We start from the raw sequence: 71,661 nt of genomic DNA, 5'->3' as shown, positions 1-71,661 counted from the left end.
TATATAAATATACTAGAAATAAGGCTTAGTCAGAGATGAGGTGCACAGCATATGGTCCTCCTGAGCTCATGGACCTCAGTGTGTAGTGTGATGGGTGATCAGGCTGATCAATAACGAACTGTAGTGTTGTTGTTAAGCTCAGGTCGATGCTGCCGGTGTGACCAGTTTGACAGCTCGGGGATAGAAACTGTTCTTGAACCTGGTGGTTCTAGCTCGGATGTTCCGGTACCTCTTTCCGGATGGCAGAGGTTGGAAAAAGGGGTGGCTGGGATGTGTGGTGTCTGAGGATATGTTGATGGCTTTCCTCTCACATCGCTTGTCATATATGTCCTCTATGGGTGGGAGGACAGCTGCGGTGATGTGTTGAGCAGTTTTGACCATCCTCTGCAGGGCCTTGCATTCAGCAGCAGTGGTGCTGCCGTACCAGACGGAGATGCAGCTGGTCAAGATGCTCTCCACTGTGGCTCTGTAGAAGTTGCAGAGGAGCTGTTGTGGCAGGTTGACTATTTCTTTAACCTTCTGAGGAAGTGAACAGGCACACCACTCTATGAGGAGCTTGATTTCCTCTCTGTACGGTCCTTCATCCTTGTTGGTGATATTGCCTATGATTGTGGTGTCCTCCGCAAATTTAATGAAAGTAATGGAGCTGTTTTGGAGTGCAGTTGTAGGTGTACAGTGTGTAGAGCATATGTGAAAGGACACAGCCTTGTGGACAACCTGTGCTGAGTGTGAGGGAGGGGGAGGTGTGTTCACCCTTCATCATTCACCCTAACACACTGGGGTCTGCAGGTGAGGAAGTCCATAATCCAGCTGCACAGGGTGTGACACATTCCAAGTGTGTTGAGCTTGGAGACGAGTCTGGAGGGGATGATGGTGTTAAAGGACGGAGCTGAAGTCGATGAACAGCAGATGTTTCTAAAGTTTGCAATAAAAGACACATGGCTTAAAGCAGTATTAGGATGGCATGACATAACAATTAGCCATTGTGAAGCCTCAATTTTGTCCACTTCATGCCTTTTTATGTTCAATACCAACCTAGGGTCTTTGAACTTTTGTTTAGTGCAAAAGTAATAGACACTAGATAGGCCTGTCACGAGGATTAAGTTTTAGCTGTGGATTAACAATTACAGTCAACGAATTGTCTTGTTTTAGTTCATTGAATGCAAAGATTAATATACAAACATACTGGCCCTCAAACGTAGTATCAATATCAACTATAGGGATACCAATACATATGGCCAATCTGGCCATATCCGGCAGTTTCAGATGCATGATGTGGTGCAGGTTGACAAGCAGTGAAAAGTTTTATTGCAGAATCTGTAATGCCAGTATTTTGTGGCAAGGCAATGGTAGTGGGTGGTATACCCGTTTGAATTATTCTTAAGGTATTAGTTTCACCAGAACCCCCTAAATAATCTGGTTAACTATGTACAGACAGTGTAAAAACGGAACCCCCTATACCTCAACGGCTAAGTCAGCTTCTTTCAGTAATCCCTTATCTCCTGCTGGGTAGTAAGTAACTCTGTTACGTACATTAAGACTAAATGTTAGTCCAAGTTGTTTATCAATGAAATGAACGTTAGTGACATTTGGGAGGAGCAGCTGGTGTTCCTTGGTAGCACAGCAGCCTGCTAGATGGGCTAGTGTGTCCACTCGTGTGCCCCTCCTTCAGTCAGCAGCATCATGCAGCAGTGTGATTGCTTTAGTCAGTCTGAGAAATCCACAGCTAAACTGCTGCAGTTGACCATGAATGAGACAGTATATGAGACAATGACTTGAGAAGCTCTAATATGAAACATTTAGCCGAGTCAAAACTTCATGTGTACACACATCACAGGTTTGTCTACAAATTATTCAGTTCTGTTTTTACTATTTTGAAAAACAAATATCATACAGTTGTGGTTCTTATTAGTCATTATATGACAGTAAATATTATATGTAGTCAGTAAATCTACAGCTTCCTCAAAGTAGAAAATTTTAAAAGTGCAACTGTTAAAATATCAGGGCTTTGGTTATTTAGGTTGGGACAGATATTTAGGAGAGATTTATTTATTTATTTTTGTTTACATGCATTTGTAACAAAACAAATACACGCCCAATTCACATTCTGTTTCCTGCTACATAAACATAGATCTGTAAAAGCCAAAAACTGGAAGATAATTGTGGTTTGCTTAAATAGCTGCAATCAGGCAAGCATCAGGCTAATTCACTAAATATGGGGTTGGGGTGAAAATGTTGTTTTTTTTTTTTTTTTGGTTTTTTTTTTCTTTCTAAAACAACAAACCATTGTTTGCTTCTGTCATACTAACTTGCTTTTTTCCCCCTTTGCAGGCCACCCTTTACAGGGGAGGGTACAGCAGGTTCTCCCCCTACTAAACTCAGAAACCTCCAGACTTCACCAACTCTCCCAAACTTTTAGAAACAGTCACTCACTTTGGAGCGGAGACGTCCTTTTTTTGTGTGTGGACAAATGGAAAACGAAACACCGCTTTGGAGCGAAAACTTGAGACAGGAAAGTAAATCACTACAAGTCTTTTTTTTTTTTTTTTTAAATACAAGAAAACAACTACATAACTGTAAAGAACTTCGCCGGTGATGTGGGATGGCTGACTGAGGAATTGCACGACTGAAAAAAAAAAAAAAAGAAAAAAAATTGAAAAAATTATTATTTCTTCCTTTGGCACGTTTCTCTGCACATATGCATGCAGTAATGGCTCTAGAGCGCCTCTTGTGGCCACCAAACTACATGTGCACAGAGTGTCTGGACTTCAGTGGACTACGAGTTTATACATCACTGTTCAGAAGTACCACACTACATTTACTATCCCTGTTGGAATCCACAAAAGCGAGATGGCTGCCCAGGCCACGTGGTGGACTGTGAGGTGGGGGGGGACTGCCCATGAGCTTTTTTGAGGAAATGGTGGTGTTATTCCATAGTGTAAGCGGAGGCAACTGTGTGTGAAGTGGCGTTTTTCTCAAAGCGTCATCCGAGAAACGAACAAACTGAAATTGAGAGAAAAACGCTAACAGCTGTTACAGATCGCAGGAATTTTTCCGCAAGCATACGGGACGATGTGTCATAAATAGCCTACAGAATCTTGCTTAATTTTTTTTTTTGTTTTGGTTTTTTTTTTTTTGGTTTTTTTTTTTGTTGATATTGTAAAATTACCTCTTACTTTGAGGTCTTTTTGAAAAGACATACCTTTAAAATTGAATAGTCATAATATGCAAATAAACTAGTATAGAACAAAAATGTTACCAAACATTATTATTATTATTATTATTATTATTATTATTATTATTAATTAGAGCATTTTTTGACATACCATTTCTGTGACAGTTGATGTTATTGGCTCCTGTTTGTCAGAAGGAGTAGGTAATGCAACTTTAAATCATGAAGTTATCAGATGATCCCACACAGTGAACAAAATAACAGTAATGCGATCATGAACGTCTGAATAACAAAATTACGTCCAGAGATTACGTAAAATGCCCATTTTTATGGGACTACATTGGATTTCGGCTCTCCTTTTTACAAGAATAGTTTCAAATATGCAATCTCCAAACAACATTTCAGAAAGAGAGTGGCAAGTGAAAATCTTCGGATGTTTTAACGGTTAACTACATAGTATTTTTTACTTTCTCGCTTTGCTAAGTGTCTTTTTCTCTCTCTCCTGATTGATATTGATATTTTTTGTCTTTTGAGATTTTGGTTCCAAAGATTTGTGAAGCACATTTTTTTGGTTATATGTATGAGCCTATAGTAATTTCTGTTGTTTTTTGGCTTTTGTTTTATTTTTGTATCTATAGATTTTATTGTTTTGTTTGAAGTGGCTTCAAAAACAGAATTGGAATTTGCTGTGTCTTCTGTGCCATCGACATCCAATTTACTACAAGCTAATTTATTAACAAACTATCAGTTTAAAGCGATCAGGTTTTACTTTGTTGTGGTCAGGATTTTACCGATGTACATTCTTTGTCTGGTGCAAGAGTCTTTCAGAAATGCTGGACGGTGGTGAAAGCGAAAGCGCAGCTTGTCTGGACTGCGTAAACGATATACAGAATCCTGTCAAACACAGTTTTGGTGTTGCTTCTTAGCCAACACTCGTACTGTAGGTTAAAGAATAGAAAACATTTCATAATTGTAAGCTTTTAGTTTCTCGATTTCCCTGCATTTTGGCTTCTCTTTTCGTGTGGTGTAGGGATTTAAATTATATTCCACTGCTGCAGAGTCACGTGGAACATTTGTATTAAGATTTAAGGAAATTCCTGCCTTCTCTCTGAAAGCTCAGCGAGATGGAAGGGGGTTGCTTTTTTCTGTCCATTAGGTACTTTGCAGTCTATGCACTATATTTCTCAGTGTTACCAAGAAACAAACACCTCAGTACCTGCGATCTGCCCCCCACTCTTCCCCTCGTAGACTGTCCCAGGAGTTAGATAAAGAGGGTGGATTTGGTTCGTTTCTGTAATCCTCTTCTTTCTGGTATGTTAACTCTCATAGAGGCGCTGGTGCTACTGTAAACAGTAGCCTATTGCCGAGGCTTTGGACAGGCTAGACTCCACTCCCTTCAGAGACTGAAAGAATCGGAGGTGGTCTCTTCAGCTTAAGTCACCCAGGAGCTCTAGCCTGAGTCAGAGGAACGTTCTAGATATTTTCAGATGGCTGGAGGGATGATCAGAGACCCCAAAGGGTGCACTAGTGTGAGTTTATTGGATCTGCATGTGGAACACAGCTTTTTAAATAACGTCCAGTCGTGCAGTTGGGACGGCGAGAGAACGATAGCTGCCCACCTTCAGTAGTGTTCCATTCCTTATTATATATTCTCCTTTCCATCTTTGCACATTATTATATGATACATGTTATGCATATTATCCTTTAGTTTACAACGTGAGTGTGTTTTTGGTTTGAACTCTTCCTCTCTGCATACTCAGATGCCATTTGTGATGTAATTTGTATCTGAATGTCCATATAAACAATTTTTTAAAAATATACACACCAGTGAGTCGATTCTTTATTATTGTGTAGTGATGCATTGATTTATGTAATGATACTAATAATATAGTACTATGTTAATAAATCAGTATTTTTCGATAACCATGTTCTTCAGCAAGATGAAAGAAATCTGTTTTAATAATTATTTTTATTTTTACTACCACTACTAATACAACAAATGTTGCATATTTTAGTTTTTGAAGGACAGTTTATTATTGAAATGTCTTGATTTACATATGAAATAATACTATTTATCACTGCAGCTGCTACTATTATTACATTAATCAGTATGTTTCAATAAGTTTCTTATGCGTAGTTACTATTATTTCTACTGCTACTATTACTACATAAATAAATCAAGGCATGTAATTTATGTAAGCTGTAATTGAGTAAAAAAACCAACAAAATAATGTAAATATTTGTTGTAACGATTAATGGTGGATTATTATAGTTATTATTAAGAATATTGCTACATTATCAGAATGTTTTGATTTAGAAGAGTTTAATACCTCTGAAAGATCCCTCACAGTAAGTCATTACATGAAATGGGAATATTAGTACACTGCCTGAAGCCTGAGACGTTTTGTATTGGTTTATCAATATATTTGTATTAGTTTAAATAACCAGGACAATCGAAGAAATCTGATGAGAAGTGATGGAATTCCCGTTTAAAGATCATGGAGGCCAGCAGAATTTCAAAGTGTTAGGATGGACAAACAAAGTCACAGGATTTTTTTATGGAAACAAACCATTTTATTTCGTCTTCCCCTGTACAGCTGGTTTGGTAGCTGAGTTAGCTCAGGTTAGCCATGCTGATGTAATAGTGTTGAAACACACACACAAACTCTTCCAGACCATAAAAATACAACAGATTTGAGCTTGAAGTACATAAATATACATCTGTATAGAAACAGGCCAGAGAGGAACGGGGCCAGATAGACGAGGGAAAACAACATGGCTGTAAAATCGAAACGGCGTGTACTTCAAACCTCTTCACAAGACCGAGCTCATTATCTTTACGGACGAACGTCTTCCAGAAAGCAGCGTCCGTGCAGGGCTGATGCACTTCGGGGAAACACTTCTCTCGGGTCTAGACAGAAGCTATCGGGGAACCTCTCTTCAGCGGTCATGTTTAGAATTTAAACGGCCGTTTTTCTCGGGCCAAATACCTCAGATTACAGTTACACCCTCAAACTATGGCGTTCATTCATCTTAAAGATTTGAGCTGCCCAGACCACTCTGCACTGTGAGGGCACGGGGCATTAGTGGCCTGGGCCTCAGGAGAAAGGGGCTAAAGAAAGGGGAAAGGGGCAGCTACACAATTCCGTATTTAGCCAAATCGCTCAGTTCCATGTCGCCAAAAGCCTCCCACGGGCAGATCACGGTGAAGTCTGGGAGAGAGGAAGAGAAAGAGGGACGAGGATCAGAAAACAGATGGAAATCTCAGGCTAACACTGACGTATAACCTATATTACTTAAAATAATCAAGGCAATGCTTTAATCATCATATATTACAGTTGATTACGGCCCTCTTTAAGAATCAGTGGAGCAGGCTGTAACTACACCACGCCATCTAATCAAGCCTGAGCCTGAGCGTTTACCTGTGCCGAGTCCTTCCATTCCGGGGATGTCGTCTCCGTACCCCTTCTGGCCTGGTTTAGGGGCCTTGCTCTTGAAGGTGCGCATGGCCCTTGCCTTGAACTTGGGGGGTGCCTTCTTATCTGCGGGGGCTGCGACGTCCATTGCGTTTTTATTTAACTGATGAAAGAAGAGAAGTGCGGAGGAAGAAGGTCAGTCGCAGGATGGAAAACACGAGCTGCCCAGCGGGCCTAAATCAGGCAGTCCAGCTGAAACGGAGCGACGCCACTGAAACATGAGCCGGTGTGTGTATTTGAATATAAATGAGATGTAAAATTCAAAGTGGTTTGATATGAAACTGTTCATTGTGGATTGAACAAATGACCATTCTCTAGAATGGAGAATTTCACAGCAAACCACAGTGACTGTACATCTTAAAGACTTCATCCAGAAAAGGTGAGGATGAAAGGCAAATTCATCCGGAATATAAAGGCGCTGTTACCAGACGGAGAGAATGGCCAGCTAGGTTAACTAATGCTAGCTAGCTTGTTAGTTAACGTTAGTGGTTCCCAACTTGATTTTGATTTTATTGCCTCGGTGGTTAAGCTAGCTATACATTTAAAATCCCAGTATTGCTAATAATTAATAAATAAATTAGTTATTTCAATTGAATGACTTTGATGAGTCTTTTCTGTGCTTGAGGGTGGAACTCAACTCCACCCTGCCTCCCAGTGCTAACGCTGAACTACACCTACACCTTTTAGTTGTACCCTGAATTGTAGCACCAGTTTCACTGTTTCAGTAAAAAAAAAGAGGAGCATCTTCATCTTTAGACCCTTTAATCTGCCTCCCTCACACTTTCTAAATCCCACCACAGCTCGTTTATCAATGACCTGAGCAGTGCTGACGGATTAGGCTCAAATAATCCTAATCCTAAACGCAGTTCTTTACACAGGTCATTAGGTCTGTTATAGCCTGGCTGTGTTGACAGATGTCTATTTATAATGTACTTGCATAACCTCGATTATCTAATCTGGGACACCCAAAGCCATCTGTTACCACCTTAATCCAAAATATTAGCTTCATTTCATGCCACTTCAAACTATGCCAGAGCTAATGTGCTAATGTTTTCTCTCTATCCAGAGACGGCTTGACAGACTGAGGGAAGCCCTACAGTGTAGTAGCATACAATGTTTTGATTTTTTATGAGCTATTGCGCATTTAAAATGGGAATAAAAACATATAGTTATAGTGGTCTTTAGAAGCCAGCCCCCCTCTCTGCTTGTTAAGCAACCGCCTGTAGATCTTTTTGTATTCTAGAACTTTCCAGAACCCCTCTGCCTCGACTCGGCTTCTGCATCAAGATCAGTTATTCTTAACTCTGAACTTTTTCTTCTGGCCACTTAAAGGTTTGAACAATACTGGACTCAAGTTGTTCCTACACTTACTGGCCACTTTATCGGAAACATCTAGTTTATCGCTGCGCTGTGTAGGGTTGTACTGACTGCGGCCCATCTGATGCTGCACAACTCACGAACTACCATCTACCCCATCCAAACTTTGGAAAAGGACCACCAAAGGACCACCACTGACCATGTTATTTGGTCCATTCTCAGCATATCAGTGACTCTGAGATAATAGTGTGAGGTGCTAGTACACATGAATCAAACACAGTAGTGTTGCTGGGGTCAGTGTCACTGCTAGGTTGTGAGTGGTCCACTTCCCAAAAATAGCCAGCTCTGTAGCCAGAAAGTGACCACTCGTCTGACAGAGGATGGCTAAGACAAACTGTGCACCAACAGATGGGCTACATTCTCCAACTGTACGCCAGGAAGATGGAGCTACAAGGTTTGCACTTCTAAAACAAGCATGTGTATATGTGCAATAGAAAATAGAAAAGGACTAAATGTGGCTTGTGCAGATGTTATGGCACACTTTAACTCGTCTTTATACTTTTTCCAATATGTTAAACTCTGTAAATAAACAGATTGTGCACTAAAATTTGTAGAAAAGTGCTATAGTTAAGTGTGTTCTCTGTAAAAGATTTTGTTAAGAGTTTTTTCATATACAGTGTCAACAAAATATGCAATTTGCCTGGAGGTGTTCAGACTTGTATAGCATGTATCTGTAAGTAAACAAGCCACAATATAGACTGCACCACTGCACTGTAACAGGCTCTGACAGAATGCCATGTTCGCTTACCTTTGCTTCTCAGCAGGGAAGTTTTCTGAGGCTTGATTTCTTGCTCGGGGAGCAAGTGCAGAGATGCAAAACAAAGGCGAGTTTGTGTTCCTCGGCTCTCTTTCTGCAGTCTCTCTTCGCCTTCCCTCTGTTCGCTGCCTCTCTCTTTTATACCCGTTTGTTTAATCCCCTCCACTCACGCCCTCCATCCCTCACACTCTTCCAGAATTAGTCTCTTCTCCTTAACCCCCCCCCCATCCTCCTTGCCGAAAGCACACGTTCCTTCTCCACAGACAATGTGGTGAGGGATCAAAAGATTGAGAGAAGAGTCTTTTAAGCTGGACTTACAGGACAGGAGCTTTGAGGGCCTAATGGTGCAACGTGTCCAGCATAAGATTAAGAACATCAACAGTGTAAAAGCAGCTCTAGGCTTCATGATATAATAGTCTAATAAAGGTCTAATGATGTAATGATATTACTGTAGAGCCTTTTTAGTGACATGGTGGACCCCCTCCCTCCCGACCACCGCATTAATGGACTTTTCTCTTTGCCACCTTGTCATATTATATTACTTTTTCATTGAAAAACACTCCTTCATTAGATTCCACTTCTCCTGGACCCTAAACGTGGGACTCATTTAAAATGGAGGTAGGATTATAGAGAGGATCTTTCCAGAGCCTTCTTTCATTAACAAATAAATACCGCATCCCTCCTCTTTGAAGGCATATGATGCCCTAAATGTAACTAAAGCCAGCAGTGAAGTTGCTGAACTTTACCCTCCTCTGCTGTCACTGCAGACTGGCAGGGTCGCCTACAGAGCACAGCTAGTAGTGTGTTAATGAAGTAATGTTCCTTTTTTTTAGAGGACTGTCCCTTCTCATTTAGGATGAGATGGTGAGAGATTTGATGGGCTACTAGTGAAGTGAGGTGTAAGTGGATGATCCTACATCTCAGAAGCATCTCCTGAAAAATGAGGAACTTGTACTTAAAGGGGAATTCCACTGATATTTCAACATTTCTGCATAATATAATAGTTAACATATCAAGAAAATCATTCTGGGTGGTTTTGTGTGAAATACTTTGTTTTAGAGAAACAGAATTGTTCACAGTGGTGGTGATAGGAACCAGATGTCTGAGGAGTTTAATGCCTCTGAAAACCCTCACAGAAGGAGTTATTACATTCGGTGAAGTCCCCAAATAAACTTATTTTTTCAGATTGGCCATTATTGTGCCATCATCAATGATACAAAAAACACTCAGAAAACAAGTGTAGGTTCATTGAGGGTTTTGGATATTAAGTTAATAGCTTTATTTGCATTGTGGACTTCAGGAATCCTGGTTCCTATCACCACTACTGTAAAGAAGTAAGTTTCTCTGCAAGTGAACGATTTCACATCCATGCACTCTGGCTGACTATTTATATATCAACCACTAAATTATCCTGACATATTAATATGGTGGAGTTCCCCTTTAATGGCTGTGTTGGAAATTAAATAAATGATGGGTGGTCTGCCATTTGCCCAGTAGTATAGGTAGCCTTCAAAGAGCAAGTAAGCCCACAGCTCAAACTCTCATCAGTGCCTTCATTTTTCTTGTGTACTTGCAGGTCCTTCTTGGCAAGAGGTTTCTTCTCCAGAACATTCCTCAGCTATTGAGAAACACCCACTGTTTTCTGTCTCTATTACCACAGGACACTGTCATGTTTTTCTGCTTGAGCATATCCATTTCGGCTCCAGAAGGTCCAGATAATTGGCTGATGATGTGACTTGAGGGCAAAAGCCTAAAGACACTTCAGACCGTAACCCTAGCATGAGTTTTCAAACCTTGTTTACAGGAGTACAAATGTACCGGGGCAGTTGACCTGAGTTCTCACACTGTCCTCACTTTGCGAACCCATGGATCACAGATCAGTGAACACATCAACATGCTGTAAAGAGCATTAGCTTTGAGGCCTGAGAGCATGTGATGATATATTTAGCCAGCGTCAGCTGATATTTTTAGAAGACTGTGTTTTTTCTTTGAACCAAGCATTGCAGATTTAAAGAAGGAGGTCAGTTTAGTGTGCAGTGAAGTGCTGCTGTGAGACAGGCCTTTTAACTGAGTTTATTTATTCATTTGTCTTGGCCTCAGCTGATCTCTCTCATGACAGGGGAAATCCACCAGTTTTTCAAAATTTCTGCGTAATTCAGTGGTTGAGATGCAAAGTCATTCAGAGTGATTTGGTGTGAAATGGGTCATTGGAGAGAAAATGACCGACTGATTTCTTTATAGCAGTGGTGAGAGGAAGCAGGGTGATAAATCAGTGAAAAGAAGTGACCTCACCCTCTAAAGAGAACTTGCATTTAAACTTGAATTTTCTGCAGATTTTAGTGCACATTTTCTATTTGTTTACTGAGTTTAACGTATTGGAAAATGATGTGCCATAACTTTTGCACAAAGCACATTTTATGCTTTACTCTTTTTCAGGATGTTAAATTAAGCCAGTAAACAGTAATTTAATATATGCAGAAGTGTGATCATGTACACTTATTTCATGTCAACAAAAAATTCAATTTGACTAGCGGTACCCAAACTTTTGGACTGTACAGCCATTTTATTTACTATCCCAAATGACCAGTGAACCTGCATGTGCTTCCCACGTTTTATATGTGACATTGATGATGGTAAAATAGTGGTAATGTCAAAAAAATGTCTTCGGGAATTATTTTGCCTTACAACCCCCCTGCGTGTCTCCCTTCACAGTGGATGGAATTCATTATCTTTTAGACATTTAAACCTTAATTCACAACTATCATAAGCCAATGACTCAGATATCAGGCAGTGTATTCATAGCCACATTATGTGATCCTGACTTAGTAAGTGTCTCTAGAACAGAGCATTTCACACCAAACCACTGTGAATGGCTTTACATCTTCATTTCATACTAAAGAATTTATTAAAAATGAATGGAATTCCAGTTTAATGCATTCATATATAGTTGGCCCAGAATTGCTGTCATTATTCTGTGCGTTCGTACTTTTGTCTTTTCATAATTGTTATAATCTTGAGTGGAAAGATTAGCCAGTTTATTCTCCCTGCGAGGGCCAGTGTGCACTATGCTCTATATTCCCGCCTCATTAAGGCCCCCATGCTGACCATAAGCCCTTGACACACTTACAGACCCTTAGAATGATAATGCGCTCACAGCATGGTCACCCTGACCGTATGAATGGGGTAACAAGTGATAACAGTGTGTATAATAGCCACTAGACTTGCTACTGTTATGATTGTCTGTAAAATATAGATGATTGAAATAAGTAAATGTGCACTAGAACTCATAAAATAGGTAGCCTTGAGATGCCTTGAGGCACTCCAGCCTAAATAAAAATGTAACCACTGCTGTGTCTGTTGTGTACATGTTTACTTGCATCCTACAGTGGAGCATCAGTAGTATAAAGAGTCAGACTTTGCAGTTCAAAGATTAGGAAACAACCTGTCTGGCAACGCAGATCAAACTTTTTGGGGGCTTTTTTGATTTTTCTTCATTAGCAGGTGAAAGTAGAAGGAATTACTGATGGAAAGGCAAATATTTAATGCAGTCGTGTAACTGTAGTAATTATTTTTAAAGTCCCAGAGTAAAATTTGAAAAATGTTCGCATTGTAATAAACTTGAGTGTTATATTGAGCATCTAGCAAAGCTTGAATGAAAACATGGCAAAAACCAGTGTTCAGACGTTTCTGCGAGCCGTGTGGGTGTGGCTAATGAGCAGCTTGATCGAGTGTCCAACATTCCTAGTTTGCTCCGCTTCTCATACAGAACAAAAATCGTCATCCAGCCTTTATGTGACGGTAACTGGATGAAAAGAGTCACAGACGAAGAGACGTGCAGATGAGCGGACGGCTGAACAATGTTTGTATATGGATAAATGAATGAATGGGCAGCAAGCAGCTTTAGACAGGTGGTCTGTCTTGAGAGCCCCTGCTGTAGAGCATGCGTTTACTTATTTACACTTAGAAAATCAACAAACCTGAGATTCAACCAGGGTGCCAAAACATTTGCATAAGTACTTGGGTTGAGTTCTGACTTTTTGGGTTTTCATTTTGTAGGAATTCTGCCACAGTACCAACATGTGGTGTGTCTTCACTTCCTCCCACCTTCAAAATACATCATCAGAAGGAGCTTTTCCTGACCTTTAAACATGAACATCTCACTCTAGATACTGTGGCTCTGCTTTAGGTGGCAAGTAGGCATGTTTACACCAGGCATAGCAATAGTTACACTTTTTTGTCTTTGCCAAAGTGTCCCTTTCAGAGCAGTTTCTCTGTGTTTTTCCTCTTCTGCTTCTTATCTTCTCAGATAGGTCAGAGTCTTACACAAGCAGCACAGAGAAAGTGATGAGATCCTTTTTTCCAGGAACACTGGCAGAATCTGGCAGAGAGATGGTGAGATGAAGTGAATCTTATCGCTGGCCTTAATGGGTTTAACCATTGCATAAGTTGTTTTTATAATAAAACACCTCCTACATTTAAGTGTCCAGCTTAACCCGATGATAATCCCTGATCCTCTTGCCTGTGCTGTTTTAAAAGGTTTTATTATCCATGATATAAAAAACATAATAAGCCTTTCTGCTCTGTTGGTGCTGGTAAGGTTCTCTGTGGTTGTCATTTAAATTTGAGTCTCTCCGACTGACCCTAGATCAGTCCACAAACTGCATCTGACCTCATTTTTCACGTGTCCTCGGATGCCCTACATCAGTTTAACTACCAAAATCAGAGTTCATCTCAGTGTAAGGTTGAGTTTATCTGAGGAAACTTTCATGCAAGTGAATCCACCGACTCCACTAGTTCGCTAAATTAGCGGCTCATATTTTTGGTGTATTATCTTGTTGCGATATCAGTCATCCACATAGTATAATTTACACATTTGCAGTTTTGCATAATTAAAAAATGTCAAAATAGTGTGCATAATTAAATAAAAACTAGTATGCATGCTTAAAAAGTAATATGCATACTAAAATACTCCAATACTCCAATACTGAAATACTCCACCAGAACGGGGCTCAGTCTCAGGATGTGCACGTTTTGGGGCAGTCGTGGGCTGGAGGTTAGGGATCTGGCCCTGTGACCGGAAGGTTGCCGGTTCGATCCCCAGTCCATGACTGAGGTGTCCTTGAGCAAGACACCTAACCCCCAAATGCTCCCTGGGCGCCGTGGATAGGGCTGCCCACCACTCCGGGCAAGTGTGCTCACTGCCCCCTAGCGTGTGTGTTGACTAGTGTGTATGTGGTGTTTCACTTCACGGATGGGTTAAATGCGGAGGTGGAATTCCCCGGTTGTGGGATCAAAAAAGTATCACTTAAAAAAAATAATAAAATAAAAAAAATAACCCCTTCCAATGAAAAAGAACTGTTCACCTTTTTTTTTGGATTATCAGCTATTTTTATTTTAAATACAGATCATCAAACAATGTCATGCTATTTTGTTCTTCTTTTCTACTTTTACAAGTATGCATCCAGCATGCATATGACTTTTTAAGCATACTACTTTTTAACTATGCATGCATTATACAAATATACATACTTCATATGCGAAGTACTATATGTACTACTATGTTACTGCTATGTACTATGCATAGTTAACTATGCGTAGTTAAAAATACTATGCTGGGTACAGTCTCAAAATGTTAATATACATAATTATAAAAAGAATGCATATTTTAAACAATACACAATTATTAGTATGCATACTATTACAACAAAAATCAAACCACCTTGGGAGACACATTTAATGCCCAGTATGTCTCAGTGTGTGTTAATGTCTTAGGTTAGTATAGCCTAAAAAATCTAAACAAAAACACAGATTTACTTTTTTCCTGCTTTAAGCTTTTGCTGTAGCCACTTTCCTCCAATCTCCACCAGAAACTAGAAACTAGAACAGTTTCTTGTAAAATGTCTCTCAGCGTTCGACTGATTTATGAAGCTGAAGTCGCTTCTCATTTTCTAGCTTCTCATTCGAATTTTCCAGTTTTTCCACCTTAAATTCTGCCTAAGGCGCTGAATGTAACTGCTGGAATGGGAAAATTCGAAAGAGAAGCGACTTTATCTTCCCAACTTTTTAGAGACTGACAGTCTCTAAATGTTTGTCTTTCCGTCTGCTGCTAGCCAGGTGAGACTTCGTTGCTATGCGACCTGCAGTCTGCACGTCAGTTCTCAGTTGTTGGGAACCAGGGTTTTCACGCTATGCTTCACGCTTTGGAGCCGAGATTTAGCATCCAGTCTCGGAACTATTTTACTGACACAGCGATACACCCACCCCCCACTCTCTACAACGAGACCAAATCCAAAGTTATAAAATCACTTATGAAAACGGGCAGGACGGCTGTAATGTTGGCTGAAATCCATTACCACAGCATCCTATTTTACCATAACAGCGCATTATATTGCAGATGAGTGGCAGCAGCGTCTAATGTGCTCCAAACAACAGCAGTGAATGAGAGCCTTCACTCACCACATCACTTCCATTTGATTCATTAATAAAATATATTGGAAGAAAATGCATTATGGATCATTACAAATACTTTTTGTTAGAACTACCAAGGAGGTAAAAGAAAAAGAGATGCATCAATAATCGTTTTATAATCGCATCGCAGCCCTCGTAATCAAATCAAATTGTGAGTTGCCTAAAGATTCCCACCCTTAAAATGTACTATGCATACTTTGTGTGTAGTTAAAGTAGTATATATGCTGTATGTATACTCAAAGTATAATAAAAATATTACACATAGTTAAAAAGTATTATGCATGCTTAAAAGTAGTATACATACTTTAAAAAGTAGTATGTGTACTGTGTACAGTCTCAATGTTAGCAAAAATAGTTAAAAGGAAGTACACATATTTGAAAACTAGTATACATACAAAATCAAATTTTTAGCTAAAAAGCATATTTGTGTGCATACTTAGAAAAGCAGTACAAGTAAAATAAAAAAGCATACAAGAAAAGCAGTACATACTATATGCATATTTAAAAACAATAAAAATGCTTGAAAAGTTGTATGCATAATGTGTGCATAGTTTTAAAAGGAGTATGTATACATAAAAGTAGTTGTATGCATGGTTAAAAAGTAATATGCTTACTGTAAGCATACTAGCAATAGTATTATATACAAGTAGTGGACATTTTGTATGCATAGAAAAAATGATTAAAAAGGTAGAATGTATAGATTATATTTTTATTGTATGCATGATGTCTACATACCTAAAAAAGTTGCATGTATAATTTTTGTTATTTTTTATGTATGTAAGTATAGGATGTATGTATTAAAAACTAATAGTCATATTGTATGCACACTTTAAAAGGTAGCATGCATAGAATTAAATGTAGTATACATATTACATAGTATGTATCGTTAAACATTAGTATGCATGCATGCATATTTTTAAAAACAAGGGAAAAGGTAAAAGACACTTGAAAGTTTACATGATGTGTGTATATTTAAAAAGCAATATAAATACTTTAAAATGTAGAATGAATGTTTAAAAAGTAGTATATATTCTGTGTGCATAAATGCACAAATTGTGTTGCTGTTCAGTTGCTTACAGACTGCACTGCATACATAATGCATTATTTTTAAGAATCCATAAGAATATATACAATAAATTGATGAAAAAGTAATGTTTTAAAATAACAGAATTAAAGTAAGACCCTTTGTACATGTGAAGAGATACAGTCGAGGACCAGCGCCGGTTTGGCGGCTCAGAAGCTCAGCCTAACTCTTAATGAGCCTTAACAGCTTATCTGGGAGCAGGCAGGCAGCATTAGGAGCAAAGATGCTGTCATCATCTGGAGTTTTATTATACTGTACAGTGAAAAAGTGATGCGTTGTATTTACTGTTTTTGTGTGTACATCACAGACACACAAACACACATATACACACACACACAGACACCTTCTAAGCCGCTTCTCCTTCTGGGTCACGGGGGTCAGGATATACCCTCAACAGGTCTTCAGTGCATCACAGGGCAGGCAGACAGATATACACATTCACTCACACACTCACACCCAGGCGCAATTTACCATGTCCAATTGGCCTGACTGCATGTCTTTGGACTGTGGGAGGAAACTGGAGTACCCGGAGGAAACCCACACAGACATGGGGATTACTCCACACAGAAAGGACCCTGGTTGCCTGGCTGGGGAATTGAACCCAGACCCTTCTTGCTGTGAGGCGCTACCCACCGTGCCGTCATGTGTACATCAGTTCCACACAAACAAACTATATGACATCAACACAATTACTGTCAAAAAGTCAGTAAACTGAAAGGAAAAAATGTAATATCAATGGAGAACCTTCAAGGCTTACTAATGATTTCTGTTAAAAAAAATAAATATTTTAGTTAATTTTCATCATTTAATATAATGATCATGGGGTGGCATGGTGGTGTGGTGGGTAGCGCTGGGTTACCCACCTTGGTTCGATTCCCCAGCTGGGCGACCAGGGTACTTTCAGTGTGGAGTTTGCATGTTCTCTCTGTGTCTGCGTCGGTTTCCTCTCACAGTCCAAAGACATGCAGTCAGGCCAACTGGACATGCTAAATTCCCCGCTGTGTGTGAGTGAACATGTGAACCAGTGAACCAGTCTGCCCTGCGATGGACTGGTGACCTATCCAGGGTGTATCCTGCCTTCCTGCCACATTAGGAGGTGATAAGTCGCTGATATTGTATTAAGTGTGTTTCTTGTTGGTGAGTTTGAGGCCCTGTTCGTGTGTATGGGTGTGCACACTGTCCAGCTTAACTGAAAAAGTAAAATGTAAAAATATCTACTACATATTTATCACTGTAGTGTTTCAAATATTAACCCTGCTTGTAAGTTTCTTCTCTATTTCTTTTAAGGTATTATGGGAATAGGAACAAAATCCTGGTAGAAACAACAGCTGGTGACCTCAGACCTCCATAAATCATAGCTGATGTAACAGACCATTATCATTTTGTCTAAAAGACTAGGCTAGTGATGTTAGCTGAGATAACAGACCATTCGCATTTGTCTGTTTGGTTAAAGGCTTAGATAGTGATGTTAGCTGAGATAACAGACCATTCGCATTTGTCTACAAGACTAAGCTAGTAAGGTTAGCTGAGATAACAGACCGTTGGCATTTGTCTATTTGTCTAAAAGACTAGGATAGTGATGTTTGCTGAGAAAACAGACCATTAGCATATGTCTATTTGTCTAAAAGACTAGGACAGTGATGTTAGCTGAGATAACGGACCATTAGCATTTGTCTAAGTGCTAGCGTCCTGAACTTGACTTGCTCACAGGCACCCTCTGGCATTTTGCAGTCCCATTTTTGATATAACAGGCGAAACAGGAAGAGGCCAGGCTCCTCATAAACCAGCACTGTTATATGCTCATATGTGACAAATATAAGCTGGATATAAGGAAATACATACATGACAAAATATGTCATATATTTTGAATATATCAGATTTCTGGATGGCCTGAACTGAAGGCTAGTTCTAAGAACTATGTATATTTTTCATTAAGGCACAAATTTGAATCCAACATATTGAATACATTGCTTTTTTCAGCATTGGTAAGTTTATGTTCAGAGGTCATTGTCTAGATGTGTATCTGGTAAGTGAAATAAGAAAGAGAGGCAGCCTCCACTACTGTCACTGTTTAAAGACTTGGCTCAGAACTCCTCAACAGATTGCCTCATCTCTTGAAATAAAGCTCTTCATGCCAACTGATTCTATTTCATTACATCATCTTGCATCACCTTTAAACAACATGATCTTTCCACTACTTTAAGATTTGTTGATTATTTCTTTACTTCTCCAAAAATGAATAACTTGGGAATTCACTTTTCATTATTTCCAGGCAGCCCGAGGGGAACTCCTCCTCATCACACTGAGCCGGCGTTGTTGTTTCTGTGTGAGACATTGTGATGATGCAACACGCAGTCATCTCAGCCGTTGCTCACAGACTGCGCCTGAAACTGGAGCAAACTGGAACATGCTCTCCTCACACCGTGGGTGTAGCGGACAGCTCATCCTCAGGTGCCCGATATCCGCACATAAAAGAACTACACACACACAGCCAGGGACACACTCTCCAGTAACAGTCAGTCCCCCATCACAGCTCCTGTTCACAAACAGCATGACTGATGCTGGACACCCCCATCACCCAACTGAGCGTTAGCAGAGCAGAAACACTGCAGTGACTCTTCATCTCCACTAGAGGGCTCTCATTCTGATATTAGATGACCCGTATGGGACACGTCTGAGAGCTGTTTTTTGTTTTAAGTTGAATTTAATTTATTATTCATATATTTTAAAAATGTTTTAAATTGGCTTTAAGTTAAAAAAAAAAAAAAAAAAAAAATTGTAAATAAAAAAGTCAATATTATATTTATTTATTGAATTAATTAATTTGATTTTATTTATTTATGTCTTTGCAATACAAACGGCTATATATACTATTATGTTTACATTTACATTGCATTACATAGATATTACATATCTAAAAGGTATAAGTTTGATGACTAAAACATGCGGTCAACATTTGTTTTGTTGTTTTTAATGTGTTTTCTTTATTTTGAATGTGGATGTCCTTTATCATAGTGTTGTATGCATCATCATTAATAATAGTAATAATAATAATGATTATATTATAATATATATAATAATATTTTTTTTTGTTGTATTGGTTGATGTTGGAGTAGTGGTCATCAATGTTAAGTTGTAGCTGGTTGATGTTGAGTTTTGTGGAGTTGTTGTGGTTGATGATGGAGTAGTGTTCATTAATGTATTGTAGCTGGTTGATGTTGAGTTTTGTGGAGTTGTGGTAGTTGTTGATGGAGTAGTGTTCATTAATGTAGTGTACCTGGTTGATGTTGAGTGTTGTGGAGTTGTGTTGGTTGATGTTGGAGTTGTGGTCACTAACGTGGAGTTGTAACCGGTTGATGTTGAGTGTTGTGGAGTTCTGTTGGTTGATGTTGGAGTTGTGGTCACTAATGCAGAGTGGTAGCTGGTTGATGTTGAGCTTTGTGGAGTTGTGTTGGTTGATTTTGGAGTTGTGGTCACTAATGGAGAGTGGTAGTTGGTTGATGTTGAGTGTTGTGGAGTTGTGTTGGTTGATTTTGGAGTTGTGGTCACTAATGGAGAGTGGTAGTTGGTTAATGTTGAGTGTTGTGGAGTTGTGTTGGTTAATTCTGGAGTTGTGTTCACTAATGCAGAGTGTTGGATGGTTGATGTTGAGTTTTGTGGAGTTGTGGTTGATGTTGAGAAGACAACATTCTGTTACAGACAGTTATCCACTGACTCTGGTTTGTATTGAGGTTTGGGAGATTTTTCAATGTTTCAATGTTTTAGAGCCCTGTGTTTGATTTCTTGGGTGGCACTTAGTCTTGTAGAAGCACTGGATTCATAACAAGCAGGATTCATGTCTGCTGACTAATCAATGAGCTATACAGTGCCTGTGCAATGAATATTTGGTGAGCTGACCCCCTTTTGTAAATTACTTTACATTTACGTTTACATTTACGTTTACATTTACGGCATTTTGGCTGACGCTTTTATCCAGAGCGACTTACAATTTGATCATTTTACACAGGTAGGCGAAGGTGGTGTTAGGAGTCTTGCCCAAGGACTCTTATTCACAAGACTTCATAAGAAGAGGTTCAGCTTGGATGGAGCCATGGACATATTCTATCATTCTGACTGAAATCTCACTGGAAGGATCCCAGTGTGCTGCATACAACCAAGTACATTGGTTTATCACAGTTTCTACTAAAAGAAACTCTTATTGACACTGTGACACGTAGTCCAACACATTCTGACCTCAGTCTATCAAAGACACCTGCCCAGTTCTCACAAGCCTACCAATCACAACTGTCCAACCAAGGGGGTTGAGGGGGTCAAGATACAGAGAAAAGAGAACTTATATTCTTTCTTTGCTTTGTTCTTTGCTTTTTCTAGTCACTCAGCCAAGATGCTGCTTGTTCTGGTCTTTTCTTTACTTGCAACCTGCAGTACAGCAGAAGAGAAAGGTAGGTTTTCTTCATAAATGGATAGCAGGGGTCTTTCTGGGGGTGATTTTAGGATTGACCATGTGTTAAAATAAATGAATGCCACCATTATACCATAAATTGAGTTAACAGTGTTGTGGCACTGCAGTCAAATGGTGCACTGTATTGTTCTGTGGGTGGTCATTTGAGTCTAATAATGATCGTCTGCAGCTTTAATGAAATGGTTTATAAAGGTTGCTACTTTGGTGTAGCTGTCAGCGAGAGCAGAGTGCTACCTACACATTTACTTCACATTCACATGAACGTCATCTCCAGCACCTACTGTTTGTGAACAATTCAGGTGAAAGCTGAGTGAATGCATCTTACCCCATAGGCATGGATGTGGGAAGTGGGGGTGCCACAGGGCAGATTTCAGGACTGTAACTGTTTTAGTCAAGCACAGATTTAAACTTTGTAATAAATTGAGTGTAGCACAGACTCATTTGTGCATGTTTTAGGGTAGAGTTTGCATTTTTGTGTTTTATTTTTTTATTTGCATTTTTATTTATACTTTTTTTAACACAATCATGCACTGTTTAAGCACCGAAAAGGATTTTTTATGGGTTTTTTTTTTTAAATATTTCTAGTATTTTTGCTAACAAGAAGGCAATAAATGAAAAGTAATGTGTGGAAATTATAGCATTCATTTTTTGTCAAGTTACAGGCCGTGAGATTGTATCACATCTTATAGAATTTGAGGTATTCTGGATATTAGTTAATTTGCAAGATTATACAGCTTTCTCACTCAGTTAAGAACCATCTACCCTTCCAGTTTCTGACTAATTATTTAAAAACTGAAGTTGCACAGGACACACATAATAGACTAATTTTATACATTTCTATGCAGTTTCATTGGTATTGCATTACTGAAGGCCTTGAGTCCAAACTTCTGTAGGCCGAATGCAGATATGTCTCTGCTTTATGTTGCAGAGATGGTAAATATATATCATTGTTCATGCCTTGCAGTACAAGTTAGCAATGGCCGTCACTGACAGCTTATGCGTATTACCCTCCTGCAGCCCCTGCGGACAGCACCCCCCTAAGACTGACTGATGTATCAACAGCAGAAGCCTTCATCAACTCAGCCGAGGTGGTGGTCGTCGGGTTCTTCAAGGTCAGAGGCTGTGTGTGTGTGTGTGTTTGGATGTGTGTCGTATTGATGTGTGGGATGCAGGAAGAGAGACGTGTCCGAAAGTGACCGGTGAAGTCGCTGAGCGTCTGGCAGGAATGCAGACTGACAAAGAGAAAATAGCGGTGCATGTGTGGGTGAATTTCCGTTGGCTGCCGCTGCCATAACCTCCACGTTTGATCCCGGGCGAAACCCGTCAAGGCCGCAAACTTGGGCCCAGGAAATGCCTGCTGTTGTGGTGGCAGAGGGCCGCAATCCCAGAATGCCAAGTCCTCTGGCCTAACTTGCCATGCGGAGGAGGAAGCGGAGCAGGAAATGAGGGTGCATCTGAGGCATTGTGGGATTGGCACTCCTCTGGTCTCCATAAACAAACGCGGGAGCTACCTAACATGAACCTAAACACAGTCTGGGAGCGAAGACACGGAGCTGGAAAGACTACTGTTTAAACCTTCAATTGAGAACATAACACAAAACTCTATAAAGGGCTCAGCCCTTCTTCTCACAAACTTGTTTTTGCCTCATTTTCACATTTTAGTGTTAAGCATAAGGCCTTCTCCACAAATGAGAATGGACATTTAGTTTCTGAAATTAGCGTCCTTAGCTTTTTACTGGACATCCCACACTTGCCACACCCATGTTGGAGTTAAGCTTTTAGACTACTAGATCTAGGTCTCCAATTCGGGTCATAAATGTCAAGAAAGAAAAAATCTGCCCTTTAATTTCTGCTGGCACCCCATTAGAGTTCTAATAGTGTATTAGCTCTAAGCTAACACTGGCCCACATGAAAATTTCTGTCTACATTAAAACCTACATTTGAAGCTTGTAAAAGACAAAACATGTTTGAAGCTTAACTTTTAAAGTCATTAACATTTTACCTTGTAGACGTTTTACACTGGTCAGCCTTGTAAAAAATCTAACAATGAGAGATTTTACAAGGTGGTTTGATTTTATTGAAAGGAAAAAAGGCTCTTCTTAAAATTCCTGATCTAGGACCTCCTGAAGGCCTAGTGACAGTGTTTCCTCACAAAATTGGTCCCACCCATTGTAAACCAAAGCATGATTGGTTGACCTGGGGGGGGGGGGGGGTTCTTTAGTAAATTATCACTCTAGAACTTCTGGAAGTTCTAGATACATCATTGATGTGAACAGTGGCAGTAGCTCTATGCCAGAACTGATACAAAGCAAACATGCCAATAAATCTGTCACAAACTGTAAATAAATAATGGAATGTCTTTTACAAGGTTCAAATGTCCATGTTTCCTAGGCACGGTCTCCCACCAAAATTCAGAGTGATTGGTCAGCATTTTGAAGAGATCTGTGCCAAACAGTGTTTTCAGGGCATGTACTTTGTTATTTGTGTAAATCACAGAATCCAACGTTATATTACTTTATTTATCCTCTTATTGTCAACAATGTAGCACCCTTTTTAAGCAGGCGACAAGTTCACAGCTAATGCTAGCTGGGCTTCAGTACAGCTTCCGTACTGCGGGGTTAGTTGTTCTTCTGCTTTATTAGTATCTTCCAGATGTTAGTGTTTGGGTTTTAAATAAGCATATTAATGAAACTTACAGCTGGTAATGCTGCAGTTATTCAGAAGCAATGTTCCATATTTTACTGCTGTGTGATGTTTTTATTTCCATCACTGTACACAAAGTAATCTGTTATTGTTTGACACACAGTTTTATGTCAGCTTTCATATATAATTCGATGTGTGTGTATATCTATCACTTGATCTGTCTGTCTGTCTAATAGACAGGACAATATATTAGTTTCTTATAACATAGACTTATACTAAATGGTGGTTGGTTAGTGTAGTGGTTAACACCTCTGCCTTCTACGCTGTAGACTGGGGTTCAGTCCCCCACCTGGGTAAGCTCCCTACACTATACCAATAAGAGTCCTTGGGCAAGACTCCTAACACTGCCTTCGCCTACCTGTGTAAAATGTTCAAATTGTAAGTCGCTCTGGATAAGAGCATCAGCCAAATGCCGTAAATGTAAATGTAAATTAACTTTGTTTGCACTAATTCATCAGATTTTTCTCACAAGTGTTCAATTTATCCTCTTGCACTGTTAACCCACCCATGGGGTCAATTGTAACATTGCACTTCCCCTCACTTTCAGTGGAATTGTATGTGAATGGTAGGCACTAGAAACAGAGATGTATATGTTGCTTGTATAAAAACATGATTATTCCAGCTGAATTATTTTTCAAGTTATTCAACAAAAACCAAAATATTAGGCTGTTCTCTGATCTCCCCTATAACATGAATCCTATAGCAGAAATGAAGATATCATAGAGGTGTGTTTGACATTTATGGCCTGAAATGAAGGCCGAGCCCTAACAGTCATGGTTTGCCACTGCTGGGTATTATATATGCTAAAGGAATACATGGACTGGTGGAGTTTATCATTCTAGCTCGCTGTCTCTGTGCTAGGCTGATGAAGGCAATGGTTTTAAGGAGTTCTTGGCTGCTATTGAAGAGGTGAAGACCCTTCCTGCCGCCCTGTGCAGTGTGAAGGAGGTGTGGACTAATTATAGCATTAACTCGGACACCATCACCATCTTCAGGAAGGTACACACAGCTGCTCTTCACACTTACCTCACATTAGTGTTATATAATGTGGTCTTGGCTGAATAACTGAGAAATCTCGCTTAGAGACCCCCTCCAATTCCATTAACTGTGTCTGGTCATTAATCAACTATCAGAACCTTTAATGCCCCCTCAGGCTGACCTGCATCAGGAGAACCTCCAGCTCTCCAAGATCAAGAAACTGGACTCTGATGGACTCGTACGCTTCCTCACCATCAACGACATCCGCTACATCACAGAGTACAACCAAGCGGTACACACACTCTTCTCTTCTCTATCCTTTTTTCTTCTCCCTTACCCTTCTCTTTTTTCCTCTCTTCCTAGGCCATCTTTTCTCCTTTCTTTGCTTCTCTTCTTTCCACTCCCTATCTTTATTCTTCTCCCATTCCTATTCTTCTTTTCTTCTTTTTTCCTTTTCTTTTCTTTTGTTTCGTTTTCTTTCCCCTTCTCTTCTCTAATCTCCTACCCTTTTCTATTCTTTTTTTATTTTTTTCTTTTCATCTCTTTTTTTCTCATCTCTCTCCTCTTCTCTTCTTTGTACCCTCCATCATATTCTTTCTTTGTTTCTTTCTTTCTTCTTCCCACCTACCCCTTTCTCTTTTCTTTTTCCATTCCCTTTCCCATTTCTCACTTTCTTTTCTTCTTTTCTTTCCTCCTTTTTTTTAATTCCCTCTACTCTTCTTTTCTCCCCTTCCTTTCCTCTCCTCTCTTCTCCCTCTTATATCCTTTTTTTCTGTTCTCTGCTTTTCTTTATTATTTTCCTTTCTCTCCCTCACCTCTCCTTTTGTATATTTTTTCTCTCGTCCTTCTTTTGCCTACTCTTCTTTCTTTCTCTTATTTTCCTACCTACCTTTTTCTCTTCTCTTCTCCCTCACCTATCATTTTCTCTATTTTTTCTCTTCTCCCCGTCCTCTTCTTTTCTCCTGTCTTCTATACTCTTCTCCACTGTTCAGAGTGGATTAATAAATGCTAATCTCATTATGTCATTCAGAGCTAATTCCAGTCTTCATCATGATGACTCATCATCTTCATTCGTTCACTGTGTTCTAGAATGGAGGTGTAAACTGACGGCAGCAGAACAGACCAGTGTCATGTTTTTTTTACTGGACAGTGCAGTAGTGTGGACAGCAATAATGCAGTCCTTTCATTAGGATAGTGTGGTTTACAATATGCATTGCTTTTGGTATTTATTTAGGTTTATAATGGTTTTAAGTTAAAACAATATCATTCAAAATTAAAAAAAAAACTAAATAAAAAAAAAAATCAAATTAACACACTTTCCCCTAAACTCCAAATATAGTCAATGAGTCAAAATCTGATTGGCCCCATCCACAACTAGCATTAACATTTGTCCTGAGCGATCTGATTATAAGTGGACAGCACTAAATTCAGGCAAAAACAGAGTCCAGTGTATTTTGGAGATGCCCTGTGGTCTGATCACCCTTTTTTTCCAGTCATGAAATCTGTTTGAAGACACCTTCAAAAGAGCTTTACACTGTCTGTCTGTGATCAAATTAACAAGGTGAATGTTAAATCCAGGTAGGAACATGGCTTTGTTGCTGGCGTTTGCTCCCGTGCATTTGCTGTGGAGTTATGAGGGTGAAAACAGGCAAAATTCAGGCTTCAGAACAGCTGCTGCTGCTGTTTAAAGACATGCACATTTTTATAGATTAGAATATTTCATACAGCATCTTAAACCACATAAGCAAATCTATTTGAGGTTACAGTTTGATGCTCTGTTGATGACCGTTTTCTCTCTCTCTCTCTCTCTCTCTTTCTTTCTCTCTCTCTCTCTCAGTCTGCAGTGGGGCTCTTCCAATCAAAAGTGAAGGTGCACCTTTTGCTCTTCGCCAACAGGGGGAGCACTGACTATAAACCACTGAAGGAGAGACTGGGGGCTTTGGCCCCTCGTTATTCTGGCAAGGTAACATTGTAAACACTGGGCCACACTGATGTGAGATCTTTAGGCCAGTGGTCCTACATTTATTAATTTCACTCAGACGAAGGAAGTGGCTACTGTAATAATATAATATATTTATTGTCTGAATGAAACCGGATTAAAGCAAAGAACTGACCCTAATATCAATCAGCTTATGGGTCTGCACTCATACTTTCCTGAACACTGACCATGTAGAATGTCTAGAGTGCCTGTAAGTGATAAAACTCCTTGAAATAAGACCAAAAATAGTAAAAAATACATAGAACGTAGGGCTGCAATAATGAATATTTTGGTCAGTATTGAGATCACGATTATTTAACATGATTACTTATTGACTTTAAAAACATCAATAAGCTTATTTTTTGCTTATTGAACTTTAAAGAAGTTTTCTTAAGATTTAAATAAAATAGAACTAAAATACATGTATAAAAACCTACTTTTAATGTAAGTCAATGGAACCATACACACACATACACACACAACACAAACACACACACACACACACACACACACACACATATATATATATATATATATATATATATATATATATATATATATATATATATATATATGTGTGTGTGTGTGTGTGTGTGTGTGTGTGTGTGTGTGTGTATGTATGGTTCCATTGTATGTTTTTTTTCCATCTCCTGTATAGTTGTATGTAAATATATGTAAAAAAAAAGTATGCCTGATTAAAAATTAACTATGCACAATTAAAAAGTAATGTGTATACTTAAAGTAGAATGCTATGTACAGTCTCAAAATGTTACTATGCATAATTAAAAAGTATGCATATTTTAAAAAATAGTACACATTTCAAAAACAAGAAAAGTAGCATACATACTATGCGCATACTTATAAAAGTAGTAAGCACAGTAAAAAGTAGTATGCAGACATTAAAAAGGAGTATGCTTACTGTATGCATGATTATATAAAGTCTAGAATGTATAAAAGTATGCCTGATTAAAATGTAGTATGCATGGTTAAAAAGTGCTATGTTACTACTCTGTAATATGTGCTACTATGTTACTATGCATGTTGCCTCACATAGTTAAAAAAGCAGTATACCTATTAAAAAAAGAATACTTCATGCTTCAAAAACAAGATAAAAGTAGGACAGATACTGTATGCATACTTAAAAAGTAGTGTGCATGCTGGATGTGTATAAGTAGAAAAGGAGTAAGTAAAGTTAAAAAGTAGCATGCATACTTATAAAAGTAGTAGGAAAAGTTAAAAGGTAGTACTTATAAAAATGTGTAGGACACATATGTAGGAGTTTGAATATGCATACATATGGTAAGTTACCATGCGTAGTAAAAAAAAAGTAGATAAAAGAAGTATGCATACAGGCACTACTACTTTTATAAGTATGCATACTACTTTTTAACTGTGCCTACTACTTTTATAAGTATGCATCCAGCATGTATACTACTTTTTTAAGTTAGTTAAAATGTAGTATGCATGCTTAAAAAGTAGTATACATGCTGGATGCATACTTATAACTTTTTAACTTTGGGTACTACTTTTATATGCATATATGCATACTGTATGCATACTAATAAAAGTGCTAGTATGTATAAAAGTATGCCTGATCAAAAATGTGGTATGCATGATTAATAAGTAGCATGCTGTGTACAGTTTCAAAATGTTTTTTTAAGTATGTATACTCCCATCTGCTCCAAAATATTGACTCACAAGCTAATAATTGTTTCCCTGATTAGAAATGTTCGAGCAGTATACTGAGACTCCACTACTGGAATAAGAAAACTCTGAATGTATTGTAAATTAAAGCACCTATGGATTGTGGCTGTCTGTCTGTAGATGCTGTTTGTGCTGATAAACGGGAAAGAGAAAGCGAATGAACGAGCGCTGGGCTACTTCAACCTGAAGTCAAGTGATCTGCCGCGTGTTGGCATCTACGACGGAGAATCAGACAAGACTTGGCTCATGGCCCCGGGTGAAATCTCTATTGAGCGTGTACAGAACTTCTGTGATTCCTTCGTCACTGGAGAGCTACAGGTAGGGTTGCTGTGGTGATTGGTGTTGGTTCTTATCTGACCATTTTTCTACCACAGTGCCACATGGGTAATGCAGCATTTCTTTGTAATTGCGGTATTCTGATGCCTGAGAATTAAAGACATGAAGTAATGTAATGAAGTACGTGAAGTAATAATTTGGCCATAAGATTTTTCTAGAATTCTGATGGTGTTTGGCTTTACACTCTAAAACTTTCATGCAGTTCGTTGCATGTTGTGTTGGGTGCAACCTAATTTCTGTGTAATCTAACAATGTTTTTTAATATTTAAAATACATCAAATACATTGCAGTCCATGCCAAAACGTATTTCAGAATATTTTGCCATATAAGAAAATATATTTTAAAATGCATTCATTTTAAAATAAATGGGAAGAAAATTACACATAAAAATGTACCATACAAAAATAAATATATGTAAATGTATATAAATACATTTGCAAGTGAAAATAGCCGAATGCTTGTCTAATGCAGCTTAGTGTGTGGAATACCCTTTGAAAAAATCTGAATTTTAATGTTAATTTTAAGTATTAGCACATGAGCCTTTCATATGGCAAAATTAAGTGTTGTAGTTATTGATACACTGTCAAATGCAGTTATGATTTGCTATGTTATTTATTACTGTTCATTTAGTTCATGTATATATAGTTGTATATCACTGTTGTCGGAACAAAATAGTCATAAAATGACTTTAAATCAAAAATCTTGGTTCCATTGACTTACATTAAAGGTAAAGTAGGTTTTTTCCTTCTTCTGTAAAGTTACCGTTTTGGAGATACAAGGTTTTGTTCCTCCAACAGCAATTTATAACCTTTGCTAAAACTACATGCAACTAAAATATATATATTAACAAATACAAATAAATGCATTTAAAAAATACATCTAGCAAAAATATTTTTGGGCTATTTTCATACATTGCAAAAATATATTTTATAAATATATTTGGAAAATATATATTTTTTAAAGGCATTTTTAAATTATATTTAACAAATATATTTTCATGTGTTACAAAAATATGTTAGATAAATACATTTGTATCATATCAAAATAGCTTGCATTTTTTGATGTGGTGATATAAACTCATCTATCTTAATCTATCTACGCATGTATATTAAGTAGCCTTTTTATCATCTTTGTGTAATCATTCTTCATCAGAAAGCAGAAAGACAGCTATCAGTGCCCAGAACTTGTAAATATGCTTGACGAAAAGAAAGGATTTAAAAGCGAGTGTGGGTGAAAAACTGACTCTTGAAAAGAGAATTTAAACAGCTGTTAGTCAAAGCTGCTACAAGAACACTAGCTTTGAGAAACTTGTTTGTTTTTGCCATCCATCCCTTTAGTTAACTGAAAAAATTAAAAACCAACAACGTTGCATAAAGACAGTCAGGAACATCTCCTTTTACGTTGTCCAAAAGACCACCTTTTACTTTCTTGTCCACCGAGCTGATGCCCTTTGTAATCAATCCTTTTAAATTGTGCTTTTGGATGCGATCATGTGATGAGCTATCAGTGTTTTGATTGGGTGTTTCAAGAAACTTGTTCCACCTGTTGCTTGCAGCTGTTGTGGCTGAGTTTCAAATGAGTTGCAGTCTAGCTTTACAGTACGCAACTCAAGTGCAGTGTAATTTCATGCAGCTTTCATCCATCCATCCATCCATTTTCTAAGCCGCTTTGGGCCAGCATTAAAATGAATTTTACATGATTTTATCTTTTTCTGTCTAGAAAGAAAAGCAGGCTGGAGAATCTGAAGCAAAGAATGAGCTCTGAATGTGACCAAATACACCTTCAATAAAGCTTTTTACTAAATCCCAGACGTCAGTGTGATATTGCGATGGTGTGAGTGTGTGTGTGTGTGTGTGTGTGTGTGTGTGTGTGTGTGTGTGTGTGTGTGTGTGTGTGTGTGTGTGTGTGTTAGTGTGTTAAAGGCCAACAGAAGGAAGCAGTGTGTGTTCTTGTGTGTGAGAAGCAGTGCAGTGAACTCTATTTGAAGGCTGAATCTGTAGACTGTGTGATTTACTCCGGTGTCTCTCTCAGCCCACGGCTCCGGCGCTGTCACTGACAAACTCTGTTATCCTTCCCACACATCTGATTACACCTACCACAACTGACACTCACCCGGCACATTCAATCCTTCAGAGACAGAGAGAGAGGGGGAGGAGAAAGAGAGGGAACAATAAATAAAATAAAGTCAGGGAAGGAAAGGGACAGAATGTGAGATTCTGAATTATATATAAATGAAAAAATATTGCCTGCACACTGTTGAAAAGTCACAGAAGTCTAGCAGAAATATGTACTTTTTTCCTTTAAATAGAGTCCAAAAAAGCCAGACACAAGCTTTGTTCAGTTGCTGTGTGGGTTTTTTTGTAGTCTGTTTAATGGAATATAAATATACACAATGCAGTCAGAAACTCTTCAGACCCTTTTACTTTTTCCACATTTTGTTATGTTGCAGCCTTGTGCTATAATGAAAGAAAGGTTTTTCTACATCATTCTGCACTCAACACCCCATAATGACAAAGTGAAAACTAAATTTTAGACATTTTTGCAAATTTATAAAAAAGGAAAAATTGAAATATTGCACTGACGTAAGTATTCACTCCCTTTAGTTGAAAAGCTTAGTTGAAGCACCTTTGGCAGCGATTACAGCCGCCAGTCTTCTTGGGTATGATGCCACAAGGTTTGCACACCTGGATTTGGGGATTTCATGCCTTTTGTCTCTGCAGATTCTCTCAATTTCTGTCAGGTTGGATGGGGACTGTTGGTGGACAGCCACTTTCAGGTCTCTCCAGAGATGTTGGATTGTGTTTAAGTCAGGGCTCAGATTAGTGGAGTGCCTCAGTGATGGTTGACCCTCTGGAAGTTTGTCCCATCTGCACACAGGATCTTTGGAGCTCAGTCAGAGTGACTATTAGGTTCTTGGTTACCTCTCTTACCAAGGCCCTTCTCCCTCGATTACTTTTTGGTGGAGCTTTAGTTTGGTGGGGTGACCAGCTCTAGAAAGAGTCCTGGTTGTTCCAAACTTCTTCCATTTAAGAATTATGGAGGCCACTGTGCTCTTGGGAACTTTCAGTGTAGCAGAAATGTTTCTGTAGCCTTCTCCAGATCTGTGCCTCCACACAGTCCTTTTGTTCTTATATGCATTGTCAGCTGTGAGACTTTACATAGACAGGTGTGTGTCTTTCCAAATCATGTCAAATCAACTAAGTTTACCACCTATGGACTCCACACAAGGTGTAGAAACATCTCAAAAGTCATCAAGAGAAATGGGATTTCAAGTATCATAGCAAAGGGTCTGAAAATTTTAGTTTTTCCTATTTAATAAATGCAATAATTTCTAAAATTCAGTTTTTACTTTCTGATTATGGAGTACTGAGAGCAGATTGATGGGGGGAAACATTTGTATTTTAACACAAGGCCGCAATATACCAAAATGGGAAAAAAATTAAAGGGACTTTTCAAGACTTTCCCAATGCACTGCACTTTTGTCTGACTTTTCAACAGTGTGGCTGTACTTTTATTACTCTATTTAATTCAGATTTCTTTGCTTTACACACCTGTGGTAATCTACTTTTTATAGAGAGCAATAATAACTTTTGTTCTTATATATAAAAGATAATACCGTAAGGAACGTGACTGATGGCAACATAAATAAAGGAATAGTCTGACCATGAAACAAATTTAAAAATTTCCCCGTTAAAGCAATAGCTGTTCAAAAAAATCTAATTCATCTTGTTTTCTACTTACCCCAGATGTAGTCGACTAAAGGCAAATTTTGCTTCTGGATCTAAAAGGCTAACATTGCTAATAAACACTAGAAATAATAAGTCACCTATAAAGCCCAAATCTCTTCTGTATCACATTTGTGCATTTTTTTCCTCATAAACATCGATGGAAGCAAATTGGATTGGTCGTATTTGTAGAGAGGTGTTTTGGCCATAATTGCTCACTAGAAGCTCAACACAGAGTCACAACATTTCACACACAGAGACACAACTCTCTGATAAGAGAGTTACAGGGGGAAAATATTTCATTACTTAGAAATAATTTCCATTCTGCCAGCAAAATGGCCACAAGGCTTTTTGATTCATTCTTCTCAGCACATAATTAATTTTATACCATACACAGTCTGTTTTCTCTAAACATTTTTCAAAATATTTTAAAAAAAGCATGGGTTTTCTGGATTGTTGAGGTGCAGACTGATGTGAGATAATGAGCAGTCTTCGCTAGCCAAAAGAAAACAGGAGCTACTACAGGGGGAAACCCACTCTGGGTAAATATGACCCTTCACCATTCAGAGCAAAACCACAGAACAGATCTCAGATCAGCATAACATGCCAACCACAGAGAAAGTGTAGAGAGAGACAGTGAGAGCGATTATGTTTAGCCATCTAAACCACAGTATGTGAAGGGACGTGTTTGTGGCTGTGTACTGAAATCAGTGTTACGACAACACTGATGCCACAACATGCTGTGAATGGTGAGATGATGATGAGCTGGAGATGCTGAAGGACTCAGAAAGTTAGATGTGAGGAGGGAAGAAAGATGAGGCAGAGGATAAGGGCTTTGCTGATGTTCCCAATGGCGTTTTCCAGTGTAAAAGTGGACATGCATTAGAATTCAAAGGTTTTTTTAATAACTTAAAACCAGTTTGGTTGCAGATGCGCATATATGATTATATTTGTACACTTTTTCTGTGTTTCATACAATTAGTAAAAAGCTAAGAAGCTATAAAAAATTAAAATGGCTGAGAAAGCTGTGAAGTGTCTCATTGCCGAATTAAAATATCACATAATTGGCTTCCCTTTTATATCCCTTCTGCTGCATTAATCTGAATAAAATGAAAAATCGTTGTTCTTATGACACAGTATTCCTGTTGGTGCATTGTGTCCAATGTGTTCACAAACATCAGTAAAACTAAATATGATTAATATTATATATCATGAAGATGCCGTCAAGTACCTCAAAGCTTTACACTTCTGTGTTCAATGCAGTGGAGGTTGTCATAGCAGGGAAGACATTACAGTAGTGGTGGCATTTACAAATGCAACTATAGGCAAAGTTCTTGTTCATAAAGTCTCTGATGTAGAGGACTCATTCATTTGCTGTCATTCATTTGGTGGAGCAGTTTTCTTTTTCATTAAGGAGCAAGCTTGACACCACCAGCTTTTCCATGAGAATTACCTGCTGGGCTAAGAAGAAGATCTCAATGAAAAGCTACCCAACAAGGTTAGCTACGGTTAGCTGATAATATTGATAATAGTCAATATCATGCAGGTTGGGAGTAAAGTTAACGTGCCCAGTTATATCTCATTGTCCAATGTTAATGGGAAGGTCCCAGCTCCTATAGCAGTGGTTGAAAGTTTGTGAACTCTTTAGAGTTTTTCAGATTTCTGCATAAATTTGACCTAAAATGTCATCAGATTTTATCACAAGTCCTAGTGGTAGATAAAGAGAACAAATTTAAACTAATCAGACACAAATATTCTGCTCTCCAAAAAGAACATTGCTGCCCATCTGCAGTTTTCTAAAGATCACATGTATAAGCCAGAAGGCTAGTAGTACAAAGTTTTGTGGACAGATGATGCCAAATAGATTTTATGGGTTTAAATGAGAAGCGTTATGTTTGGACAAAGGAAAACACTGCACTCCAGCATAAAAACCTTATCTGTGAAACGTGGTGGTGGTGGTATCATGGGGTTACACCAGATACTAAAAGGAAAGGTTCACACAATTTTCCTGAATAAATAAATGAATTAGTCTAATTTGTTTAATTTGGTTCTCCTTATTGACTGTTAGAGCTATTAGGAAAATCTGATGAAGTTTTAGGTCAAATTTATGCAGAAATATAGAAAATTCTAAAGGGTTCACAAAATTTAGCTAACCAACATGACAATGTTTAATAACTTCAGTGTTTGAGCAAAAATGTAATTAATTTAACATTGTTGTCGAAAAGCATCAAAATGTGATCTACACAATCATTGCATTGTAATGTTGCAGCCAGTCCACAGTTAAGCAGCTCTACCTAACATTAACTAAGGTCACATGTTATGTCACATGTACACAGACAGCAGTTACCTTTGTTAAATCTGTATGGCTTTCTAAATTAGTGTTAAAGCATCGATGATAAGACTAGTTTTAACACAGACCATGTTAAGGTTGCTTCTCTCTGAAGATGAAAACAGTTCCACCATGTCTTTGTGGAAAAATCCAGCAACTGCCTCAATAAACAAATGAACAAATGACAAAAATATGTGAGTCCTTTTTCTTAAACGCCACTGCTGCTGTACAGCTGTCCCTACTAGGACAACTTCCCATGCTTTGAATACAGAAGCATGAAAAAGTGTCTATATTGCATTTTTGCCATATTGCCTTATTGCCAGTGAGTGAAAGCACAGCTAAGTGTTTCTGATACACTGTATGACCAAAGGTATGTAGACACCTGATTATCACACCTATATGAGCTTGTTGGATATCTCATTCCTAAACTATGGTCAGTATAGAGTTGCCCCTCTGTCCTTGTAGCTATAACGGCATCCACTCTTCTGTGAATGCTTTCCACAAGGTTTTGGAGTGTGTGGGAATTTGTGCCCATTCAGTTAAAGGAGCATTTGCAAGGTCAGGTACTGATGTTCGACGGGAAGGCCTGGCTCACCATCTTCGTTCCAGTTCATTCCAAAGGTGTTTAGTGGGCTTGAGGTCAGGGCTCTGTGCATTTTCATGGAGCTCACTTTGTGCACAGGGACACATTCATGCTGGAACAGGAAAGGATCCTCCCTAAACTGCTGAGACAAAGTTAAAAGCATGTAATTGTCTAAAAATGTCTCTGTGTGTTGTAGCATCAACATCATCCTTCACTGGAACTAAGAGGCCCAAACCCTAAAAACCAGCATCAGCCCATTATGTCCCCTCAACCAAACTTTACTCTTGGTTCTCCTGGCATCTGTCAAACTCAGATTAATCTATTAGTCTGCCACATAACGAAGTGTGATTTATTACTCCAGAGAACAGGGTTTTCACTGCTCCAGAGTGCAATGGCGGCATGCTTTACATCACTCCAGACGATGCTTGGCATTGTACATCATGATCTCAGGCTTGTCTGTGGCTGCTGAGCTATGGAAACCCATTGGATAGATGTTTTTTATGCATCATGTTTTTCAGCACTCAGCAGCTTCCCTCTATCAGTTTGTATTGGCTATTGATTCGAGGCTGAGCTGTTGCTTCTATATGCTTCCTTTTCACAATATTAGCACTCACAGTTGACCAGGGTAGATGTAGCCAGGCATACATTTCATTAATTGACTTGTAGCAAAGCGCCACATTTAAAGTGACCGAGCCCTTCAGTATGACCCAATCTAGTGCCAATGCTTGTCTATGGAGATTTCATTGCTACCTGATGGGTGTGACACAAATATATGAATTCAATAATTAGGAGTGTCCGCTTACTGTTGGATGTATAGTGTATCTCCACTCAACAGCATAGAAAATTTGACAATTCTTTGAATGTGAGTGTCTCATCCGCAATTACACTTAAAAAACAATGTCGGGATTTTCTTGGCACATAGACGCCATCAATAAAACACTGGATTTGGACAGAAATTGTGGGAGGTTCTGCAGAAAAAGAGTGACAGACAAACAGACAGAGAGAGAGAGAGAGGCTTAGCTCTGCTAAAAACATCATGCGCTAAAAACAGAGTTTCACTGTAATTATGCAGTCTGATCCCTTAAAGGCATCCAGTGAGCTGCCTGTAGAGTCTGCAGCTCTATAGTGCTGTGTAATGTACACACACCGCGGTTGACTGGGTTTGTTTGTGGTGTCTGCCCGTGATGGTAGCAGCCAGAGGTGAACCCACATGTGCCTGCTGCTCTCCATGAACCCTCTTCCGCCTCCCTCTCTCTTGCTCCTTTTGCCCACCTACTGTGTCTATAGCACTATGGGAGCTGCAGTGGTTTTATCAGGGCAAGAACTTTTATTTAAGTGATTACAAATCTACAGCATGTGTAGTTTTCAAAGTAATAATTGCAGAGAGAGTGGTCTAATGTAAATGTTATTAGCCATGTTGTTATTGTTATTCTTCATATAATTCTGTGGCATCAGCGAAGAAGACGACACAGGAAACATTGTACTTATAGAAGAATGTTCGTTTATTGAACAACGTAGTATGGGAGAACTGCTGCAAATGCACAATGCTAAGTTGGTGTCAGAAGTGGGATAGCACCCTTCAGCAGCCTGGAGAGGAAAGGCAGCCCCTTGGTTAGTGCTAAATGGTCATTCTCCTTTGCTCTTGTTTGTAGTACAAACTGCATCTGCGTGTGAAATTTGCATCACCAGCACAGCTATGTAGTTACTGATGCCTACGTCGTTACCACGGCAACCAGTGTAGACAGGCTGGTAATGTCTGGGCACACAAATCCGATCTGATCAATTGCAAGTAACAGTATGGACAGTCATCTCGAAAGATCTAAATTGAGAAACAAATCCAATTTGCCTGCAGTCTTAGCACAGCCTTTCATATGTGGTACTGAAATCTGGCATGCTGGCAAAGATGGAACAGAAACCTTAACTGCACATCAACCTGAGCATTAACGTCAGGTTAGTGGCTGTTACCATTGACTCAATTAAGCATTGTTCTTTTGTGCATGCAGCTCAGTTTAGGAGCATGATCTCCTAAATAATAATGTCAAATATTGGTCACATTTAAAAGATTAACAGCCTAATAAAAATTTGGATTTGGTGAGGAAATTGGATTTGGTTCACTTTTACCTGTTGTGTGACTGTCTAATTTGAACAGCCTTTTGCAATAATTGGAGCATGAAGCTAGTACGGGCAAGACAGCACAGTTGTACCAATATCATGATGGACAGTGCTAAGGAGGTCCCAGTTTACTTTTTAACCATTCCTGGGGAAAGGATCTGATGAAGAAACCTAAAAAAAGTCATGAGAACACTGTTGAAGTAATAGTTGGGTGAAAAATGAATCCACACATTTTCCCAACTTACCCCAAAGGCTAATAGCTAATAAGTTATACAGCCCACCAATAGACATCATGGTAACTAGAGGCCTATATCATCAGGTTATCTGCTTTCTAACATCAAATGACATACTGTCGTCTATAAAAATGATTGTTGCTCAGCTAAAACAGTTGTATCAGCCATCTTGAAGCCTGAATTTTGTCTGCTTGTTTCTGAGACGTTCTACCACTGTGGTGGTGGCAAACGATTTCCGATCACTTTTAAGCAACAAATGAGCTCAAAATGAGGGGAAATGTTAATGTCGGGGTCTTCATTGTTTTATTGCTAATTTTCAAAGAAGGTAAGTCTATTTGAAATCTTTTTTTAGTGATTTTCAGTCATCAACAGCAGGTCAAGTACAAATGCTGAAGTATTATTTTTATGTTAAACAACAGTTTTGATGCTTGATTTTCAGTTTGATATGCAAAAATGCAGTAAAATGTAGTAATGAGGGCTATTTCAGTGCTCACTAGGTGAAAGGCAAGAAACACCCTGGACAAGTTGCCAGTCAATCAGAGAGCAGACAGACAGACAGACACACAGACATATACATTCACACACACACACTCATACCTAGGGGCAATTTAGCATCTCCAATTGGCCTGACTGCACATGTCTTTGGATTGTGGGAGGAAAACTGACCACCCAGAGGAAACCCACATGGGGAGAACATGCAAACTCCACACAGAAAGGACCCTGAATGCTCAGACCTATGAGGCCTATCAGTGATTGACAGTGGTATTAAAATGGTAAATTACCAATGGTAAATTTTTAAATGACTTTTTCTCTGAGAGATTTTTCATTTCTGAAAAAAATGGTTAAAACAACAAAGCCTCAGGCATCTGGCAGTGCATTTGTAACCATTTGGTGTAATAAGTCTGTATGTGTAATGAGTCTGGAATTCCCCTTTAAGGACATATAGCCTTCTGTAGCATTTAAGACCACTCACACTTTTGCAGGATTCGGGTGCAGTGTGATCTGCGTCATGTTCTCGATTTGTTGTTTATAAGCTCCATGAAACAAATAAAACCTCAGTGAAAGAGAGGAATAATGGGCTTTGTATGGCTTTGGCGTTTGGAATTTTCCTTTTTTATGTGGTAAAAGATGCTCCAAACCACAACATAAGCACAAATCTAGCCACACAGGATGTGTCACTATGCAGGCTACATGAGGAGCTGCTGTTTGACACAGTGCAAGATCACTTCCATGTATGCATCATTAATGACGCATCAGGTTCTGGTGGGGAACTCTTGATTCTGGGGAATTCTTGCTTTAATTTTAAGTTCTATGATCATATTCCACATTCGTTAGTCACCAGCCTTCTGCGCTGTGGTAACTGTGTGATTAACTGGAGAAACAGCCGTTCACATGAAAAACCAAGAATAGCACATCACTCAAAATCGAAAATTATAGCATTGACTGGGCAGCACTGGACAGAATACAGAACTGTCATATTTCTGCCAAGGCACAATGATGTTTTCTTCGAACTGTCCGGCTCATCGGAACAAACCCCACGAAAGGGACGCAGCAGCAGACACTGAAATTATATGCAGAGCAGCCAAGACAAATCCAACCCACCAAGAATAACACACACACAGTATCATAGGGACTGGACAACAGATGAAATAACATTGATTTGCAGATCCATATGTAACATTGCTATAAATTAGATAGACTTTAGTATAGCATTTGTATAGTGCCTGTACATTTAACCACCAGTCCAAAGTTTGGATGCACCTGCTTGCAGATGAATTTTCCTTGTTTTTTAGTCTTTTACATGTTTTAGAATAATGGTGAACATATCAAAATGATAATATAAGCATGTATGGATCTTTGCACTGAATAAAAATATGTTAAAATATCTCAATATCTCGTTGGCTCTAACATCAGAAGATCACAAGTTCAATCCACTGTGATGCCACAGCCATCTGTGGCCATGAGTCCAAGAAATCATAATTGGCTTTGCTGTCTGTGGGTGGGTAAGATAGGCCTCCCTCTCCCCATCACTCAGCATGACGCTAGCCATCAAGGCCATTTGTTAGCTGACCTGACAGAGTTTGAATGGTGTAGTGGTAGTGGTACCTCAAAAAGATGTTGCTTCATGTGACTCGGAGGTAGCTTGTGCTAGCCTTCACCCTCCTAGCATAGGTGGTATCATGGTAGAGAGAGTAACTGAACATGGCTAAAGTAAAAAATCTTAAATATCTCATGGTCATGGGCAGAAGAAAACTTAAAATGGAAGAAAGAAAGTCAAAGAATTTTGTGTTTTTCCACTCATTAGCTTGGCCTCCCTGTATCACACACTGATTGTTTACATGCAAAGATTTTCGGCAATCCAATTGTATACATTCCAATTCAAAATTCACACTGAGGTGTTTATATGCACACTGTCCCAAACAATCTGATGAAAATCTCTGTTTACATACACGTTACAAGTAATCTAATCCACTTAGTACCACTTAATTTAGATGTTACTATGACAACCAACTTCACATGAGTCCAGTCAGAGTGAGACGAGTAGCAGTGAGCAGTGCTTGTGTTTTTAATTACTTTAAAATGATGTCAGACTCTGGAAAACCGTACTTGACATGTACTTGATAAAGAAGGACAAGAGGAAGATATCATGTTCTGAGACACATAAACTGGACATCCGTCCCACCAGCGTCTTTTAAACCTCAGAGCAGAAACTTCATCACCTCTGCAGACCAGTTTCTTCTCCTGCCATATTGAACGTTATATACTATCCCTATCACGCGACACACATGCTCAGAATGTACACAAACTTTCCAATTGGCAATGTAATCAGACACAGGATTTTACACGGATATTATTCTTCTATTTAATGGATTATTTACAGGATAATCCACCTCGTTCAGTCAGATAGAACTTGTATTTATAACCACTTCTATTGGACTAGTCTATTCCTATTAAGGTATAAACATGGATGTATCATATTCTGATTGAGCTATTAGTTGGATTATTAGTCTACATGTAAATGTAGGTAATGCTATGTTTACATGTCATAATGTTTTTGAGTCTTATGTCTTATACTGAAGCTCAGGTGGATCTGATCTACTCAGAGTCCACTTTTCACTGAAATTGTTATACTGATAATATAATTACAAATGAGTTTAAAATAGAATGCAAAATAGAAACAGTTAGACTTTCGGATCCTGCTGTATATAAAAGTCAGCAAATAAATAGAAGCTGTGAACTAAAATTTTTCTGGAAGCATTGCAGACACACACACACACACACACACACACACACACACACACACATATATATATATATATATATATATATATGAATGAATGCCACTGATCTGGTGCCTCATGGTTACTTATAATTAACTCTCACTATAAGTAATCATATCAGTCAAAACAATCCTGCTCCTGCCCTCTAAAAGCCCGATATATTTGTCCACTCAACATATGGAACCCTAAAAATACAAACAAACATATAGAAATACTCTAACAAGCTATAGAGTTTGCTATAAAGTCTGTTGGTGGTTTCAGTGGAATCAGAACAACTCTCTAATTAAACTTTCTCACATAATGAGTTCCGGCGAGTCTCTCGCTCATCAATCACAGCCGAGCGGCAGTTTTTATGGGTGGTATAGGAGGTACACTGGTTCATACGAGAGGCAGACCGATGGGGAAAGCCAGCGGAATCAAATCACAGGTTATATATGAAGTGTCATTTAAAGAAATTATAATGTGTGTGACCTATATTCTGTTTACATGATATTTATATTCAAAGTCGGGCAAAAAACAGTAGTGATGGCTGGATACTGAACACACTGTCCTAAATGTTTTCAGTAATATATTTTGTTATAATACATAAAAAATATATTCAGAATGCATTATGCAGAAATACATTTACAATACATATTGATAAGGCACATGGGAAAACATCCTATGTTCTTCATTGGTTGGCAGCTTTTTTCATGTAATTAGTTTGTTAATACGTTTCACATTAATTTGCTTTTCACTTAAATGAAGTGACAAAAATGACTAAACTTTTTTTTTTTATCAGTTGACTCAGGCTTTACTAGGAACCTTAGTGTTTGTAAAGGAATTAAGTCATAACATCGTCATTGGGACAAAACCTCATATCTGGAAAATGGTAGCTTTACAGGAAAAGCAAAAACATTCTTGATACATTGTAAAGGCCCACAAGCATTTTAAAGTAATACAAAAAAAACACAAAATTAAAGTGGAGATTCAAACAAAGTTTTGTCCAGGCAGTAACAATATGCTATAAAGTCTCTTGGCTCTGCCATGCATATGAACACCATCACAAGTTTGGGTACATACAGTGCATCATTTTCCATGACCTTTATTAATATATAAACACAACTAACTAATAAATAAATGACCAGCTACTGTATATACACTACTGAGATGTAATGGTTCAGAAAAAAAATCTAAATCCAACACATTTTTACAGAAATACAGAAAAGATAAGGAGTGACTGGAGATGTGCTAATTCTAATTCTATTATAATTAACCATATTCCAGTCTTTTTGTTTTTAGTTTATTAGAGAATATTTGAAACAAAAGCTCTAGTCACATGCAAGCCAACTTTACACACCAGCAACAAGCTAACATGCTAACTGCAACACAATGATACAATAAGCAGCAGCGATACAATTCTTTACATCCCGTCAAAAATTTGGGAACACTTTGCTTTTCAAAATGATTTTGTAAATAATTGTCTTCTGTGACAGTTTGCAACAACTTGACACCCACTATCATTCAAGTTTGGAACTATTGTTTACAATATATAAAACCTTTTGTTTATGAATAATGTATAACATTATTATATAGATTATGTGACATCACATCAAGCAGTGAATTCAAAACGAGCTGTTTTTCAGCATAGATTCCACAGACTGTATTGACTGAGTAGTTTACCTTGATATTTTTATATAGTTTACATTTTACTTCAAACTTTATTTTAAAAAAATAATAAACAAGGGAAATGTTTTGTTTTCCATGACGTGGGCCCTTTAAACAATGTAGGCTTATTATAAACTTGAGACCAAACAGTGCACAGTAACAAATACAGCCTGTTTCATTTTAAGGGAAAAAGAGAGGCTTGAAAATGGTACAATTATCATTTTTTGTGTACAAATGTTACAAGTGTTGCAAAGGAAGAGCTGAGAAAAATGTTTGATATGGGCTCTTCAAGTTATAACTATTGATAAATAGCAAATAGTGCATGTGATAGAAAGCTTTTTCAAGCTATTTTTCTTTGCAAAACCTGCAAAACTACAAACTTTTAAACCTCAGAAAATCTTAAAAATAAAGCCAAGGGCCACATTTTATCTCCTTGTGGTGATGTCACCTTTGATCCAAAAGAGTATGAAGTTTTGGAGGCGTTAAACTCTTCAGACATCTGGTTCCACCATCACTGTGAACAATTCTGACTGAACCTCTTATCTAGAACTAAGTGTTTCACACCAAATCACTCTGAATGACTTTGTTTACATCTGCAGAGCATCAAAGTGTAAAACTATATAAAAATGGAAGATATTTCAGGACAGAGAAGTACACAGGTGCACAGAGGTATATAAGGTTTAATATACCACATACCTCTACATCAGGCCTTACATAAAAACACACAGGAATGTGCTTTTTATGGGCTAAAATGTTTATGTTTAAAAGCAGATTTGAGATATTTGTCCTCCACAGACATATCGACCCGTGAATTACTTTCAGTATGGACAGAGTTTTGGTAAACAAGTATTCTAGGATGGCCACCTCATGATGGCTTGTGGTTAGTCTGGATTATATAAAGTTTAGGTGCATGTATGACTGTTTTAGATTGTGGTGTTTGGATTGCAAATTTGGTGCAGATGTATGTATGAGTGGGTGTGGGTGTTGGAATGCACTGAGAGGGTTTGGTGTCACTTGACTCTCGAACCAATCCGCACTTCGACAGCAGTTCATGTGGACGAGGCAGAAACAGTATAAAGGTGCTTAGAGGAAAGGAGGGATATCTGAGCTAGAAGAAGCCAAGAAGAGAGGAAGAGAGTCAAACTCAAACCACTGCACCGTGCAAGAAAGGAAGAACGAGAAGCAAAAAGATGAAGACTTTCACCCTCCTCGTCCTCTTTGGTCTGCTGGCTGCCTGCACATCTTTGGGAGGTAAGACGAGGCCTGTGAGTTTCTTTATAGATAAAAGACTCTAGATTAAAGTCATAGTTCAGCACTTTTCATCCTAATCTCTATCTGCTGCATCTGTATTTTAGGGTTGATAACCACACAAAATAGTTTTGACACATTTCCCAATGACTCAAAACTCACTTGTATTGGAAATCAATACAAGTCAATACATTCTATAAGCTTAAAGTTATTCTGATTGAACAATCATGGTGAAAAGTTGAATGCTGAACCCTAAGAATGTGTTTTATATATGTTCTTTGTGTTAATCTTTGTGTTAATCTACCCAGATGTAGACGTCTCCTTGGAGGTTGATGTAGATGCTCCTGTGGACGTTGATGATGCTGCTCCTACTGATGCTCCTGCTGATCCTGATGTCGACTCCTCAGCTTCTGACTCCTCCTCTGCCTCTGACTCCTCCTCTGCCTCAGACTCAGCATCTGACTCTGCTTCAGATTCTGATTCTGCATCTGATTCCGCCTCTGATTCCTCCTCATCCGAGTCCAACTCCGTCAGTGCTGAAGGTGAGGCGCCTAAACACATTTAGTTGTGACCTGATCTTTCAATTTTGCACAGTACAGTATTAGATGGCTTGCTCTGACACATCAGGTTTAACTCGCCAGTTCATTATCAAAGCCATCAAGAGCTGAATGCAAGTTGATGGTGGATCAGGCTGTGAGGATCACTCATGTAGATGAAGGATGTGTGTTACTGCTTTAGGGGTTTTGGAGTTTTCACAGTACGTGACTCTAGTTTGTGTTGAATTGCAGCCACACCTGGACCTGAGCATGTGGTGGTGAAGAGATCTGTAGCTGCTTCTATGCTGAGGAGACACAGGAGAGCAGGAGCCACACCTGCTGCTGACCTCACTCCCCTCCAGCTGGAGAGGTACAACTGCTCTATTCTTTTCTGTTCTATTTTATTCTAGGACTCTCTTCTATTCTTATTTCAGACTGTGAAACTGGCCATCCTTTTCTTTTTGTGTATCTTTTTTAATGGATGTGCATTCTGTTCTGTTCTATCCTATTATTGTTTCAGACTGCATTCAGACTCTCTTCTGTTCTGTTTATAGATTCTGCACTGACTTTCTATTATATTCTGTTCTATTCTATTTCATTTTCAGTCTCTGATTCTAATCGATTCTATTCCATTCCTCTCTGTTTACAGATGCTGCACTGACTTTCCTATTCTATTCTATTCTATTCTATTCTATTCTATTCTATTCTATTCTATTCTATTCTGTATTTCAGAACTTAACAAACCACTGTACAGGTATAAAGGCAATGAGAAAATTAGTCTACAATTAATGTAAATAATATATTCTTTTGAAAGAAATTCCACTCTCACTAATAACTTAAAATGCCAGGTTTATTACATACTAAGGTTTATTATTCAGTAACTACTACAGATATATCAATGCAAAATGTCTGAGCTATTCTTAGGTCATAGAAGTGTGTAATAAAACTATGGGCCTGCTGGTGGGCTCATTGAAGGGGTTAAATTTCTCTAGGAACCTCACCAAACCTGGAATTCAGCTGTGACGTGTGTTTGCTGTTGTTTATGGCTTAGTGGCCACTGATTCATATCATAACGTTACATAATGTGTCACTGGGTTGTGACTGTGGAATGCTTAAGATGTTTGACAACAAGCTTGAAAAAGTCATGCATATTCTTATCCAGCACTCGATATATTGATGTGCATTTACAGGGATTGATCTCGGTGTATAAGACAGACCAGATTTTATAGTTTCATTTGCAATTGAAGTAATATGTGTTTTTCTCCCTCTTTCAGCCTGAGAGAGGTGTGCGAGGTGAACGTGGCCTGTGATGAAATGGCCGACACAAACGGCATCGTGGCGGCTTACACCGCATACTACGGCCCCATTCCATTCTAAACCTCAGAGGGAAGCTGCTTCCACATGGACTCGAACGTAATCCCCATGTACACGCAACAAATGAGCTTTATAAGATATGAGCGGGTTCCACTACCTCCCTGCTTTGCCTAGAGGAAAAACGAGGGAACGAGAAAGCTGTTGTGGGTTTTACCCTCAATTATGCCAGGTTTTGCTACAGTCGTGTGCTTTCATTGAAACCACTACTGAGAGCTGCTTTCGTGCTTTGCATCAGTGGCAGCCGCAACCACGACAAGTCATTTGTGTAGTAGTCTAAGAATAGTACAAGTCTCTCGCTATGTTCGTAATCTGTGGTTTGATCAAGCTAACTGACAACTGTAGTACGTCATAAGAACTGAAAGACGCCTTTTCCACTAATGTAATGTAATCTTAGGGGTACTGTGTTTTATCTGTACAGACTAACTGTGCATTAGTAGGCAAACCATACATATACAGTGCTTTTTTTACTTAGTATTAAGTTATTAATTTTTTGTAGTGTTCATGTTTTTATGAAAGGAGAATGTTATCTTTCATCACAAAGGTGCTACACCTCCCTGTTTACCATTCTAAAGTTGGGGAGTTATATCATTAACTGTATTTTATTGCAGGTAGACTGCCTTAAATTTGCTAGATGGCGAGTAGCCTAGAATGGTGCCATTGTCTCTTTGTCAACAGTACAATTTTCTTACGCACATAGTACTTGTACAGTTATACAATGATATGGAAAATGCCTGTTCATTGTTTGTGTTTTAATAAATGTTTTAAAAGTACTGTGATGTCCACTGTTAATAAATTATATCCATAGAACCGAACCAAAAAATAAATAAAAATACATGCTCCTAGTGCTGGGCAATATTGCTAAAAATAAACATCACAATATCTTACAGACCATGTCATACATCACATTAATGTCAAACATACAGGCTCAGAAGGAAGGTCCAGGTTTAATGTTTAGGTCTTAAATGCAAAACTAACATTATAATGATGAAAATATTATAATCGTAGATAATTTACCCACATCCTCAGAAAACACGCCTTCACCAAGTTTTGACTGAGTTGTCTTTGAATTCTCTTTCAGTGTGCTTGAAAACATCAGATTCTTCCACAAAATACAAAACCTGCAATTACATATTTCCACCAGAGAGGTCTCCAAATCCCCAACTCTTACACAGTGTAGCTTTAACTCAGCATTAACAATGTTAATGTGCCCATTTCTCCTGAGTGATGCTACTCAATGTATAAATAATGTCATACAAATCTAACATTGTTAATGTAAATTGCTGTTGTTGGAAGAAAACCTTATATTTTGTATAAATTTCATGATGAATGGGCTAAAAGAAATGACTGAAAATGACTTTGGGAAAAAAGTTTGGTTCCATTGAGTTTGCTTACATTAAAATGAAAGTTACGATTTTGGAGATAAAAGATTTTCTAACGACAGACAACAGGAGGACTCTATATAGCACCAAAGGGGTTCTGAAAAGGGTTCTACATAGCACCAAAAAGTGTGATGTCAAGTCCTTTTCAGGCACAATTTCTAGCAATCTGAATAACCAACTCATGATGCAAAGAACATTTTAATCATACAAATCAGACTTCTTTGAGTGTACATGGTTCTATATAGAACCATTTTCTTTGCTAAAGAACCCCTAAAGAACCATCTTTTTGAGTGTGTAGAAGTAAATTAGAAAAATGGTTTGAAAATATACTCAGAAGTGTTCTCCACCTCCCTCTTGGTTTCTGGAACGTTCAAGAACGTTTTTAGATCATGTTAACCTTCCTAGAACATTCCTGGAGCGTTTTAGCGAGGTTCATCCAAAACTAATCAGAAGGGAACGTTTTCTGTTTGCTAGGCTCCTCAGAATTGTAAACGTATTGTTATGTAATATCATCTGGATTAGCACTGTACGTGCTGCAGTACTCAATCAAACGTGGAGAGATTTCTCATATCAGTAGCTATTATATTTTATTAGTGTAATTATGATTTTAAAAGAAGAATAAAATTACAAATCCTAACTGAGTGAATGTAGCTCCTTCTCTTCCCTCTTGGCTCAAACTGCCCTACTTCCTAAACTTGCCCTTTCACGTGACCGCGCGTTCAGAGTTCAGTTCGCATGAACGCGCGTTTCCACCGGCGGACCGAGTCCGAGTTTCAGAGACACATGAATAAACAGCATTACTGGACTTTTTGAGGCAAAATGGATTTCCTCATCGGGAGCCCTTTCTCCTCTCCGGTCGGACAGCGTATCCGTGAGTGTCTGAATCTAACACTTCTCCGTAATGACACAAATACGACCTCTGTAGGAAGTATTTGGCTGAAAACTGAAGTAAACCAGCTTCCTCTGTTAAAACCTTGAGACGGTTAGCTAACAGCCAGAAGAACAAGCGCAAACCTTCCAGTTTGGTCTATTTTGATTTTTAATTTTATATTTTAATCGAAACTAAAATTCAATTCATTCATTCTGGGTGATTTAACAGTGTTTTTGACCACAGGTTAAATACTACTGTACAATTATGGCTTTTTATTGCTGTTTTTTTCTGTTTTTGTACTGTTTTTTTGCCTTCGCTGTATTCAGGCGATGGGCGGGTCCATCAACTTGTATATTTAAGGAACTGAAAAAAAAAAATCCTGCCATCTGTAGATTAAACTCTTTGCCTCTACAGCGCGATGACCCTGTTAAGTTCAGTGCCAGGCTGTGAAAGCCCTAATCTTTATAGTGATGTACTTTAGATTACACCAGACACTCTGACCCAAGATTTTTCCATATAACCCTGGTTCTAAAGGCTGCTCTTGCATAAACATTTCTCCCAGGTGAGGACTTTATCTTTCCCCATGAACATAACAGTGTCCAGAAGAGCTGGTAGACTGGCAGGTCCAGATCCAGATCAAGGTCTGAGATTATTACAGTGGGTTTAAAAAGGGAAAAAACATAAACGCAGAAGGAAGAGTGGATTAAGGGAAAGAATCATGAACGCTGTCTAAACCAGGGGTTCTCCATCTTTTCCAGCCCAAGGCCCCTCTGTTCATGACTACAAAGCATGAACACATGAACACAATTTTTTAAAACTTTTTAAAAGTTTTTAGGAAATTTTCAACAAATATTTGAATATCCAAGATGTATTTAGATAGGATTTGTAAGTCGCTTTGGATAAATGTAATGTAATGTAATGTAATGTATCAGTGACTGTAAAATGTCAACAGGATGGCGGCAGCTGAACCGCTGAGGTGTTGGACGGTGAAGGGGTGGGCGGTGAACTTTGTATTTGTGAGGCAATGGGCAAAAAATGTATGTTTATGTGTGCTGTTGTTGCATGACTTGTATTTCTGTGTGTGTGTGTGTGTGTGTGTGTGTGTGTGTGTGTATATATATATATATATATATATATATATACATACACACATATATATACATATATATGTCATAGTTTAGTTAATCAGTTATTTTTTCACTGAATTTGATGACAAAGTGTCACCATCATAGGCCCACTGTGGACCTCTGGTCCTCTTCAGTAATGGCCCAAAGACCACCAAATCGCAGCCCCCTTGCAGTCCATGGCCCAGTGGTTGAGAAACCCTAATCTAAACCATTCCTAGAGTTCACTGTTTTTTGTGATAGTCTGTGAATCAGAAAACAGAGGCTGTAATTACAAAAAAAAGCATTTATTTATTTACCTACAGTGCTGTACACAATCAGAGACCAAATTTTCAGCCAAAACAGTCATTAAGTACACATTATTCTTTTTTTCAGCATCAGGAATTGCAGAAATTGTGTCTTTAATAGAAAGTCTCAACAACTGAATATCACTTTTTCATATTTAGTGTGTCCACTCTCTGCCTTTACTACAGCTCTGATTCTTTTTGCGAGCCTTGCCTTCAGTTTTACAAAAAACTCAGCATTTTTTAACCTCCAGTGTTCAGTCTTACAACCCACAAAAAGTTGGGACAGTGTGTGAAACGCAGATAAAACAGAAAGCAGTAATTGGTAAATTCTATTTGGCCTGTATTCATTACTGTAAAAAACACAGTATTTTATATTTCACCCAATGAACTTGTTGTCTGTAAATATACATTAATTCCAAATTTGGAGCATGTTTACCTCTGTATTACATCACCTTTCCTTTTAACAGCACTTAATAATTATTTAGGGTCTTTCAGTGAAGCTTGTCAGTTTTTAATGCAGTGCTGTCTGAGGGGTCGGAGGTCACCCATCCTCACTGATTAAGGACTCGCCTTTCCCTGGTTGCTTCTTTTATATCCAGGCATGATTGCATCACCTGTTTAAAATGTTTTTTTGAACATTTCACAATGTTACCAGTCTTAAGTTGCCCCTGACTTTTTTGGAACATGTTACACACGTTATTTTCAGAATGAGCCTATAATTATAGAAAACAATGAAGTTGAAAAGGTAAAACATTACCTATATTGTCTTTGTACTTTTATTTGTTCAAATACAGGTCAATGTAGGTTTATAAATTACTGCTTTTTTATTTGCATTTTTCCTGCTGTGCTAACTTTGTTGGAATTGGCCTTGTAGAAGTTGCATTTTCAGCTTTTTTTTTTTGCGATCCAAGTGACCCCAAACATAGGACCTGATTCCGTGAGGGGGCTACACATCCCTTTCAGACCAACAGTACTGAGTTGTCTTCTTACAGTGGAAGGATGGACAGAAACACCTGTGGATGTTTTCAGATCTGAAGCAGCTTGATTTTCTCCCCTCTCTCAAAGATGAAAGCTTTAAGTGCTGTTTATCTGATGGGGACAGTTTTTGAGGTATACCAGGTCTTGTACGATTGTACGATGGGTCTTGTTTTCGCTGTATCTTTTAAACAGTTTTTATACTCCAGTTTTGGAAACTCCTGTTTATTTGAATTTGAATTTCACTTTTTCTTATTCAAGTGCATTATTTTATATCTAATCTCCTCAGAAATATCTCATGAAAAATGAAAGTCTTATTCTTAATGGCTGTTTGACTGGAAATTAAAAAAAAAATGTTGGACACTTTTGCACAGTATTGTATATAGTGGCATTTATAGATTCATGGCAGCTTTACAAAGTAATCATAAGAACGTTACAAGATAGAAAGAAAATAGTGTAAAACAGAAATTGCCCCCCATGTGATCCAAACCAAGCAGAGCTCACATGAGTTTCACCCTGCTGAGACCTTGTTTCTGTGGGGCCTTTTAATTCCCTAATTCCCTCATTGGTGTGCTCTCTCTCTCTCTCTCTCTCTACCCCACTCTCATGTGACAGTCAGCTGCCTCTGCACACACACTCCCTGAAAAACTCCAGGCATTTATCATATTAATGTGAAAGTTATGATGAATGAGAAAATTATGGGGGGTACAGAGTGATAAATATTAACAATATTAACAAATAACAAACAATACTATGTCAAGTTCTCTAATTGTCAAGATAATATAATGCTTGGAGGACTATTAACTGTAATCCAGCTGCCATAAGTTTGCTTTACTGGAAGTTAAAAGTCCATGTTCTCCACTTGTGTGCAGAAACACAAATAAACAAAGGCCACACAATATTGTTTATAAATCCTTATCACAACACTGACCTTTGCAATATTTTCATTGTAGAAAGGTGCAATGTGTGAAACAAAAAAAAAACGCTTTTCAGTGCTGTCACAGTTCCTCGATTAAAGGGGGAATGCCATCAATTCTCAACATTTCTGCATTAATTACATTTCTGAGATGTCACGTCCCCATCATTCAGAATGAAATGAAATGCGCTGTTCTAGAGAAGCACACCAAGTCAGACACAGTGTATAACGCTTCTAAAGGCTACATCACAGAAAGCTATTATAGTATCTAAAATGTTATTATAGTATCTAAAATTATAGTATCTAAAATATTATAGTATCTATCTATCTATCTATCTATCTATATATCTATCTATATATATATATATATATATATATATATATACTTATGCAGTATATTTATGATTTATACTGCTGAATTGTATAGCATAGTGAAATAAACTGACTACAGAGTTTTTATCATGTGTTTTTGATGTCACTGAATGATGATTCTTTCATTCAGTATAAATCTGCCTCCAGCCTTTAGGGGGGTCAGTTGCTCAGTACTACTTTGTTCTTAGTCCCAACTATAGCTTAATGGCACACCACCAAACGTATGGTCCCTTACCACATGACATAGAGTTCCTCAATAAAAGTGTGGTGCTTTAAGAAGTAGGGCTTTGTTTTTACATGCTGTTTATGTGGGTTTTATGTGATTTATGCTTTTCAAAAGGTAAACGATTGTAGGATTTGGCCATATATCAAAAATCAAACATCATGAAACCTGAAGCCATTTTCATGATACATGATAGGTATTGCGATATTACGTTGTTGCAATACAAAAAAGCCCTAGTAGTGCCCTAATAAAAATGACCAGAACTGTGAACACAATTTTAATTTTACTCTTTTTTCTATTACTTGATGGTTGGATGGCTGATAATACTAATCCACAAAGTACTTATTTTGGTGTAGCTTATATGAGAAATGTGGCAATGCCATGTGAGGAAAAGGGGACAAATGCATACCAGAGTAATAGAAAAGTAACTAACAATAAAAGGTCCATGCATTAGCTGCAGTATTCTGCTTTGTAGCTTGTTGAAAAGGACTATGTTTTTGAAGAAGTATTTTGAATGGGGAACGTACTGAGTTCTGAGTACACCATGCTCTGCAGCTCTAATTATATGCACATTGTGGCTGTCTCACTGTCTGTTTTGGTGGTGAGATAGCATTCGGTTCTATATTTTTAGGGATTGCTATTTCTCACGTGTGGTTTTGTCCAAATGTTTTACAGCTGCTGATTTATGTGCTGTAGTTTCTTTTTGAGAAGATGTCAGTCATAAACTGAAAAAAGACAAATAATACAAGTCTTGTAATATTGGTATTTGGCTTTAGATTAAAAGAAGTGTAAAGTCATCAGTTTGTTCGTTAAATCTGGGTTGTTTCACTGTCTTTTGCAGAGAGAGCCACCAGCGCCGCCCTACAGGCCGAGGACTGGGGCATCAACATAGAAATCTGTGACATCATCAATGAGACAGAGGAGGGGTAAGTGTATTACATAAGCAACCCGGGTTCATTCATATTTTTAATTTTATAAATTGTGTTTGACCTACTGTATTTGTTTTTTGCTTATTGTATCATTACTGGCCACAGCAGGACTTTATTGGTTATTGTTAGCAGCCAAGGAATTACCATATTGGTACATCCCTGGTTTGGATTGCTGGTACATTCTTATTGTCTTGCTATTGCTTGACGTTTAGTTTAATATAGTATATTGATGATGGGATTTATTACGCTTGTGTTTACAGACCCAAAGATGCAATAAGAGCCATAAAGAAGAAGATTGTGGGAAATAAGAACTTTAGGGAAGTCATGCTGGCGCTGACTGTAAGATTCAGGTTTTAGGTTTTCTCTCTCTTTTCCTCTGTTTCTCTCTGTTCTTAACAGATTTATGAATGTTTTGAAGTGATGCATCAGTCAGACAATGTTATTTCACCATTGAGCTGGATAATCTGTTTCTCCTTTTATTATTCATGTTGTCTTCTCACTTCCAGGTTCTGGAAACATGTGTGAAGAACTGTGGCCATCGTTTCCATGTTCATGTCTGCAACAGAGAATTTGTGGAGGGGGTGCTTGTGCGGACCATTCTCCCCAAAAATAACCCTCCTACGATCCTACATGACAGAGTCTTAAGCCTCATTCAGGTTTGTTTGTGTTTGTGAGTTTCATTAAAAAATGCTTTGAATACAGTGGAGCATTGTTCCTAAAGTAGGGCTGCTTATGGGTATTTGCCAGCTTTAAAACTGGCTCCAAAGGAATGAGCGTTTATTGCTGAAAATCTGTCGTTAGTCTCTGAAATTAATTAATTTCTCCATCTGCCTCAGCGATAGGTAAATGAAATATTCTGTCTGCCACTCAGAGGTGTAAATTTATGGAGCTGTCATGTCAAAACTTCATAACTCAAGTATTTAAGGTGTCAACAGAACAACAGAACAAATAATCCAAGCAAAAGAGCCCACACTGTATGTCCAGATGTATCCAGACACTTCTTCTAATTCCTGAAAACTTGAAGGTGCAGCCATTGCTGAAGTGTTCAATTGTACAGTCACGGCTTGTATAGTCTCCATGGAAAATCTGTGACCAATAAAATGCTCTGGAGCAACCGCATGTTAGGTCACCACTGGCAATGCCATGCGTTAGCTAGAGGGGTGTAAAGCATTATATAGAGCTTTGGGCTGTAGAGCAATGGAACTGCTGGGCTGATAAAGCACCGTCTAATACCTTTGGGATGAGTTTGAGTGACATGTATGATCCAGAACTGATCATCCAACATCAGTACCTGACCTCACAAATGCTTTTGTGGCTGAATGCAATCAAATTCTCACAACCTTGTTCCAACATCTAGTGTAAAACCTTCATAGAAGAGTAGAGGCTGTAACTGTAGAAAAATGGGAACAAACACCCTATTAATACCTTTGATTTTGGAAGGAAAGCTTCTCAAACTTCTGGACATATAGTGCATGTCTTCTTTGTAAGGTAGTGTTTGGTGAAGAAACATACTGGATGATACAGTTTTTGATGGCGCTTTTGATAATTAAGCAATAGAACACGAGAGGGAGTGTGTAATTGCGAAATAACATCACGGCTGTGATTTAGTCACTGTAGTTCATCACAGCCGTGATGTTATTCATGATAACACATGACCTTGAGTGTTCTATTGCTTTTATACAATCCACAAAAAAATAAAGTTAGAGATAAATAAACTGGGCCGTGAACGTGGCATTTAAGATGTTTTAATGTCAGCAATTCCTTCCGAAAAACTGTAGTTCCTTAACAAGCTGCTTGTTGCTATGTCACAGTAATGAGCTCTGCTCAGCCACTGCACAGCCAGCAGTTCATTCTCCAGCTCTTTATACTAAATTCCGAAACAGTCATCACCACTGATGAGCTTTTTTGTTTTTTCTGCAATAAAAAACAAAAAAAAGTTTTATGGCTCAGTTTGATTTGGTCAGACTCTGAAGATGAGGCTACATGTTTGCCGAATGGCATTCAGTTCATTTCTGGCTGATTCCAGGTTGTTTAGCTGTTCTTCTGTCACAGCTGCTGACTGAAAAGCTGCTCAGTGGTGATGACAGTTTGGGAATTTAGTGTAATCTCATATTCAGAGTCTGACCATATCGGTTATGGGTCAAATGTAATCTTAAAAGCCTGTATGCAAAGTAAGAAGTAAAAATGTTCAAATGGCCTGAGAGTCTCCTACAGCTGTCAAACTTGTTGCTTAGATCTTAGCGGAGTGATAGTGTTTGTGAAAAAAAACATGGTTATTGTCAAATAACAGCACGGTTAGAAATCTCCTCAACCAATCAGCTTGCGGGGCTGGAACTAACTGTTGTATAATTGGCCAGTAACAAAGTAAAATTCCACAGTAGGTGATATGTGGATTGATTCTCAAATTCACAGTGATGCTGTGACAAATTTTAGCCATTTCATATAAATTTTATTAGCTGCTGATTGTTAAAGTAATACAGAAGAATATTTTTCATTCACCACACCAAATAATTTACCTGCATTTGGCAGGTGACGAGTGTTGTGTTGAGTACTCAGTAGGCTTGCTTGTAGGGATGGGTGATATAGCAAAAAATATTACATCATGATTCTTCAAGACATTTCATGATACACAATATGTAAAACAATATTTTTTCTGAGATTTGGAAGTTGGAATACCCAGAAAATCCAGTAGTCCCATATTTAAAAATATACTATTTTTATGCAATTTTTCACATACCGCACTGCACTTAATCCAGTTAAACATGTCTAATTATGATATCTTTTAATGAAACATGCAATTTTTCAGCGTTCTATAAGTCAGTATTTATGATATGCTCAGAAAAGCATATTGTGATGGAATTTGACATGATTTATCGTGTCAGCAATATAAATCATTGTGTTACCACCTCCTACTTGTTTGTGTGTTTGGTTGCTAATGCCACAGGAAGTAATTAGCTCTTTCTTTCTAAATAAAATGGTGAAAAGGTATATTTCTCCTCCTGTTTTCCGTTTGTTACAGATTTACAGATTTGCATTGGTTTTAGAGAGTAACACAGAAGTAAAGTAATGACTAGTGAGGTTACGTTTTCAGCAGGTAATTAGTAGTTTAGTCATTTGTAATGGATAACTACCCCTACAATGGCTTTTGCAGGCGTGGGCTGATGCCTTCCGGAATTCTCCGACTCTGGCTGGAGTGGTGAGCGTGTATGATGATCTGAAGCGGAGGGGCCTGGAGTTTCCCATGACCGATTTGGATGCTCTGTCACCCATACACACCCCCAGCAGGGTAAATCCCTACAGCTGTTGACATTCCCCTGCACTTTACCCTATTACGGAACCATTTAAAAAAACACAGCAACTCAATCAAACCTACCTGACCTGCTTAGTTTATTTCTGGTAACTTCTGGGTTTTGACAGAGCTATTGTAAAAGGTGAGCTGAATATTTTATTGAGGAAAGGGTCATAAAGGGATGTCAGACTAGAGAAGAAATCCTGATTCATCATAAATGATGACACATAATAAAGACAAATATTGCGAGCAGGTGGAAGGTTACACCGGGACAGTGTTGTCATAGCTGCAGTAAACAAACCCCCTCAGCATTTTTGGCAGACGCTCTTATCCAGAGCGACTTACGATTTTATGATATTATACAGGTAGGTGAAGGCAGTGTTAGGAGTCTTGCCCAAGGATTCTTTTTGGTATAGTATTGGGTGCTTACCCAGGTGGGGATTGAACCCCAGTCTACAGCATAGAAAGCAGAGGTGTTACCCATTACACTATACCAACCACTATATAGGTGGCATCTATGCCGTCTGGTTTATTGCATATGTGATGCCTTACATTTCTTGCAGTGTGGCATACAAAATTAAGTTATTCATAAGGACAGTCCCTTTTTGGGTCCTTTCTTTGTCCTGTTTCATTAAAATATGAAAAGTTTAGTAATAGTTCTTGAAGGTAATGTAGCTGACCAGTAATGGAAGCTTATGCTCGCCTATAGCATTGTGTCAAAAATGCCATCAAATTTAGGCCTTAAGACACATGCTACTACAGCTGTAGCTATGTGGTATACTTTTGTTCAGTAGTTTGTTAAACAGTGTCAGAAACTACATATACAAGTCTATTAGAGATCCCTCTAATAGACAGCACAGTTTGCACATTGCTAATTGTGTAAATTCGATTTTTTGGACCAAACAACTCTTTTAAATGAAGTTAGTTTGAGCCATAGGACCCACAGCTAGGAAATCAACTATCAAAAAGTCATCTTGATGATGTCATCCAGCTATAATTAGTTTAATTCCTATGTAAAGCACAAACAGTTTTGAGCACAGCCATTAGGAGCAGTCCTGTAGTGTACTTTGCTCTGTTTGAATTGATGTGTAATATAGATCTCTCTGCTTTATGGCCTCTGTCAGAGCATCCCGGAAAATGGCACATCTGCCCCGTCTGTTCCAGCACCTGCCGTCTCCAGGACTCACACTGCCGACCCCACACCCACACAGACTCCGCAGCCCCCACAGACGAATGGGGGACCTGTTCCCATCTCGCCTGAACAGGTACTTGCACATATTAACAAACTTGTGCTCTAACTACTAAAGGATTTGAGTGCTTGGTACTGTGTTTGGTCCATTGTTGTCTACTCCAGTCCCCAGGCCTCGATGTCCATCTGCCCTGCACAGTCTGTGTTTTTGTACATGTATTTAGTCCTGCCTAGGTTATTCTTGCTAACATGACTAACACTGTGTCCCAACCTGAAAAAACTTCTGAAATGATTTAAATAAACTGAATAAGTAACTTAATTAACCAAATAACCAAAGTGACCATTTTCATTACTGCAATACAGTAAATACAGATAAATATGAAATAGTAATATGAATGTTTTTTTTTTCAACTTTTCTTTTTATAATTTGTGTACTGTTGGACTGAGTATTTTAAATGTTATTACTGAGTATTTTAAATCTGTAACAGGACAGACTTAGTCAGACGCTCATGGTTAAAAGGTGAAAAAGACTTTGCTTATTCGTCCACAATCCACAGTTGAAGTCAATAAACAGGCGAAGGTCAGATCCAAAATAAGCAAACAAGATACAAAGTCCAGGCATCCAAAATCCAAAAAGAGGATCAGGCAAAAGGCAAAGCCGATAAATACATACAAAGAATAAGATACACCAGGTATAGAAAGACAGACAAGAACACTCAGTAACTCTATAGAAGAAGCAATATCTCACAACTAACTAAGCCTGAAGCCTGGGCTTATAAGCTAACTGGATATCACATGATCAAATACATAGGAGAAAAACGTCAGTAGTCAGGTGAAGCTGATCTCTGATAGGTGGAACTTGGTGGTCTAGATCACCCTAGATCACTTGATCACCCTGGGGGTTCTGGGAGTTGGAGTTCAGAGAGTCATGGCTGGAGGGATGCGTGACAAAATCTAATTATTAAAACATACGTATCTTACAAAATATTGTATTTTTCAATTGATCTCATTTCCATAATACATTGAGAGTCATTGAAATTTTCCCTTTTACATGTGCCACATAACATTTTATTGTTTTGATTCACTTACTTTTTTACAAATAAATCATTAAAGTTGAGTGATTCTGCAACTGAAAGTAATACAAACCTTTTTTATTGAAAAGAGCTAAGCAAATGTTAAATATTGGTAACAAAAAACAGTATTTGTGCACATTGCGGTCAAAATGGCAAAAACAAAAATATTAATATATATTTCTGTACCAAATAAAGCTGAAATTGATCTACTTAATTATATGAACATTGATTTTCTGTGTGACGATTGACGCTCTTATTGATGGACCTGGTTTCATGCTTTTATAAGAATGACCCTCTTGAACTGAATTAGGGGTCTTAAAAGAGAGAAAACCTTGAAGGTTGGATTGGAAAAGGATTGGAATTAGAAACATTGTGATCAGTGTGTTGTGGGTGACTGTGTAGGGTTCTGTAGGAAACACTGTCTGTTTCTGTGTCACAGAAACAGAAGCTAAGGGCAGAGTTGGACCTGGTTAAGGGAAATCTCACAGTGATGACAGAGATGCTGAACCAGCTCAAACCAGGAGAGAGTTCACCATCAGATACAGAGCTGCTGCAGGTACAACTGCTCTGTTTTCATCAGTTCACTCACACATTCCAGAAATGTAATACAATTAGTAATATAAACTTAACAGTCTTTTTTCACCATCCTCTCCTCTGTGTGAGAGCAGCAGTTGTACTCCGTGTGTAAGAGCATGCAGCAGAGAGTGGTGGAGTTGATCCCCTGCCTGTGTGAAGAAGAACTGATTGGAGAGCTGCTGGTTATGAACGATGATCTAAACAACGCTTTCATACGCTATGAGAGGTATTCCATTACAATTGACATTACAATGAAACAGGCCGTGATCCTGGGGTTAGGACTGCACTTATGTAGATTGTACACATTACTGTGTTCATGATGATGCTTGATTCTGGCAACATTGGTCTGTCATCACCGATTATGTTAGTAATGAATTAACCAACTATTTTGACGATTCATTTGAAAAAAGGCCTATGCAAAAGTGCACTGCAGTGACACTGACGTGGTGGTGGTGTGTTAGTGTGTGTTGTGCTGGTACGAGTGGATAAGACACAGCAGTGCTACTGGAGTTTTTAAACACTCTGTCTCCACTCACTGTCCACTCTATTAGACACTCCTACTATGTTGGTCCACCTTGTAGATGTGAAGTCAGAGACAATAGCTCATCTACTGCGGCACAGTTTGTGTTGGTCATCCTCCAGTCCTTCATCAGCGGTCAAAGGACGCTGCTCATAGGTCACTGTTGGCTGGATATTTACGGTTGGTGGACTTTTCAGTCCAAAAGTGACTCTGAGGTGTTTAAAAACTCCAGCAGTGTTTGTGTGTTTAAATAAGCTTCCATTTGTTTCCATAGAGTTTTGACATCACAGTTAAAGTATAATGTAAAACACATTTTAATTTCTCTAATAAAGGTGATATAAATCATAATATAGAACTGATATTTCTTGCATGTGAAAAAATGTGTGTGTGTGTGTGTTTTGTAATGTAATGTAATGGTGAAGCTGTTACTTGTGTAACATACTTGTAATAATGCACAGTGCAAGGGGTTCCTCTTCAAAGCCGCAACTACAATGCCACCATTCCATCAGAGGTTTTGCAGCTGTTTGTACTAGTTTGTCATGTTGTTGATGGAACATGTGTAATTACATTGGTCACAAATTACTGTTAGTGTTTCTTTAGTCATGGTTAAGACTCCTGTGAGAAAACATCTTAAAAAAACAGGAAACATGAGAAATCTTTACCACATCACAAAGGAACGCAATCTTGCCGTTATGTAATGACTCAGTGTTGCTTTTATCACTTTGATGTTTCTGCTGTTCTGTTGCTTTGAAAGGTTTGAAAGACTCAGTGTAACACAAAGAACACCAACAGGACAAGTACGTTCACATTCACATTCATACTAAACTTATTATTAAAAGTCTGACCATCTGTAATTTATTACGATTGTGAATTATTCTCATAAAGTATAACATAAACCTTTGTTTGATTACTTATTTCCTGTGTGCTGTCCTAGGACACAGGAAACCTTATAGACCTTAACCCTGTTACACCATCAGTCAATCAGACTCCACTTCCACCTGTCAGTCAACCAGTGCTCCACCCTCCGTCCAATACCGTGGTCCCTGCAGGTGAGGGATTACTGTACATTTGTTCTTTGTTATTTCACTCTGTCACAATTTTTTGTTATTTTTATAACCTGCATGTGATTATTATGCTCTGTCTATTTCTGCCTTTCAACTCGAGAAGAAGAGGAAGAATTTGATATGTTTGCTCAGACGAGAAGCAGTTCACTTGCTGAACAGAGAAAGAGGTACGCAAGTGCCCACAAACACAACCATCAGAGGTTTAAAATCACTGTTTTGACCAATATCAAGCAAATTTTGTTGCATACTCATATAAAAATATTTGAATATGAAGGTACTACAGGTTTACGTTTTTATATGCTTCAAACAATTTGGTAGAAGCTGTAAAAATTAAGTTAAACTTAAGATTCCATAATGACTGAAAAGCTGTATAGTATCAAGAATGAAAGTTAATACACATATTGCCTCATATTCAACAAGCAATAACCAAATCTTGTTCATCAAATAGCTATTCATATTAACTAAAAAAATACAATCTATTACAATAGATAATTGCAGTTCATTATTTAAAAACATTGCATTTTTTATTATCATGTTGTAACTTCTAGTTGTCCTCAATATGGTTTAAATTGCAGACAATGTGAACATTGTTTTATGTGCCTAGTTTAAATTATTATTGAATAATGTCAATAATCGTTAAATGACGTCTCGTCGTCAAATGACAAGTTTTGAACGGTACTGTAGATTTTATACATTTCACATAGATAGAACTATGAGGCTGATTCGCACAGTCTCTGTGTGTTCAAACATACAGAGAGAAAGCTAACAACCAAGCGGAAGCTAACCTTGCAAACATTATTAAGCTAACAAGCTACATCTTCTGTCAATCTGCCTGACCATGCCATCATTCCCTGGATCCATCCAGCAGTAAAGTGAATAAGAACATTGGCATATAAAATCAAAGGACATTGCCATATAAAAGCTGGATAATGTTTTTAGTGAATGGACACTTCACTGGAGTGGACAGCGAGGTTCTACCTGCATATATGAAGCCTGTTTCACTCATTTCTCCTGACTTGTGCGTGTTTAGTTCTGCTTCAGTGGCAGAGGAGTCTGGGAGTGTTGGACTGAATGATTATTAAAATAATAAGTCAGGCCAGTCAGGTTTCACATAAGTCTGATTGGTGGTTGTAAAGCTACATTTTACCCTATTTCTATCTTGTTTTCTTCATTCAAACTTTGCTGGATGTTTTATATAACATTTAAATTTAATATCATACAAACATTTTTAATATTTCACAATGTCTTTGCCTCCTGCAATATTACTATCACAAACGTTACTGTTGTGACAATTAACCAATAATATATTGTGAGGCCCTGTTCTGTACTGCTCCAGGGTTTTTGCTGCTCCAACACACCTGAATCAAATAAAATTATGAATTAGTCATATTATAAAACCTTTAATAATTTAATAATGCTTTTCAGAGCAGATAAAACACTATACTGCTCAGTGCTGTGATATTTCAGCCTCTCTAAAAATCAAAGAACGTGGCCATACAGCACCAAACAAATGAACAAATGCAATGTGTATATGCTCACATAAATCTATGCATATTTCTATCCATATGGTTCTATTCTAACAGCACTGAAGCAAGATCATGGTTTAATGGCTTGTAACTGTTAAATTACATCATGTAAACTTGCAGTCTGACTAAATAAATCCTAAATGTCCCAAGTGAGCAGAGATTTGTAGCTGTTAGAGTTTGCTTGAGCTGTGTGAAGAGGATTCAGATGTGGGTTATGATCTGTATCAAGGTTTGCATGATTTATATTTCTGTGTCTCGCTGTGTGTTTGCAGTGTTAGGTATGAAGACCCTGGTGCAGTAGAGGGTCTGGCTGGAGCACTGGACACTCGGCTTCAGGTCACCGGAGGGGTCAGTATTAATATAATAATTCACACATGTTTGTTAATTTGGACTTAATACGTTGACTTATGCACTGGCAGCATCAGCGACAGTTACAAAAAACGTGTGACATGTACAATAGAGGTCAAAAAATGCGTGAAATTGAGGTATAATAGTGAAGAACTGGAGTGGAGAAATTGTTTAGAATTGAGGTAGAAAGTTTTGTACAATTTAGGTAGTAAATTATGTAGAACTGAACAAGGAAATTGTGTAGATTGTGTGGAATATGGGTAAAAAGTTGGGGAGAAATATGTACAACTGAGGTAGAAGGTTGTATAGAAACGTTGAGTGTGAATTAGATGTGCTAACAATTTTCTTCATAATAAATTGTTCTAAAAAGTTACAACTAAGTTTTAATTCAGCTGATATAACAAAATCTAATAGATTCTTTTGGAATAAAGACTTTTACTTAGGAGCTCTTTAGAGTTTGCTTTTGCTTTTTGCTTATCTGTTTTGAGTGCTAACCAACAACATGCTAGTTTTATGCTAAAATACTAACCCAGTATGTGTGTGTGTACCTGCTTTATTGTGTAAAGGATGAGACAAGCAAGTGGACTCTACAGTCTCAGTGGATTTACAGTGACATATATGGTGAACCACTGGTGGGTTCCAGACCGATGAGATAGATGCTCCATTATCCACAGTATATACTCCATAATCTATACTGCATAATTAATTTTCTGTAAAATATATAATTCACAATCCACAGCCTGCAACACACTCCACATCCCATTATCCTCACTCCATAGTCTTTGCTCATCAATCCGTGCTGCTCAATCCACACTTCATTCAAATTCAACAATCTTCACTCCATAATCCATAATCTGCTATACCTGTTCCTCAGTCCTTGCTCCACAATACACACTTCACAATGCGTACTCCACACTGTCACTTCACATTCCTTGCACAGAAATCTAAGCTCCATAATCAACACTGCAGTACCTTTACTTTGCAATCCATACTCCTCAGTCTACTCATAATCTAAGGGTTCCTAATCCTAGTCCCCTGACTCAATACTAGGCACATTTTCATCTTTTTTCTAATTAAAAAATGCCTGATTGAACTAATTAAACACCTCATTGATTGGGTCAGGTATGTAGAGTAGGAAAAAGCAAAAATGTGCAGTGCATTGGACTGGGTTTGGGGACCCCTGCCATAATTCATTCTCTGAAATCCATAATCTACAGTCCAGCATTTATAATCCATGTTCCACATACCATGCTCCCTGCTACATAATGTGTGCTCTGTAGTCCATACTCCAAAATCTGTGCTTCATAATCCATACTCAACAATTTAGACTCCACAATCCACACACCATAAATCGTACAGCGTAGGTCACTCTCTGTAGTCCACACTTTATAATCCACACTCCCAAATCCATTATCCATAGTCCATACTCTAATACATACCCCACAATCCATGGCCTATAATTTATAGTCTACAGTCCATGCTTTGCAATTCCTTACCTCAATGATGAAGAATAGGTGCTGAGGAATCTCAATCGTACTTTGCAAACAGTCTTCAGAGTTTAGATCCCTGAGAGGCGCACATTGAGTGGGATCAGTCTTTCTCCCATTATGATAGGAGACATCCACTACAGTGAGGGCATCGTCTACTACCAAATTAGGAAACAACATGGAAACAGTACATAAAATATATATCTATAATACATAATCTTTGAGCTTATATTGTATCATAATCACTCCCCTTTGCACTGTGTATAGTAGTATTAGGTTAATAGTGTATGTGCAGTAAGGAAAACACTCTTGTACACAACACTAAGCAGCTGACGTTTGTTTGCATTTGTCTTCTTTGAAAAGGTGGATAATTAGCTGCAGTTTAATGATTGAGCTGTTGAAGCAGAACAAGACTGAGAAGCTCCCAGACCAATTTAAAGGGGCTCTCTGGCTCTCTGTTTGATCTGGCCTCTAGCCTTGCTGTGTAGCTCATTACAAATGCATGGAAAGAGTTCTACCTGTAGTCAAAAAGTAGTCAGTAACCTGTGCACTGTTTTGTACTGCTCTGATTGCTTTGTTTAGTCAGTAAACAGTGGAAACAGAAAACATCCTGTCCGGTAAGAAAATTGTGAAAAACCAGGAATAAATACATACTGTACACAGCTGAGGTCATGTAAACAAAATGTAAACATTACCAGCTGTCTTTAATCACATTGGAGAATGTACCACAGAATTGAAGCATGACCTCCTCCAGACTTCTGTGATTGGGGTTGATGACTGCATGCACTCTGTGTTCTCACTGAATTATATGAAATGTGAAATGAATGGTGAACATGGCTGATGATTTGCTTGGCAGATAGCAAATTTAATCCTCAAGGTTACTCTGTTCTTGGTCTGATTTTCGGACTGAAAGAACAGACAAAACAGAGCGGCGTATCATCACTGTCATAACAAACCCTCATATGGATGGATGGATAGATGGATGGGTAGATGGATAGAAAGATCTTTACTAAGAACTTTATTGATCCCAAAGGGAAATTGCAGTGTTACAGTAGCAAGCCATAGAATTGCACATAAACTTATTCATAAAGCAAAAATTAAAACAGAAAGAAATAGTAAATTAAATAAATTAAGCAGAAAGAAAAAATAGACATACAGTATCTCTAAAACTTCAAAACACTAAACCTTGAGAGGAATGGCTCTGATTTTTCTGAATTTTTGCATAATTCAGTAATTGAGAAGTAAACAAAGTAATCGGAGTGGTTTGATTTGAAATGGTCAATTGCGGACAAATGTAATGACTCTGATGTCTTTACAGTGGTGGTGATAGGAACCAGGGTGGCTGTGTCTACAACACAAGTGTAGTCATTTTATTTACTGCACAAAATGACCAGTGAACCTACATCTGTCTTCTAAGATCTTATATATAATGTTGATGGTGATAAAATAGTCATTAATCTGAAAGAAAAAAGGAAAAAGCATTTCTTTTTTATTTATAAGCCCCTCTCCACCATGCATATTTCTAAAAATACTTTTAGGCCAAAACCTCATCTTAGAACTATCATAAAACAGTGTCTAAGGCATCAAGTAGAACATTCATAACCATTTCATGTAATAACTTTCTGTGAAGAAGCTTTTGTTGTAAACAATTCTGACTCAGCAGAGTTTGGAGCATTTCACATCAAACCATTATAATGATGCTGTTTACATCTTAATGTTTTAATTATGCAGAAATAATAAAAACAGTGGAATTGTCCTTTAATGTACTTTAATGTAACAAGATTTTTTTTGGACTGTTTATTGTTCCATTCATTGTAAATGTTCACACATTGTAAAGGGCAGCTGGGCTTTTTATATGGTGTAAAGAGAATTGTTATGACAGCGACGATATGAAATTCAGCGAGTCAAGCTGTTTCATACACATTGTTGTATAATGCATAGTGTTTCATAATAGCATTTATTATGAGCTGTTTTGTGTTTTGTGTCTTAGGTGCCAGCACCACAGACTGCTGCTATGACTGAAATTGAGAAGTGGTTGTCTGAAGAACCGGTAAATCTAGAATTTATGCTGTTTATATTTTTTTTTTCCACATGGACCACAGTCCAAACAGTGAGAGATCAGAAACAGAATAAAATATTACGGTAATGTGCTAGCTCCATCTAGTGACTCCTAGAATCAATGCAAGCTGAAAGGTAAACAGAATATTTTATAATATTATATATAGTTATTATATATAGTTTATAACATCATGCCAGCAAACAGCAGAGGGGAAACGTCAGTACCTACTAAAGCCTAATGATTCTGGGAATTAAAAAATACATGCCTGTAAATTGTATTTCATTTTTTCTCAATAGGATGATGCTTGTATTTAAACTCTAACACAGTATCACAGTCCTCTTTTTGTTTCATTGTTACATTTTAGTAGAAAGTTAAAAAGAGTTAAATTATTGAAGCGCCCGAAAGAAAATAATCCAGTCAGTTTTTTTCTGTGGTGTCTAGGTAGATACAGCCAAGAAAGCTCCCCCATTGGTTAGGACTTCAGGAGGTGGATTAAAGGCCTTGCACGCTAGCTGTAGCATCAACCAGTCACGTTTTGTTTTACTATGGGTTGGACCAGTTTAGAGAGAAAAAAATGTTACTCTAGGCCTTCTGGATGTTCTAGATATGTCATTAATGATGAATACGAGTCAATCAGGTTTCAGTCAGATGTTAGAATTAGAAAACAGCAGCTGCTCTATGTCAGGACTCTTTCAGTAAAGACTCGCTGTAAAGCTGCTAAAGGTGAACTATGCTATATGGCCAAAACTTTATGGACACCTGCTCATCCAATGCTTCTACCAAACTCAAGAGCGTTAAAAAGAAGTTTGTTACCATCTCTACTCTTTGCGGAAGGCTGTACACAAAATGTTGGAACATTGCTGTGAGGATTTGATTGCATTCAGCAGCAGCAGCACTTGCAAGATTAGGTATTAATGTTGGATGATTAGTTCTGCATCACAGACGCCACTCCAACTCATCCCAAAGGTGTTGGTTGGTGCTCAATCATTTTAGAGAACTCAATGCTGGGGGGCTTCATACCCCTCTACTCTGAATATGTGCTTTTCAGAACAATGCTGAGGATGGTGAAGGAGTGACCAGTGAAGGTAAGTTTCTCTCTCTTTTCCTGTCTTTCTTCTCTCTGTCTTTCTTTCTCACATCTCCATCTGTTTCTCTTCATTTTCCCCTCTCTCTTTCTTCTCATTCTCTCTCTCCCTTTCTGTCTGTATCTCTCTCTCTCTCTTTCTCTCTCTCTCTCTCTCTCTCTCTCTCTCTCTCTCTCTCTCTCTCTCTCTCTCTCTATCTCTCTCACCGCTCACGTTTGTATTCCATATCTGCTAGTTTGCTCTGTCACGCTTTCTGTCACGCTGCTTCCAGCTTTGATTGGTCTGGTTTTCTTCATTCTGCAGAGTTTGATAAGTTTTTGGCAGAGAGAGCTAAAGCGGTGGAGCATCTCCCATCTGTCCAGAAGAACTCCTCCGCTGGAACAAACCCCCGACAGCAGCCGTCCCAGTCCTCAAAGAAACAGGAGAGCGCTCAGGACCAGCTCTTCTCTCTCTAACTCACTCAGAATAATGAAGGAGGAACAGGTAGCACTGACATGCACTGCTCAAACCCATGAAGACCTTCACCTAGCTGCCTTTTAGGCTTTTGTGCTATGCTTGTGCCATTTTATTAAGTGTCATTATCCATGTCTAATAATGATTGTTATGGAAAGAGAGCATTCAGCAACATTTTGAGATGTTGTTGAGAAGATAATGTCTTTTTGTGCATCCATTTATATCCATACCCATGAACTGCAGCTTTCAAACCATCCCCAACTGTGTCACAGGCTATGATGAAGAAGCTAATGCCCTGGACTGACAGTTTAAATAGAGCATATTTAAAGCTGAACAGTTAAAGCCCCAATCAGAAACTACTCAAAAGCCACTATGGTTATAATAGGGTTGATATAACTTATATATACTAAATAAAAATCTGTTTTTTAGTATTTTACTGTTGTTAAAGGAAAAATCTGGCATTTTTCAACCTCTTTATGCTGCATCTGTATTATACAGTCAATTACAGAGGACAATTTAGAAATATTCCCCTATTCCTAGAAAAGAACAGAAGGCTTGTTTACTGAAAGCACACTTATAATAGAAGCCAGTGGGCAGTTGTTTCTGGTCTTTTACTAAGTACAGTGTAATGCATCACAATTTTTGACTGTTGTAATCAGTTGTATGCTGTGGCACATACAGCAAAAATTGGCTAGCACTGGATTATTCCTTTAAAGCACTTGCATGTCAGGACAGCTAACGGATAACAACTAACAGACCTTTGCTACAGGAAGGTTTTACATTAGTATTCACCTGTTATGCAGCACAAGGGAACAAATAAATACAAAAATACAAATGTTGTAAGTAATTCCATTTTTTTTAACACAGTTGCAGTGGTAAATTTCAGTATCTGGTTACTAGGACGTTAACTTGCCTCCCTAATCCTACCTTTGTTATGCTGAGCTGTTCTGTATTTGAAAGCTATGCCATTCATGCCTGGGAGCCGTGAGGTATAGAAAAATTTGCAAATCTCTGTAAAGTATGAAAAATGGTGTATACAAGATTGTTTTCTCATCATGCAGGTCAGCTTTCAAAATGTCCATGTAAGTATAGAAAGCTATACACAATAAATAACTGTATTAATAGTACTATCCTTGATTGTGAATTAAAGATTTGCTGGCTGTCCTCAAATGAGACAAAAAAGACTTTTTCTTGGATGGGTTGTAACAGGAGTTAGATTTGACACATTACAGTTGTAAAGACATGACGTAAATGTAATGTAAAACAGCTGTGGCTTTTTTTATTTTTTAACATTGTGCCACTTCACCTGAAAATATGAACATAGATCATCTAGAAGATGAAGAAAATTTTAATCCTTCATTTCGTCAAGCATGTAGCCGGTTTCAGCAAAAGTGTTTTGCAGCATCTCACAGCAATGCTGTTTGCTTATTTCTGGTACTGCTGCCTGTTCTCGCACATGAGCAGACTGAGAAATCCTGAGTTTACTGAGTTAAAATCCAGCTTCTTTATCAAATTTCCTAATCCGATTTCTAGACCTTACTCCAATTTAAGACATTGTGTTTTTAATCAGATAACTGCAGAAATCTGATTATGATTGGATTCTTGATTGAACACACTCACTGATGTTATGTAGTGTAAATAAATTTCTGATTTAACACACTGGAAAAATATGAAATTAACTCACCTCAAATTTTAGTGACTACAGCAAACTGAGGTTTCTGCCATAGCAGAACAGCAGCCCACAGCAGCTGGAAGAAGCAATTTATGCATGTGCAGAACAGCGCAGGGTTTGTTCTGGCCACCATAACTGTCACTGGATTCATTGTTGCTTAACGTCCCTATTATAGTAGTGGCAGTGCTGAATGAAGAAACCTTCATCCTGTAAGAAAGTTTCATCATCAAATGACTACCACAAGGCTCATTCTAATTCCATGAGTGCCTCAATACGGGTTCCTGAGCTGTGTATAGGCTACTACATAAATAAATCACTTTTTTCAGAACATTGCCTTTTTTAATGCATGTTTTTATACTTGATTCCCATGACTCTGTCCAACAGCAACTGTTAGTGCTGATGCTAACGTTTCTGCTGTGTCCACTTTTGCATCTGTGAAGCTGCTTCTTTAATAAATTGTTTTGATTTATAGACTTTCAGTTATTGGGCAATTAAGGCTGTGTTTATCCAGGAATCAGAAACCCATAAAATCATAATGTAATTTATTATAGGGACAATTTTCCAGTTAGCAGAAATACATGGCCAGTGTCTCTGCAGTGTGTTGTGATTAAATGATCTGCTTATGTCATAGGCAGCTGAGTCGGGTCACTCTTCGCAGTTTGTTTTCATTTTTCTTTGTGAAAGCTGTGGAACAACATGATCTTTTCTCTATAACCATGTGAACAGCTTTGTTATCAGTCTAGGGGAACTGTCCAGGCGGAGCAGTTATATCTGGAGACTTCCGAGTCATCCAGTAGGAATGCACTGATACAAAGCTTCTCAGATGAAGAGTTGCTAACTGATAATTAATGCTCTGTTGTGCCGCTGCACACTTTGTTTGGATGGTCCCCTGTAGATGCTCTACAGAGACTTAAATCATTAACAAACTCTCTGGTGATATTCAGTTGATTATCAACAACGTCATGGTTATGGTTAGGGTTAGGACTATATATAGGTCTGACCTTGAGGTTGAGGTGAGGGTTACGTTTAGGGTTAGGGTTAGATTTAATGCATTCTTTCACACTAAACTTGAAGTTCAGTTGCATTTAATGCGTATTTAGTTGAATATTACTTAAAGGCGAACCGAGCATTTACAAGCTCCTACAGTGGACCATCCACGTAAACCTTAACTTCACAATCAGTTGCATTTAATGGATATTTAGTTGAATGTTACTTAAAGATATACTGAACATTTACAAAGAATCTACAGTGGACCATCCAAATAAAGTGTTACCATAAAATAATAACAATTAAACAGGACGATTTATGCTTTCTTTGTAATCAAACATGCAGGTGGGTAGTGTTTTTTAATAACTGATGATATCCATGATACACTCCGTGTTGCATGTTGTGACACAATTTGATGTCATTTATCACTATAACAATCAGTACTGTCATATTGCACAGCCCAAATGCTAAATGACTCATGTTCATCAAGCTGGTATTAAAGTCTTTAGAGTGATCTCCCCTCAGCTCTATCTCAGCTGAATGTTTATTGCGAACTGTGATTCTGGCATCTGTGGAGTTTTAATAAAAGCTTCCTTAAAATTACTACTTTAAACATTAAAAGAATTATCATCACACAGACAAAGCTGGTTAATAAAAGCAAAGTCATTCTCTCACAAAGGATAGGCCGTTGATTTGTGCATGTAGGGGAGTTTTTTGCATTGGAAAGTCCCTGAAACTTTAGAAGCATTGACAACAAAGACAAGTTGACCATCAAAAGAGTGAAGTAAGCTGACAAGAACCTGCAGAAACCGGGTTTTTGGAGGCCATTAATAAAGCAAGAGTTAAAGGGCCTTGGAAACCACTTGGTACTGCCAAAAACGGGGAGGATAAATAAAAAAAAAATTTAAAGTCATGTACGATTGGAAACAAGGGTTCTCAAAGTGCTGAATCATGATCTCAATAAAAGTGCTGCATCGTGACATAATAGGGACTAAGATGATATGTGACAAGGTAATAGGAGGGGCCAAACAGGATATTAAAAAATGGTATTTTGTGATGATCTTTGCATGTGTGGTTGCCCAGGAACCATCTTGCCACCTGAAGCTCAATAAACGAAGAGGGCCTTTTCCTTCCTTCCACAAGAACTCAGTGGCTGAAGTCTTTTATTCTACTTTCTCTTATCTTTGGCCAAATACTCTTTTATTTTTGCTTATTTTTTGTAAGTGTCACGATTGGCCTTTCCCAGTCCTGTCCATGTGTTCGTGTTGTGTTTTGGTTTAGCCCGCGTGTTCTTTGTTTTGGTTTTGTAGTCCAGCCCCCTTGTTTAGTGACTCCACCCCTGATTGTTCCCACCTGTGTTTCCACCTGTGTCTTGTGATCCCTTGTTGGCCCTGTTGTATTTAAGCCCTGTGTTTGCCCTTTGTCTTGACTGGTCTTTGTTTGAGTTGTCTGAACTGTCTGAATTGTTGGATATATTGTATTCTTGTAGTGTTTAGTGTTCGATTCAGTGTTCATTTCGTCATGTCTGTCCCTCCTGCTCTCCGTGTTGGATGTTTGACCCTGGACCATTGTGACTATGACCCTGGATTTGCCCTTAATAAACGTCGCTTACCGCAGCACATTTGTCTGTGATTAAGCAATAGTTAGAACAAAACCACAGCACAGAATAGTTTAGAATTTAAACCTCACATGTT

At 38.2% G+C, this 71,661-nt stretch overlaps 5 protein-coding genes across 13 annotated transcripts in view; 4 read left to right on the top strand and 1 right to left on the bottom strand.

The window, feature by feature from the left end:
- rbfox2 (RNA binding fox-1 homolog 2) overlaps window positions 1-4,992 on the top strand; it is a 73,097-nt gene extending 68,105 nt beyond the window's left edge. For all 8 annotated transcript variants that reach the window (XM_037536443.1, XM_037536441.1, XM_037536447.1 and 5 more), the window contains one exon: window positions 2,332-4,992. In XM_037536443.1, coding sequence (XP_037392340.1) covers window positions 2,332-2,376 — 45 coding nt within the window. In that variant the 3' untranslated portion in view covers window positions 2,377-4,992. The remainder of the gene's footprint in view (window positions 1-2,331) is intronic.
- Window positions 4,993-5,723: 731 nt separating this feature from the next.
- LOC108424735 (retinal cone rhodopsin-sensitive cGMP 3',5'-cyclic phosphodiesterase subunit gamma) lies at window positions 5,724-8,927 on the bottom strand. The gene is made up of 3 exons (XM_017692936.2): window positions 8,774-8,927; window positions 6,595-6,751; window positions 5,724-6,384 (listed from the first exon to the last, which is right to left on the bottom strand). The coding sequence occupies exons 2-3, from the start codon at window positions 6,734-6,736 to the stop codon at window positions 6,308-6,310; spliced, it is 219 nt and encodes a 72-aa protein (XP_017548425.1). The 5' UTR covers window positions 6,737-6,751; window positions 8,774-8,927; the 3' UTR covers window positions 5,724-6,307.
- Window positions 8,928-20,621: 11,694 nt separating this feature from the next.
- LOC108424701 (endoplasmic reticulum resident protein 27) lies at window positions 20,622-30,311 on the top strand. The gene is made up of 7 exons (XM_017692888.2): window positions 20,622-20,776; window positions 21,814-21,908; window positions 24,361-24,498; window positions 24,653-24,769; window positions 26,315-26,440; window positions 28,280-28,477; window positions 30,215-30,311. Exons 1-7 carry the CDS (start codon window positions 20,719-20,721, stop codon window positions 30,257-30,259), a joined length of 777 nt encoding a protein of 258 aa, XP_017548377.1. The 5' UTR covers window positions 20,622-20,718; the 3' UTR covers window positions 30,260-30,311.
- Window positions 30,312-43,499: 13,188 nt separating this feature from the next.
- bglapl (bone gamma-carboxyglutamate (gla) protein, like) lies at window positions 43,500-46,055 on the top strand. The gene is made up of 4 exons (XM_017692889.2): window positions 43,500-43,656; window positions 43,962-44,195; window positions 44,442-44,559; window positions 45,464-46,055. Exons 1-4 carry the CDS (start codon window positions 43,596-43,598, stop codon window positions 45,564-45,566), a joined length of 516 nt encoding a protein of 171 aa, XP_017548378.1. The 5' UTR covers window positions 43,500-43,595; the 3' UTR covers window positions 45,567-46,055.
- Window positions 46,056-47,662: 1,607 nt separating this feature from the next.
- Window positions 47,663-69,449, top strand: LOC108424737 (target of Myb protein 1-like). Of its 2 annotated transcripts, XM_017692937.2 has the most exons (16): window positions 47,663-47,813; window positions 52,552-52,636; window positions 52,900-52,978; window positions 53,146-53,295; window positions 55,791-55,925; window positions 57,053-57,193; window positions 58,630-58,746; window positions 58,859-58,992; window positions 60,041-60,083; window positions 60,221-60,335; window positions 60,454-60,517; window positions 62,149-62,224; window positions 62,791-62,856; window positions 65,702-65,761; window positions 66,819-66,855; window positions 67,159-69,449. In XM_017692937.2, exons 1-16 carry the CDS (start codon window positions 47,762-47,764, stop codon window positions 67,308-67,310), a joined length of 1,506 nt encoding a protein of 501 aa, XP_017548426.1. In that variant the 5' UTR covers window positions 47,663-47,761; the 3' UTR covers window positions 67,311-69,449. The 2 variants fall into 2 exon arrangements, with proteins under 2 accessions (XP_017548426.1, XP_017548427.1); XM_017692938.2 differs by lacking the exon at window positions 62,791-62,856.
- Window positions 69,450-71,661: the final 2,212 nt, after the last annotated feature.

Source organism: Pygocentrus nattereri, chromosome 30, assembly GCF_015220715.1.
Source record: "Pygocentrus nattereri isolate fPygNat1 chromosome 30, fPygNat1.pri, whole genome shotgun sequence".
Lineage (NCBI taxonomy): Eukaryota > Metazoa > Chordata > Actinopteri > Characiformes > Serrasalmidae > Pygocentrus > Pygocentrus nattereri.
The sequence above is the reverse complement of the archived record's forward strand: the minus strand, read 5'-3'. Positions and strand labels throughout refer to the sequence as shown.

Excerpts from the sequence above, each read along its gene's own strand:
- LOC108424735 (XM_017692936.2), bottom strand. The coding sequence starts at position 6,736 with ATGGACGTCGCAGCCCCCGCAGATAAGAAGGCACCCCCCAAGTTCAAG. Across the intron at positions 6,385-6,594 it reads AATGGAAGGACTCGGCACAG|ACTTCACCGTGATCTGCCCG; the intron begins GTAAACGCTCAG and ends CCTCTCTCCCAG.
- LOC108424701 (XM_017692888.2), top strand. The coding sequence starts at position 20,719 with ATGCTGCTTGTTCTGGTCTTTTCTTTACTTGCAACCTGCAGTACAGCA. Across the intron at positions 21,909-24,360 it reads TGGTCGTCGGGTTCTTCAAG|GCTGATGAAGGCAATGGTTT; the intron begins GTCAGAGGCTGT and ends TCTCTGTGCTAG. Across the intron at positions 28,478-30,214 it reads TCGTCACTGGAGAGCTACAG|AAAGAAAAGCAGGCTGGAGA; the intron begins GTAGGGTTGCTG and ends TTTTCTGTCTAG.
- bglapl (XM_017692889.2), top strand. The coding sequence starts at position 43,596 with ATGAAGACTTTCACCCTCCTCGTCCTCTTTGGTCTGCTGGCTGCCTGC. Across the intron at positions 44,196-44,441 it reads CAACTCCGTCAGTGCTGAAG|CCACACCTGGACCTGAGCAT; the intron begins GTGAGGCGCCTA and ends GTTGAATTGCAG. Across the intron at positions 44,560-45,463 it reads ACTCCCCTCCAGCTGGAGAG|CCTGAGAGAGGTGTGCGAGG; the intron begins GTACAACTGCTC and ends TCCCTCTTTCAG.
- LOC108424737 (XM_017692937.2), top strand. The coding sequence starts at position 47,762 with ATGGATTTCCTCATCGGGAGCCCTTTCTCCTCTCCGGTCGGACAGCGT. Across the intron at positions 52,979-53,145 it reads AAGTCATGCTGGCGCTGACT|GTTCTGGAAACATGTGTGAA; the intron begins GTAAGATTCAGG and ends TCTCACTTCCAG. Across the intron at positions 57,194-58,629 it reads TTCCCATCTCGCCTGAACAG|AAACAGAAGCTAAGGGCAGA; the intron begins GTACTTGCACAT and ends TCTGTGTCACAG.